Source organism: Clavelina lepadiformis, chromosome 3 (assembly GCF_947623445.1).
Source record: "Clavelina lepadiformis chromosome 3, kaClaLepa1.1, whole genome shotgun sequence".
NCBI lineage: Eukaryota > Metazoa > Chordata > Ascidiacea > Aplousobranchia > Clavelinidae > Clavelina > Clavelina lepadiformis.
Genome location: NC_135242.1, coordinates 6,500,558 through 6,569,319, shown reverse-complemented (window position 1 = coordinate 6,569,319; position 68,762 = coordinate 6,500,558). Strand labels below are relative to the sequence as shown.

Genomic DNA, 68,762 nt, shown 5'->3' with positions numbered 1-68,762 from the left:
TACAAACCGGGGAGATCATGCAAAAGTAGCAATCGCTAATGTGGTCAGTAGATTCTCTCCAAACCATTGGAACAGCAAAGGGCATACATTTTCTTTTTTCCATTTAGTCATTGCCGAAGATTTGCACCACAGGAGTTACAGCATATGTGAGGGGCCCAACTCTTGTCCTGATCACCAACTTTGCATCCAAAATACAAGTTGAATACAAGGTTTGCTTTCCTGACCACAGCCGTTATACTTCGCTTTTGTGCTGGAAAAAGTTATTTCACCACAAATGTAAGAGGCAAGAGAAAATGCAGTTTACGAGGCAAATGCAGAAAGAGCAGTTAAGACTAAACACATGAAGTTTTTACAAAAGAAGCAAGCAAACAACCCAACTCAAACATATGTCAAAATAAAAATAATATGAATAGAAACGTCATCTACCTTCCAACAAATATATTAAGTGCCCAACTCTATCTGACCGATCCAAGCTACAACAGAAAAACGCACTATGTTTTCCGCTTCAGCAAGTAAAGCACATTTTGGCATGGTGCCATATCTCAAAAACTAGAGCTAATCAACAAATTTAAAGTTGATATTCGTGATCAGCGACCCCAAATTAGCCAAGACTGACAGCATTCGTTTCAGAAGCAAATTGGCTGTTGACCAGTGTTATCAACCAGCTTCAGTAACAGGAGACTTGTTAGCGGTTAGGATGGCACAGTCCCATGGCTCAACTACTGTCGCTGTAATAAGCATCCCGTTCCAAGGTTTTGTAATGGTCACGAAACATTAGCATGAGTATAAATAATATCATTTTGTTGCAGAACAAGAGGATTCGGCGACAAGCTTCAAACCATAAATTGATTTTGGCAGTCTTTGTGATAATTGTTATCATTACGGTCATTACAGTCGTAACTGTGGTGAGTTAAATTTGTGAAAAAATAAAAAAAAATTGTTTACATTCCTCAGCCTTTGTGACAGGTAATTAGATCACTTTCGAATGAATTTAACCAGATATTTAGCTTCTTATACTTTTTCCATTCCTGTAAAGTTTTAGTATACATGCAGTGTATACATACGGTTTTAGTATACGTGTATACATACAGTATATCTATTGCACCAACCAATTCGGATGGGTGACCAAATAGTTGAACATAGTTTTTAATGTGATGAAAACAAGTGATTCGATGTTAATGTTTTGGACAAACTGCAACCGGGTTAAAGTAAAAAGCATCCGAAAATGTAGATTACTTTTTCGCGAAAGTTTACAATAAATGTCAAAATACAACGAAAAGTTAAATGATATGTATTAAGCGTACCATGACGTCCTTTCAATATTTGTGTGGAGTAGTGTAACTCAATCCTTTCAGTCATTGTAGCATTTATAATCAAGAGATTGTTAGGCGATTAGTTTCAAACAAACACTTGGATACCTAATTTCGAATGCTTCATTCTATACAATGCCCGGTAGTCACATGAACGGAACTTGTTTGAGGAGGATGGCGTCAGGCTAAAAAGTGTTCGTTATCACAGTAAAAGTGCCCTGCTGACTTTGTTAAAACGTAACAGGTTCACGCAGGAAAAGCAACTAATATTTTTTATGCATAAAGATTGAATACAGGAAAAGATTAACAGCTTTAGAAGCATTATTTGTTAGATTTTCGTTGAAAATTAGCCAGCCGGGTCACAGGAAAATATAGGTACACAAGTAGTTTTTGGCCAAACCAAATGCTTGTAAAATAAAGGTGTTGAAAGAAAGAAGCATGGTACAATGTTAAAGAAAAAGCTGTTTAGAAATATCTTCTGGCTAAAAAAACTTTGTTGTGTATTTCGTTAAGACAATGCCATCTAAGTGAAACAGTTAAGAGGCACATGAAACAGAAGAATGTGTACAATAATGACTAACTAGCCTATACAGCCTATCGGTTTTTTCGACATTATAGTTTTGTTGTGAACAACGATGTCTAGCATTGGGCCTTCTGCTCCACCACCACCAAGCTACGATGAAACATTTGCAACTGGAACGGGGTTCTATAACACAACTTACTTCAGCGGAGACCCGGTTCAAACAACGCAAACAGGGCAATACAGTAACTTTTATTCAACCAATCCAGCGCGACCAGTAACGGTGATTACCCAACAACGTTCAAACAACATGGTTAGCAAAAAGTAACATATATCTTGATTTAGTTTAAAACTATAGTAAAGAATGTGAAAAAAAATCTGATATTATTCTTCTGCTGCAGGCAACACGACAATCAACCTCTGCTGTGAAGGCCTGCGTAATTACGATGATAGTTGCCGTTTTCTTTATAATTATCATTACTATCATTTTTGTTACGATTTGAATTTGCTACACCTTATTAAAACATTGTATACACGTTTTCATTTTCATTATGGCATTTACGAACAACGAAATGCATAATATTTTAACACGCATATTACAGTAATGGTAAGTGATCTAATGTAAGACGTAGAGTAATTCAGCCCTTAAGCACCACCATCACTGCTATCAAAAAACTGTTGCATTGAGCGTGACGTAATCAAAATATGATTTATACTATTGGCACTAAAGTCCTTTCGAGCCTAATCAGCCGATCGTATATTACATTTCTAATACAAGATAGTCGCACAATACTAGTTGCTACAGCAGAACTACAGCTACTGTTACAATCGCATATGATGTCTTTTTATAACCTGCATAAGAATAGCCTTCACGCGAAAAAGGTCTTTATTACCCTTCTGTTTCAACCCATCACAGCAGTTGCATGTGTGGCGGTCTATGTTCTTTTTATTTGTATATTTATTCAAAAGATATTAGCAAAACTGAATTATAGGCCTAAGAAAGTTTGTTTTTCCAATTTGTTAATCTGGTCTTAATAACTAATTAAAAAAGTTAATATATTGCCCGAAAGATTGCATACTAAGAAGCAATTTGAGATAATCTGTTTCTAATCCGCCGTCAAATGTATCACGGTTTGGGGTAAATTGTTATGCTTGTATATAGTTACCATTAATTTGCACCACCATATTTAACTTAATTGAAGCTGTATTTTTTAAATGTGATTTCATGTGAAAAAGTCGTACAAAATTGTGAAAAACTTGTAGAAGCTATATGCCAGAGCGAGTAGAAGAAGTTATTAAACATATAGAAATGATATCAGTTCATACAATAAGAGCAATGTTTTATGTGTTGAAGTTTTAATAAATATAAGATAACGTTTAATTGCAATGTTTTTCTCTGCTGAGATAAATTACCTTTCGCAATGCTGTTAAACAATTCTAACATCACATATATACAAGAAGTTTATTAGCGAGGTTCTTGTATCTATTTGTGGGCAATTAATTTTTATATGTGAATATCATTTATAATGTACATACAATATAGGCATGAGATTTGTAGACAGAAGCTTGCAGAAATTTATGACTATACTGTTACTGTTACTGTGCAGTACTTGATATCACTATAATGTGGTAAAATCGAATTACATGGGACAGGGTTTTAGAATGGTAACGAGTCAAAATGTGCCTTATTAGAAACCCTGCCTGTAACTAAGCCAACATCTATGCATTGAGTAGCGAATCAGGGCAGCATAGGCTACATAAATTTTCAAAAAGCTTGCGCAGCAGTATAGGCTGTCTGCAGCTCCTGTTATTATAAACTTTTCCCAATGACATGGAACATCGGCGCAGTGCGAGTAAAATACAAGCCACTTACAAGCCTATAGAAATTATAAAATACAAAGAAACAAAACATTTTATTAATGTTTTTGACAAGTATCATAGTAGAGTGAGAAGAATAAAATACGCTCTATTCTTAGATAAGTAGGCCACTGCTTGCCCACCAGGTGTATTGTTTCACTGCGGGTGTAACATTTTTTCCAACGGCTGTACCAGATGCTTTCTCTTCAAGATCAGTTATGTTGTCTGATCACTCTCACAAATAGTATTCTTTGATTTATAAGTTGACTTTTGGGAATGCAAATGTAGCCTAACAATCATGCGTTTTATCACAAAAAAATTGTTTCATTAAAGCTATTCAAGGCTAGCTTAATCAATCAATTACACCAGTAACAAACCATGTTAAATTGAACAGAGTTATGAAGTACAGCGTTAAGATATACAGTAGATTAGATGTGGGTAGTAGTTTGTGACAATTGTTAATGCCAAAGCGGAACAAGGTTATTAAGGTGAAGAGCATTTTACCATGATGTCACAAGACAAAATGACAATTACGAATTAATAAGCAACAAACATATAACGCTTTTAGGAGGTAGCATAATACTTCATGTATTGTTCAGGCTTTAAACCCGATTAGACTGAAGGGTATATGGCTGAGGTGCGCTGCCGTGACAAATATTTTGTGACGTTGTGGTAAAATTGCTGGTTACAAATTAAGTGGACTTAAGTGGATTCTCAATGACATTTCCTTAATAGACCCTTAATTGCTTTGTTCCAAGTGATGTCAAGTGCTTAAATGTGTGGAGCCGCTTGACGCTGGAGAAATTTTATTCGCAATTTTATAAAGAGTATTCCAACAAGAAGGTCAGTATAAAGAGCTTGTGCATAGGATGGGAGAAATAACCACAGATTTTATATTTATAACTATTGGCACTTTGCTTATCAATGATTGCATTTAGAAACTTGTATAAGCTTATTGTTTGACAATATTCGACTAAGAGAAAATACGGTGAAAGTGTTTTAAAACTCTTTGAAATGGATGACCATTGTCCAGCAGACAACACTTGAGCCGCCAACGACCTGATCAACCGATCAACACGAGACTGCATTCTGAAAAGGAACTTTTCAAAGGAAGACCAGAGACAGATTTCAAAGGCTTTAGACGTGATGTTTAGATATGATTAAAAAGATGTTGAAACCTGAAAAACGAGCCCGGCTATTTCTGGCAACTGCTCTTCTGATCATGGTCGGGATATGTCTGCTATCTTTGCTCATAGTCAGCGTAACACAATGGCGGAATGAAATTTATTGCAATGGGGCAGTTCAGGAAATCGGTGGTACGACAGTTACAATACAAACCCATTCGAGATGGAAAAGAAACCAGGAAGGGGTAATTTAAACAACTTCCAAAAAACTAGTTACAAGCCAGCAAGGGACAGATGTTGATGACATGTTTAAAAGAAAAATAGCTGCTGTAACTAAACCAAAAAGTAATTGATCCATTTTACAGAGCGGAAGTGGCGCTTGTAGAGAAGACGTATGTAACGGACATGGAAGCTGTAAGTTTGGACTAGGAAGGTTCGTGATCTGTTTAGTGCAATTTTATAAGCTTCTCATTTTGCAACTAATGTTGCAATCTATACCAGAGCAGGTTGACTGCATGAGTGCATATTGTTTTATTTATATTTGTGCAGGATCTCCTGTGAATGTGACTCTAACTGGGAAGGGACTAACTGCAATACCAGGAAAGCTCTCTGCCAAAGCGAACCCTGTATGCATGGATCGACATGTGAAAATGAACCCGAATTTAAGTGAGAGATTATTTTCGGTTTACGATTCTTGTATTGCTTGCTATTAGACAACGCGCATTATACATATCTAATGCAGGAGTGCATTTTAATAGAAATATATCCAACTGCATGACGCATAAATGTTTGGGCCAAACATTTAGCTGTTTTTACTTTCACAAAAATTCTTTACCTGCAGACAAGGCATTTTTGTTCCTTGATAGTAAATTTTTGATATACTGTATTTTAAGGTGTCTGTGTACTGGTGGGTTCTCAGGGTTGCTTTGTGAAAACGAAATTAATGAATGTTGGTCCAGTCCGTGTCAGAACAATGCTCAGTGCATCGACAAAATCGGTTCTTACGAGTGTTCTTGCAAGGCTGGCTGGGAAGGTGACCATTGCGAGTAAGCGTACTTATAAAGAAACCGGTTAAGCTTTGTTTATACCCGATGATTTGGGAAAACCTGTAATATAGCTTCAACTGGTTTGCCGTAATTTTATAAAGGCTGTTTCGGTTTGGAAAACGTTTTCAGCGATCCATATTTATACGTCTATTTTAGTATTCTTGATAAACCAACTTTAAAACCTTTCAAACAAGGATGAGAGTTTTGTTTCAGTCACCTGGGGTCATATAACCACCCACACTATATTTACTCTAGCGTTGATCTTGATGAATGTACCAGTAACCCATGTCAGCATACTTCGTCGTGTTCGACGCCGGATTTCGGTCGTTACCACTGTACATGTAATGATGGATATGCGGGTAAAAACTGCGAAAAAGGTACAAACAATAGCGAATCACTTTTTCAGAAAGGGTTAATAGTTGCTGTTGTATATGTTAAAATCGGTGACATTTTCCCCCTTAGATATCAATGAATGCCAATCACAACCTTGCAATAATGGAGGAACGTGTATTGATCAAGTCAATGCATATCGCTGTCAATGCATACCCGGATACACTGGCGAACTTTGCGCTGAAGAAATAGATGAATGTGAATCGTCACCTTGCCAAAATAATGGGCTTTGCATCGACATGGTAGATCGCTATACCTGCCAGTGTGCTGATGGTTTTACTGGTCTGGATTGCGGTGAAGACGTCGACGAATGTAAAAGTGACCCATGCAGGCACGGAGGTTTTTGTGAAGACTTAACAAACGGCTTCAAATGCTCTTGCAGGTAGAAATTTTTCCTTTTAAGCATCGGCAGAATTTTACATAACCACACGAAGTTACTTGCTAAAAATGTGCATACAGGCCTGGTTTTGAAGGTTTACTCTGCGAGGCTGATACGAACGAATGCCTTAGCTCACCTTGCCAGAATCAAGGCACATGTCGACAACCAAGAATTGGTTACTACGAGTAAGTACTAATGCATCATGAAAATGGGAAATATATTGCAAAATGTGTGGAATAAATATTCACATCGCTCAAATGTTTACAGGTGCAATTGCAAACCAGGATTTACAGGCAGCAATTGTGAAACTGATATTAATGAATGCCAATCGTCACCTTGCCGAAATGGAGGGACTTGTGTGTAAGTTACTTTACGTAGTCTACCAGCATTTCGATGTACAGCTGGTACGTAATAGGATTTTCTGAAAAATCATAATAGGCAACGATTCCGAAAATAAACTATCGAAGTGAAACTATGGTTTAGCGCAGCACTTACACTCGCGGTCGTTTACCGCATTCCATCAAGGGTTTCTTCAGCACAAAATGTTAGTGAGACGGTAGTTTGTAAGTACAGGAAAAGAGCTGTAGGTCAAAGGGCAGTCTGAGCGTGCTACTATAGTCAACTAGTGGAACATTATCAACATCAATTGCCGACCAGACGAAGCAATGGACAAATTTAGTTTCCACTGAGTATAAACTGCAGAAAACAAGACAGTTTTATCGTCATACTAACTCATCAAATGTAGGCCTAATAACGTTGCCTCGTAAAACGGATTTCAGATAATTCAGATGAAATTTCAAACCCAATGTAAAGGGTATAACAAAATTTGCGTGTTATTTCTAAAGGGATGGTAATGACGCTTTTCGTTGTCGATGTGCAAGTGGTTTTACCGGCGAAAACTGTCAAACAGACTTAGACGAATGCTCTTCAAACCCCTGTCTGCATGGAGGGACATGTCTGGACAGAAGAAATGGTTATGAATGTCGCTGTGTGGCAGGTTTTGAGGGTACATTTTGCGAGCAAGACCGCAATGAATGTTCCAGGTTGGTCAAACGATGTTGATATATAATGAGTTCAGCAAATTTGCATTAGAAACGAAACTCTATTAAGCGATGGTTCGTCATTTTCTATTTACTGTACTAACTTGCATCATAACGGCTATGCTATACACAACACTTTACTTAACTATTACTTGCACGTTGCTATAGCAATCCGTGTCAAAATGGAGCGGTTTGTGCTGATCGGGCAAATGGATTTGCCTGTCAATGTTTGAACGGTTTTACGGGCGACTTATGCGAGGTATGCGTGACAAAGTATGGTTAATCATCTCTGGTCTCATACAAGAATTACACAATAATACACTTTGTCATAGACAAACGAAGACGAATGTACCAGCTCGCCATGCCAAAATGGCGGTTCCTGCACAGATGGCGAGAACCGATTTGACTGCACATGCGCACAGGGGTACCGAGGATTAACATGTGATACAGAATTGGACGAATGCTCTACCTTGCCATGCATGAACGGAGCCACGTGCGTTGATCGCGTAAACAGGTAAGCAATTACAGCGCCAAAAATTTGTGATAGCCTGCTTGACCACTTGTGTTTGAATCAACGCGTCAAGTGCTTCATATTTTATTAAGTGCTAACGATAACTCTGCTGCGCATGTATGAAGTGGAACTAGGTGACGTCATTTCATCATTGGGTATCTAAACAATTTTAAGTTAGTTAGGCCTATATCTTTATACAACAGCTTCGAGTGCCAATGTCGAAATGGTTTCGAAGGTTTAAAGTGCGAAAAAAATATAAACGACTGTGAAGAGGAAAGATGTGAGAACGGAGGGTTTTGTTTGGATGGAATCGATACGTTTACTTGCCGCTGTTTGCCGGGATTTACGGGTGAGGTGTAAAGTGTGCAAAACCACATTGCTTCGTGCATCATAAAAAGTACCTAAAAAGTGTTTTTGCAAGTTTCTTTAAATAATGTAAAAGAGCAGTCAGTGTTTCCTTTCATATTTATACAAAATATTAACGCTACTAAGGTGAAACCTGCGAAGTTAACATGGACGAATGTGATTCAAGCCCATGTGCTAATAATTCAACATGCACAGACCTCGTCAATGCTTACAGGTAACCATAGTTTCACATGCCCAGCGAGTACAATAGAGTGGAGACAGTATAGAACACACAGTGTTTACGAAAAACATTTTTATATTTTATAACCTGTACTGTCTTGGCTCAAGTGTTTATTCTATGTATGTGTCCAACTTCCAAGGTTTTGCTATTAAGGTTTACTTAAATTTACAACGTCCACATCTGAAATAGTCGAATTCACGCCGTGTGCGTATAATGTATATTCTATCGAGTACATTTTATGAAATAGTGCTTTTACCCATCACTGCATAAAAACATACAAAAGCAATATATAAAAGGAAACTTTTATAAAAACCTGGACTGACAAAGGCCCGTTTTAGAAGGTACTTAAACATAATAATGGTGACCATGTGTTTTACAGCAATGTATTGGTATGGTAGTTGAAAACACGCCCGCCTGATTGTATAGGCCTACTACTACCAAAATACTCCAGTTTTTACACAACCCAGTCTAACAATAACAGTAACAGCTTCTCATTAATCCAATAAATTTGGCTTATATTGTGACGTAGATGCACATGCATTACGGGTTTCAAGGGAGATAATTGCTTAGAAGAAACAGTAGATTGCCATAAAACTTCTTGCCTCAACGGAGGAACATGTGAAGAAGGACAGGTGGTGAAGGCTGGCACATAAAAATCGTAGTCAAACCAAGTATACAGTTTATTTGTGCTAAACTGGTAAAATGTCATGATAACACAGCGATGAAATAATTTTTATCAGTGAAAAATTTATATTGCTTGTCATAAAGATGCTTTACATGAGAGATAAATTCATGTGCTTTCCTATTTAATGTACTAATAAACAAAGGTAGCCTAACAACCTATGTATCTCCTTTAAACCAGGGAACTTTTACTTGCACATGTTCGAATGGTTTCTCTGGTCATTACTGCGAAGTTAACATTGATGACTGTGAAGGTGTCGAATGTGAAAATGGAGGTTCGTGTCTGGACAGAGATGGACATTTTTGGTGTTTGTGTAAAGAAGGCTTTAGCGGAAAGTATGTTACTTATACTTCGGGAAAGTTATTTATTAAGTCATTTATTTCATATTTGTCAGGTACTGGTATGCTGTTGTGAAATAATAAATACATCTGTTTAACTTGAATTGAGTAGAAATTGTGAAGACAAAAGTGAATCTGAAGAAGCTCAAATGAAAACCATTTTGCAAACAGTTCTTCCGAGCATCATTCTAGTGATCCTGGCATTTTTCATATTTCTCTCGATTTGCTTGTATATGAGAAAACTGAAAGCAAATTTATTAAAGGTATAAAATAGCAATACTGATATGCAAAGTCTAATTCATAAAACATAAATGGTCTAATTCAACAAACATAAATGCAAAATTCAATCACTCACTAGACATTAACCATTAGAAGTTAGTGCAGTATCTGCTTGTCGAAGGTAAAAATTTGTGAAAGATCTAATTAGTTACCACCAAAATGACGTTTGAAATCTATTTATAGATGAATGTAAAGAAGAGTTCACATAACACGAAAACTAAAACTAAAGAAAAATTAGAAGAGACTGACATGACAAAGTCCGACAAGAGGCGCAGTCGAAAAACTTCACCATATCATCAGATGACACAAGTCACCCAAGATGAAAGCTTTCTTCCAAATGGATCAACCTTTCCATTTCAGAACGCTATATCTTATCCTTTACCACAAGTAACTTTATATTAAAGAACAATGAAATCAGTTACTAAAAACTGGTGGCCAATTAACATATGTATTATCAATTAACTATGCACATGTATTTCTCTTTTCAACAGTCTTATCTGTCTACGAATCCCACATTCACCCAAATCCAAAAAATTAATCAAAAAGAATTTACCTCCTTTGAACATTGTGAATTGCAAGACATAGAAGATCATGAAAATTTGCCGGGCACAAAACCGCCTTTTCAAACTGAAAATCATGTTAATCAAAAAGAGTAAGTCATTTGGTTGTTTATGCAAGTTCACAAAAATTTTGAATTACAAAGAACGTTTTAACTAAGGCACCGGTCAAGTAAAATGAAGAAGTCAGAAAAGAAGAAGGAAAGAAGGCACAGGCGTAGCGAGGAAGACAAAGATTTTAAACATAGAGATGAAAGAAAAAGTTAGTAATCCATAAAGTATCATCATATTCTGTCAAGTTAAACATTTAACATTCGATCACCCCGATAAACTTTCTGTGCATGTTAAGGTCGAAAAAAACTAGATTCCGAAAATCGTCCATCACAATGCCAAGAGCAACCTGGAAGAAATCATAATCGACAAAGCAAAGCGGTATGTTTTCAATTTAAATTTCAGAGTTGCACTTGCTGTAAAAGCTTCTAAATATTTATTTTTTCCCTTATGAAATCAAATCGAAATCAGTTTTTTCTGTATTACAGAGACATGACAATTCTTTAAATTATATTCCAAGTCCAGGTGTTATAACTCATAGACATTCAAAACCAGTCAGGGAAGAAATTACTTCATTTGAAAATGACAATATCGGTACGTATAGCACATTACAGGCCCATTACATGATGTTGAAAATATATTAGGCCTAACCAATAGATACTAATACTTGGGATTTCCATGGAAAAATATACTGGTGCAACGAACTAATCTAATGAGCTAAAAACATAGTTTGCAATTAAATGATTTACACGTGACGATTTTACAAAAATGATCCAAATTTTAATATGTTTTAGAAAGAAGTAAGTTTCCTCCATATCAAGCAAATAACCTTTACAACACCGTTCCCAACAGAAAAGAAAGTGGAACCTTTAACGTTCATAATCGCACTAGTAAGTACTGTACAGTCAGTAGGTCGATATATGGGAATTGCAAAGCAATATACCAGTATAACCCGTTTTCAAACTATAGCCTGCTATAGCTGAATCAGGTATACTACTCTACACGATAAGTATAATAGCATGCATATACTTCAGTGAAAGTCTGAATTTTCATTTGCGCACATGACCAATTTTTAAAGATTTTTCGTTCTTCTTGCAGGTGAAGCCACTTTTCTAACGACTACCAAAGAACCCAATCAACGACAGGCTATACTAAACGAAAAAACCTTTGACCTATCGTCCAGGTACAATATCCTATATGAAAGTTTGAATGATAACAAACCCATATTGCACTGAGACGAATAGCAAAAAAGATTTTTATCTTACACAGAGTGATACGTCACAGTGACAATCGAAGATCACTGCAGTGTTATACAAGCATGTCACAATCTGAAGGAGTAAATAATTTTGAAAGGTAAATTCGTTAAACCTTTCAAATAGAGAAACTCATTAAAACAATTTATTATTGTGCTTTAAAAGCTGGTTTTACGTGTTCTGATGCATATACAAGAACACGGTTTTAGCTTAAGATAAGCAAGGTATCATAGCACACCAATTGTTAAGCTGTATATATATCACTGAAGAACTCCCTCTCCTGCTGATGAGTCACCTGAGCAAAAAATCACAAGAAGGCCTACTCTGCAACGGGAACCATCTATGTTTGGACAAGAGTTTCAAGAGAAAGTGCGAAAAAGCAAAGTGAACAATGATGGTAACAAAATTTTAAAATTTTAAAATACATCAATTTAACTCGTAATGTTTCAATAAGGCCCAGTTGTTACACAATAGAATCATCCTATACATTGCCTATAATTTCAGTAGGCCTACATCGGCTTGTATCAGTATTCAGTACAGTATCTTTGGTTCCGACAAAAATCCTATGTTTTGCAACCAACTGTTTGATTTACTCAAGATAAAAAAAGAAATTATTAAGAAAACTTTAAAGGGATAGCATTTTCGGTCCAACCTTGTGTATATCGGCAATTCACATAATCCAGTACAGTTTATCGTTTCAAAAAACGTAAAATGATTTGTATCAGTTTAATAGCGAAGATCAAATAGTACAGTACTTCTATAACCTATATATTTTGAGTAGTTAGTTGACGATTGTGATATTAACCTATTGACGGCCAACAAAGAATCCTCCTGTGAATAAAAAATCAGCTTCCACCGCCAATCTCGATATTGCCGTCTTGGCCACATGGCATTCTTTTCAATTTTAAATAAAGCTAAATTTTCCATACAACGTACCAATAGCTGGCGTCTGGAACAGACGCAAAAGTGTGCTCTGGGCTCTGGCAGTTAGAGCAAGTCTGGACTTTGAAGTATAGTTCCCAACTGTCCAGAACATTATTGCTAAGTAATTGTGTCAATTTTGGTGTTTTATAATTGGCGTACTGATTAATTGATTACAGTAAATGTAACTGGTTTGTGCAACGTTTTCATTTAACTGGCCATATTCAAAGATTTGTGAACCTTACGGGCCACGTAATTTTTTTTGGTTGAAAAATTTATTGTTTTCCATCAGAATTAGGTGACATCACTCGTAAGACACGGATCTGCACATTTTTGCGTTCTCAGATCACGTTTGACAAAACGTTGAGTTAGAACAACAGATTATGATGCAATACAGTGACGTTTCAAAATGGTCTTGTTGATGTCATTTGGAAGTCTTCAAACGGCTCTTTATATAATTGGGAATGTAAATTAAATGCTATTAAAGACATAGCAGTAGTCCACTTCGCGATACCGCATGCAACTTGCAACAAAATACATTTTGGAACGGTTTGCGCTGCTTGTTCCGCTGCAATTGTGTTGAATGAAAAAATGGCAATTTAGCCTATAAGTTAGGCAAAACGAAATGGCATCCTACATAATCTCGCATAAATAACATTTTTCATGAAAATCGCTGGAAATACACAGCCAATTTTAGACAAAACACATTATGTCAAAACGCAAATAAATTTCAACAACTTAAACAAAATTTTAGTATTTGTAAACTTATTATTGGGTATTTTGTAACCTGTTTGCTGTCGTTATTTCAAAATTGTATGGCAAAGGCTATATAGATTGCTGTAGGCGACGTTGAGATTCGTATAGTGTGGCACGCGGGGGCCGCAGGTTGTACATTGGTTGATTGACAACGTGAGTATATCGGCAGATTTCCAAAAAAATGTAGAGCCTGGAGATGTAGATATGCTGTATTTTTTCCGTAATTGTTTGTTTTAATATTCAGAATCACAACGTCGAGCCCTTCATTATGACGGATTTTATAACAACAATGAAAGGTAATTAGTTAATAAAGTTTATTCTCTGACATACATCAAAAACGAAGCTGCATTCAAACTGTCAGGTAATCCCAAAATAATTTGCTTCTATCAGCAAGGAACGAAGAAGTCATGTACATGATCGCTCGCATCATCAACCCAGCATTACTCAAGTTCCAAAACGAATGCGAAAAAGTTCTGATGCTTCACTTGCTAGACTGAATGATTTTAAGGAATTTAGCTGATATTGCACAAAGAAAAAGCGATCGGAAGATTCGTGCGATTATTGCTTAATTGCTTGCTCGACACAGGGAAAAATATAATTCTTACGTACTCAGGAAATAGTCACTGATAAAGTGTAGTGATTATTTTATATCATTTGTAGAGTAATTAACCTACTTATGTTATATTGTTGTTGCAAACAGCTGCAGCATAAACTTGTGATTTCTACAGTTTACATTTTGGTAATCTTTTTTGTCTTTATGTGGATAATGAACTGGTCCTCTTCACACAAAATGCATCGCTTGTATTGCAATATTAATGTTTTATGTCTTTGCCTCGTTTGTATTCTGTTCATATTACTGCCAACATGCTGCCACTATTTTGTATATATATTTTTTAAATTAAATTTTTGATCTTATTAATTTTGACATTTCAAACCTCAGTAGTTAAGTTTTCTGCATGCTTTTTTAGGTAAGCACGGTTTGTTTTTACAAATATAAATAAAAGGTTGCCACCAGCCTTACTCCGATCTCATCTTACTTTTGCAATACCGACGTCACCACATATTTGCTAAATAGGCTTCTTTCTAGCTGGACACTATAGGGACTGCATAACACCGAGTAAAGTGGATGATACTGATAAGTATGTTTCATTTTATAAAAGAGTGCAAGAAACATATAACAGTATACATGTGAACGTACTCGGATGATATCAAAAGCGCTAATTAAACTCTTTTTATGAAATATATATAAACTAAACCACACAAACTTGCTGAAAGCTTTTACATCATCAAGGCATTTGATCACCAACAGCTATCTTACTGTGACCTGCGGAAACACCTTGCACAACCTGAAAGTAGGCTAATGGGTTTTGGAATAAAACTTGTTTCTGCCCAGTTGTATATCATACCCTTTATCTTATCATAACACTAAAAAAGGATGATAGGAGCGTAAAACATAAAGACTTTTTGTTCATGGTGTCTAGAATTTAGATACATGTAACAGACATCTTCAACAAAAATTTTTCGAAACAACATTTCAAACAAAATGATGAATGAAATATAATCGTTGATAAATCATTGCCCAAAATTAACAACCAGGCAGAAAAACAGAGACTTTGCGAAACCGAAAAGGAAATATGAGATGAAGCCCTTCTGAATTTGCAAAGCGAAAAGGGAAAATAGTTGCCGCGGGCTTAGCATAATTGAAATGACATTGTCAAATAAAAAGACGTTATGCTGAATGAAATCCTGCTAATTTTCCAAAGTTGCATCACATGGTAAGCCCAAGTGTTTTTCCCAGAAACACTCAAATCATGTGCGTTGTAGCTCAAGACAAGAAACAATTTCTGTCCAATTGCATTGCACATCGCATCCTGTGTCAAGAGCAGGTTACATGTAGCCTACTGTATATCTATGCGTGTATTGTTGAAAGCATTCCGCCAGTATTAATCAATAAACACGGTTGTAGTAATTACAGTATATATACAAAGTGTAAAAAAGCTAAGTCTTAAGTTGTAGGTAGACCTAAAACAAGGCAGGTGTGATTATGGATGGCGCCAAATCCGATGCACGCAAAGTAGTGAAACCGCGTCACACAGGAGGCAAGCAACGTACGTGTTACTTAAGCTCTACCAACTATAATACTATATGTTTAGTCGATAAGAAGCCTGACGCTAAACCGGGTCCTGTAAACCAGTATTCCATTGTTAGCAAATCATTAGGGTAAATCGTGATCTATAACGGCAACCGCTTTTGTAAAAGTCGATTTTTTGATTTCAGTCAATTTTTTTTAGGCCAATTTCCGTTTTCGCACATTTTGTTGCTGTCTTTTTTTGTTTAGGCACATTCTTAGAGTACGTTTACTTTTCTATTTTCCTGAAATACAAATTAAAACAAACTTTTATATGTAAGACAAGTTTTATTAGACAAGGCAGTGTAAAAGTCATCAACGTCATTTTTCCCATCACGATCCTATATTTATGACGCGTTAATGAGTTTTTACGTTGCACAATTAATCAGTTGCAACTTTGCAAGAATGAAAGAACAATTTTGCAAAAATTTTTATGTTCAATAAAATTACGGCCACTGTGTCTACAATCTACATCACATTAAAGTAGGCTAATACGGATTGTAGTGGCTATGTAATTTTTCAAGTCTACTAGTTCCTTTTTTATAATTTTTTGAATAAAGTTGATTCCGACAAATAACAATGTTAGTTTTTAAAGTTTTATTGGTCAATTAAATATTGTCCAAAATCACACAATGCTTAATTAGCCACTTTGTAAAACACAGGACAAAAATGTTGCGGTGATTTTTTAGTTAACATCAGCAGAACAATTATTTTGTAGTTATTTTGGAATTTGTAGTAACAATAAACAAGAAATTTTAACAATATCGTGACTTTATAGCTTGGGAAGAGTTGAAACCGATTTGCTCTACCAAAGTGCTGCAACTGGTTAAATGAAAGCCTTTCGTCTTCTATGAAATGAGACTTTTCGTCTTCTAAAAACATCATGTCATCACCATCTTTCGCACAACTTTCCGTTTTTCTATTAACTTCAGGAATAATTATAACGAAAGTAGAATAATGTGAGACGCTCGTTGTCGTCTTTTAATCGTTATGATAATTCAAAAAGCAGATGTACTGCTGTATTAGTTTATATTTGAGAATGTGTTTTTCATATTCCGGGAACTGTGTTTGAACATTGTTTTATTATACCGAAACGTACGTTATACTGTATGTATACTTAAAACAATACGAAAAACTTGGAAAAATCAATAAATTATACCATATACGCACTTTTAATTACTGAATATGTTCATCAAATCCATAGCAAAGATTTAGATATGGCTCATCATCAACATTCAGTAATCGTTTTGTGTTATATTGTTCATACTACAGTATATATAATGGTAGTTTGAAGTAGAAAGTAAACATTTACTATAAGAGTGTCTTTAATGCTTTGACCATTTTGCTGACGTTGTAGAACATGGGCCCCATCCCACCAACGAATTCGATGACGTCGTTACGAATAATATACAAACGATCTGGAAATGCACCGTACAGTGCGGTAGCTTCGTTAGACATACTATCTACCAGCATCAAGCACTTAATTCCAGCGTTTTCCGCAAAAGCTTTAGCGGCTGCAATTCTCTCCTCGACTGACTTGTGTTGGATGACTTTAAATTCATTTTCTTTGACATCAAATCCGTCAGATGGGTGAACTTCTTCAATGTAGATCATCATAAAATCAACTGGTTTGTCGGCGAATTCTGCAACAATTTTGTTGAACTCTGAGACCTGAAACATGTATAATATACACAGTATCATCCCTCGTTGTAAATGATTAACTTAAAAGCAAAGTGTGGGCTAAGTTTAGAATACATGTTTGTTACGCATACATATCACAGGCAAACTAGAAACTTCAAATGTTTTAATTGTGACTTAAATTTTCCGTAAAAAATGTAGTAGATGCGGGAAATCATTTTCCAGAGAATTGTATAAATGAATCAGTGTACTACAGTGCGGGCTACCTGTGCAAGACCCGTATGTTCATGCGTAACAAACATGGGAGAAAGAACCACATTGACCATATTTTAAAAGTATAACAAAAGCAATTAGGGCTGTGTAGTTATTTTAAATGCAGCGAGATTTAATATTTTGCAATACACTTATCTGCAATACCTTTTGAAGATATTTGGGTCAGGTGCATGAACCAAAGCTAATTACAAGAGGTCGGTCTTCTTTCATAAAGTCCACAAGTCTGCAAGGAACTCCGTTTAAGTCATGTAGCTCGGCATCGAGGGCTCTCGCTCCTTGTTTAGCTGTTTTGTGGCGATTGCCTTGCAGCACTTTCCACACCGTGCTGAGCATGATTCAGGTTTTGCTGCTATACACCTCAGCTTATTTGCTTGGCAGCTTTCATCAGTTCTGCTTTGGCAAAGAGAAAGAGCTTGCTTTTAACGTGCTTGGACTGAGTCTCTCGCCTTTTTCTTTTGCACGCCTCGTCATTGTGAGCAATTGACACAGCAATTAGAATAATTTCATGGTACAGTCATTGCATGTGTTATTGTAGCTATTTCAGAAAGTAGAAAATCAAAACAAATTCTGAATCTTCTGTATTCATTTTCTCTTATTTCTCGGACTTTCATGTTTTTCTTAGAATCATTGAATAGTGCTAGTTTAATTGAATAACGAATCATTTTTTTATAATTATGAGCTTGTACTTATTTGACGTTTAATTAATTATACGCAAGTACTGAATGCTCAGTCGTTCTATGCTACATTTTGCCAGTGGTAGGCAATAATGATGGATAATGGATCTTACACTAACTATATATTTTTCTAAAGAGCGCCTAGTAAAGATGTCATCTTGTCGTTATACGCTACAAGTATAGGAAATTGGCCTAATATAGATTCCGAAATGAAGGCAATGTTTGAAAATTTGGGATCATGGCCTTTCAAAAGTTTTTAATGCAAGCTAATTTTGTCTCATTCTTTCTTCGTTTAAATGGTACTTTGAGGACGTTTTAAGGTATTGGTTTAAAGTATGTTTAAGTATAGACATAACACGTTAACACGAAAGATCACAGCACACAACAAGCGAATTTTGTCGTATTGATCCAACTCAGAATCCAGTTTCGCACGATTCGATTTTTGCCTTGTCACCGTGATTTGCGCTCATAGAACATAAGGAATTACGTCATTGGTCGACAAGGCACTCTCAGGCTGCACAAAACTGCCGCAAAGCTGCAAAAAGGAATTTGAATAAGATGACAATTTCACCAATTTAATTATCATTTATTGATATACTGTAAATATACATATATAAGCATATCAGGTTATACCTAAATCATTTAATACTGAAATAATACTAGAAAAAATATTAGGCTAACTAAGTTGCCCATCTCCATTTTCTGCCTTGCCTTTTTTATGGAGTTATGGACTGAAGCGCAAAACAAACAAACAAAATTGCTTTCTGCTAAGAATGCGAGCCAAACAATCACATTTCATCTGTCGCGTCGCTGCCATAGACCTAGCCTATCTCCGTTTTTTTGCCAGCTTTGGCAAAAGTAGTTATTTTAAAGACAACTTTACGTGCTGGGAAACTGAACCCTGTGAACCGACTTCAGAAGTGAATGAAAGTGACAAGGATGCACAGCATGATTTTTTTTAAAGTTGTTGATTGTCATTTTTTAAAAGAAAGTTTTTTGCCAACAACCTGTAAATTACAAGCTATGTGATGCAGGTTGCATATCACCATTACATAACCTACAATTGTGTAGTCACGCTTGGTCACACTGCATCGCTTATTTGCTGCCATTTACTGTTAAAAGAATAAAGTAGAGGCCTGTAACGTAAAGAGAAGTAAAAAATAAAGTAAAAATATTAGCGCAAACAACCAATAGATGGAGGCAACTATAAGCCTCATTTGAAAGCTATAGAACCAATTGCTATTTTCTAAAAATTATAGTATTCCACAAAAGTTTTTTCTGCAGATATTGAAATATATTTATTTTTGTTCACGTTACCATTCATTCTGATGTTTGGAATGTTAATTCACATTCGTGTGGGCTAGCCATAAGAAAAACTTTGAGTCTCGTTTGCAATTAACACAAAGAAGTACTATAACTTTCACTCAATCTATTATACCACCTTACAAAATATTTCCTCTAAATTATTTTTGTTTACGCCAGTGGATGTTTATGGTAAAGGCGGCGCTGTTTACTTGTATCAACTAATACAAACCGTTTCAATAATCTTGTAAGGACTGAATCGAATATTGTTTACGTTTCATCGAATGCAAGAAAGACCTATCTTGGGTTACAGCTGATAAGTGATAAGTCAATCCACAAAAAAGAAGACGTAAAAAGTTGATGACCCAAAAAATGTGGGTTTGTGAAGAGAAGCATGGCCAAATGGCCTTTCGAAGAAAAAGAGAGAGGGAGAGAGGAGAAAGAGAAAGACAAGAATTAAGCTATTATTATAGTTACGTTGTCAAAATGAGAAAAAAAATTACCGTATTTTCTTCAGTAGAAACCGCCCTTGAATAGAAGCCGCCCTCGAATAGAAACCGCCCTCGCATAGAAGCAGCAGAATACAATGATGAAATCGCTTCGATGTAATATAAAGGCTGTCATTGAGAGCTTGCACATGCGAAAAACAGCAGTTGTCACTTTACAGTAGTGATCGGATAGTAATAAAATAAAACCTTTTTGTCAAAAGAGAGCGCAGAATTTTATTGTCACCTAATCAACACTACCGGTACTTCATGTAATAAAAATAGAAGCCGGCTTCGAATAGAAGTCGCCCTCGAATAGAAGCTTCACAAAACGTTCAAAACTAAAAAATAGTAGCAGCGGTTTCTATTCAAGAAAATACGGTACTGTAGGCCATAATTAGGGCCGGCCTAAACTTGACTCATTAGCGGCATTAGTGGTAAGCTAAATAAAAGAAATCTATATATTCGTATGAAAAAATATGGCAATAATCCGGCAAGATAGTTAAAAATTGCATGCACTAAAAGATAGTTTTGCAGAATAAGACTGTTGAAGTTTAAGTCAGCAAGAGCTTAGTATAAGATAGACTTGATACTAGACGCTCTTTCAAGATGTGGGAGGGGTTTGAAATCCGGATCCACAGGAGCCGGTACTGCTCTTCCTCTTGTCTTATCCTTAGTCGTGCATGTTAATTGGCGGCATATCTTATAGCATGGCTGCCAAGTTTGTTTAACTTTTGTAGGATTCACCGGTGTTAGGTAAGATAAGGTCCAGGAGCTCGTCTCAACCACTCTCGGATAAACCCAATCAATCTGCTGTTTAAACTGCAATTGATGTTTTTCGTTCACCCCGGGTAATGTTTATAACTTACATTATCAAAATTGCTGAAAATTAAAGAAATAGAAATAAAGTTGTTTTGCTTATAAATCACTAAATGGGCCTAAGTAAAGTTTCATGCAATTATTCCATTGCCTTTACGGTCGATTATACAACCAGAAAATCGAACGTTTTTCAATTGTTTTTTTTTTGTGTCATGCAAAACAAAGCATTCTCCTAAAATCCATGTTCAAAATTCGAATTCGTGTAAATTACGAAAAGTGTTCGATCTTCTTACGTAGTCTAATATTCAAACTTATGCTCGATTTGGCACATACTCGGATACCAGTAGCCATTTGCATTAAAAAATTAACAATATTCTTTGGTAGGCCATATAATTCTCTAACCCATGGTGGTCGGACGATTCAACCCACGGATCTTTCAACCCACGGACCTTTCAACCCATGGACGATTCAACCCCTGACCTTTCAACCCACGGACGATTCAACCCCGGACGATTTAACCCCGGACGATTCAACCCACGGATGATTCAACCCACAGGCGGTTCAACCCACGGACCTTTCAACCCACGGACTTTTCAACCCACGGACCTTTCAACCCCGGACGGTTCAACCCACGGACAATTCAACCTATGCACGGTTCAACCCACGCACGGTTCAACCCAGCACGGTTCAACCTACGCATGGTTCAACCCATGCACGGTTCAGTGGATGGACATTTATTTTTAAAGTATTGCCGGCATCTCCAATAACTTACACCGTCCGGTGTCACCCGTTTTTTAAACATTCATGCCCTTTATTGAGCAGAACAGCGCCTCCTCTCTTAGAGGTGGTGCATTCCATGATCCGTTGCACCTTCAAAATCGTGTTTACGCCAAAAAAAATTTATTTCCTGGACGACAAGTCACGTTCGCATCACGTCAAGGGATCTTAAATACTTTAAGAAAATTTCCCTTTAAGAACAACCTTTTTTGTTTACGATTATTTTGTGAACTTCCTGACCTTTTCTATTATGCTCGTATCAATTTAGTTTTAAACGTTTATTTTTGTAGTAATTGTCCGTGGGTTGAATCGACCTAGAACCCTAACCCAGTATAGTTTAGCGATTCGTTTACAACAGCTGAAAGGAAGTACAGTAGTAATTATTTTTACAAGGATCTTATCGGAAAACATACAATAGGTGTATACTAGGGTTATGACTTAAAAAAAAAATTCATAATTTTGTGTGTCCTGTAGTCACTAATGATGAACTTTTATGTCCTGATTTAAAAACTTACAAAATTTAAGACTGTTTAAACAAAAATCTCCCCCACCAAATTTTTCCAGTTTTCAATATATGAAGGGTGGGCTTTCTTTTGTAGATATAGACTATATAATATATATATCGACTAATTTGAATTTGGCTGACACAATTTCAATTGCGAAGATTTGAAAATTTATTTTGGTAAATTGTGATGGCACAGATTAAATTATTCATCTCATGGCTTACCACCAGTCAAGTGAATCTGTTAAGAAGAATGTGGACATTTTTTACGATTTGAACAAAATAATTATGATTTTCTAAATTTATATCAAAATGTTCATTGATTCCTGATACAGACAAAAAAAATTTCCTAGTCATAACCCTAGTGCAGGGGTCGGCAACCTGCGGCTCCGGAGCCGCATGTGGCTCTTTCATCCTTCTGATGCAGCTCTTATTAATTTTATTGCTACAGTAGAAACAAACAGAAGAACACTCGCGTCTTTATCTCACTGAGCACATTATAGTAATCACATTAATTAAATCACATTAATTAAATCTTACTGAATTAACTGCTTTTATAAATGCGACACATGACAGTTTTGTTACAGAGTGTCGTTTTCGTTTTATTGTGAAAATAGTTTTGCGGCTCCCAGTGATTTTTATTTTGTGGAATATCGGTTAAAATGGCTCTTTAAGTGCAAAAGGTTGCCGACCCCTGCCCTAGTGTATACATTCTCTCGCAAAATCTTTGTACGTTACATGGCGCTTCAAAAGTTTATACCAACGCAATCCCAAATTATCTACTTCTAAAAGTATTTCTTAACCTTTTTTTATTCAAGCACCCAAAGCTGTATACAGATTTGGAAATTCTAGCAACTATTTAGGCACTGTTACCGTCCAATTACTACTAGAAAACCAAGGAAAGTATATTGTTACATGAAATATTATTTTGTTGATTAATGGGATAACTTGTCATAAAGTTTGTTGTTAGATTTCTATGATTGAAACATGTTTTGTTAGCTTGAGCTTGACAAAGTTAGGCCAGGAAGTTTAATTGTACTGGCAATCTGGCATAGGAGTAGCTTTACCATATCGGAAGACCTGGGTCCAGTGCGAAAGTGCACAGCCACGTAATGTATTTGTGTGGGCTGCTTGACCATTGCTACTCAAATTTTGACGTCATTTTAGTTGTGCACGTTAGATCTCTTAAATAGACCCTTCAGCCCTTTCCGAGTTAATGTCTGGGTCTGAATTAAAAAGGAACCAAAGTGGGTCGACATTTTCCATTGTTGAGTATAGGCGATCGAAAAAATCTTATCACCCCAAAAAAATATGGGTCTAGTGTAGAAGTGCTCAATCAGAGGATGCATTTGTATACTAGACTGCAGTTACTCAAATTGCGACGTCATTTAGTTGTGCGCTTCTGTACTAGACCCGAAATTATGATGTAGTAATTTTTTAATACTTAATCATGATACAGTAGTGCAAAAGTAAAGGAGACTAATGAACCGAACTAGAAAGTACAGCAGTTTTCGACGAGCAGTCAAAAAAAAGAATTTTCTTATAAAGAGAAAAAAATACCCTTAAAATTGCAACGTGCGTGATGATGCACCTTGTGCAATGAGATGCTACACTTTCCACTATATAGATTGTGAACTTCTGGAATGCCACCAATCTCTGATAATCTCTTGATCTGTAACAGTTTTGGTCTCTTACCTGTCTTGCAGACTTAACTGTTGATAAACCAATCTTTTACCCATTTTTCTTCAGCAGCAATAATTGAAACAAAATGTAGATCTTTTTGTTTTCAAGATAAAGCGTCTTATTTTTATAGGCCAAAGGTGGACAAACTGCGGCTCGCCGACATGGTTTTTGTGGCTCTTCTAGCTGAATAGTAATATCCATTATTGTTCATTATGCATGCATTGTTTACCGTATTTATATTGACACTACTGATTTTGTGGCTCACTACTGTTTGTAGTTTTCCGCAATTGACTCTTTCATTGAACAAGTTTGCCCACCCCTGTTATAGGCCATTACAACCAAGAATGCTAGTTGGCATAGTGGAAGGTGTAGCACCTGCATGCAGGCCAAAGTGGAAAGTTTGACACCTGCACATATGAGATTTATCAACATGCTCGCCGAATATTTCATTCATCATGCTCATTTATAATAAATAAACAAAGAATTGAGGCTTAGTGCATGCCATCACGCCAAAATCTGCAAGTTTATATGCACAGTTTCTTGTTGAAAACAGCTTTACTTTCCAGTTGGGTACACAGGAGATTCATCAATGTGCACACCGAAGTTTTTATCTTCACGCCAATTTATAATAAATAAACAAAAAAACTGCTTGATTAAATGCCAATTTATAATAAATTAACAAACGATTAAGACTTAGTGCCCAAATCATGCCAAAATTTGTGTCTTTACACACTTGATTTCTTGTCGAAAATTGCTGTACTTTCCAGTCGGGCTTATAGGTTGTAATAGAAACATTAGTTCAGTCAGTTACGTAAAAAAGTGCTGATGAAATAAAAGGCAATGTGATGCAACCCTTACGACAAATCTTTTAACTTATCGTAAAAATCGAAATTTTAAGCAGGCGGTCTTAAAAGTTTGGTCACAACTATAGGTTAGGATATAGTTCACCTCAGGCTGAGGAAGGAGTATGACACAAACTATAGGATAGATCTTTCGCATTAATGTTCGAATGGCAAGAGTTTTTTGACCGCCTACACTTAACAATGGAAATTGCCCACATACTTTGATTCTTTTTAGTATTGCAAGCGTCTTAGGTATCGGGTTGTAATGATTTCTCTTAAATAGCCTATGAATTCTTTTATAATGAAGCAAAAATATTGAAAATAGGTTGCCTAGTTCTTATTTTGCAGTGGTTTGAACAGTATGCACTGGACTTATTGGATGTGACATCTAGACAAGTGGTCAGTAAAGCATGCAACGTGAAATGCATAAGAATTGGGCTTGGGCATATTTACAATATTTTTGCGTGGTTCAGGTTTAAACGTAGTATCATTATCTAAATATATATATATTTGATTCATAATTGAGCTTTGGCCAATTATGACAGAAATTTGACCAGAGAGCGACAGAGACACAAAATTTGGCTTAACAAAATTGAAGTTACATTGTTCTTTGGTATTGATAGCCCAATCAAACTGGCAGTTGACAATTATCAGATTTTAACCAGACCAGCCAACGAGTAATAATTTTATAGCTTTGCCTAGTGCTAATATTGTTTTTTACCACACAGCAATACATGCTAGATCGATGGAGATAGGTATGCATTTGCAACTTGCACTTGGCTGATTTTTTTTGTGATTTAAATAGGATATTTATAAGTAATCTGATTAATTTAACTGAGGTATCAAGAACAGTATGGAGACAGAACATTCACACCTGTCTGGAAAATTAGCAGTGTAAAGAAATTTATTGGCTGCCTATTATATTAACTTCATTCCTGAAATACAGCTAGATCATCTCTAGCTTATGTGTCTAGCATAGTTTAGGTAATTGTAACTTCTAGAAAAAAATATACCTCAGCCAGACAGCCACTAATTTTTCGGTTTAGCCATACCAGACGTAATCCACATAATTGGAAAAAATTTTTTCTGTTCAAATTAGCCTAGGGTTAATTCTGGAACTGTAAACTGATACAAAAAAATATGTCATCTACTGAACCCGTGGTAAAACAAGTACAAATAGGAGGACTGGTAAGAAAAGGTCTTCATATTATAATCCTAATCTTAAATCGAAATCTTTATGCCTTATAAATACATGTCACTTGCTCTATTAACTTTTGTATAAGTTAACAACCATTTAGTGCATAAATATACTTACCAGTACTTGTAACTTAGGATCTTATGAATTTACACCACGCTTAACTTGTGTGATATTTGTATAATAAGTCTTCAAGAAAGTTACATATTTTACATTCCTGGAAGCAATATAGAGCTGTCATAAGATCTACATCATTTCTTTGTCGTGTTTATCGTGTCGTGTATATATTTTGTTTTTTATGCATCCAGGTTGTTTTGAAACTGATCAAACACTGTGAAGAAGACAGTGGTGGACCTGAACTTGTACAAGGTGTGCTGTTAGGACTGGTTGTTGGTGAAACCTTGGAAATAACAAATTGCTTTCCATTCCCCAGGACTACAGAGAATTCAGATTTTGATGAAGGTTAAACAACTGTTAGTTTTGTATGCTTAGCTAGGCCAATCTAGAAATATGAAGTTATATTTGAATGTAAATTTTCAAAACTTATTCATACTTCCCTAAGTTATATTTGCATCTTTTTTCTTTATATAACTGTAAAAAATCACTGCTGCGTAATACTTAACTAATCACTTAAATTAATTATCAGTAGTTTAGTCATACCATTAGTGGCTAATTACCACCATACCATACTGAAGTAGTCATTATCCTAAGATGTAGACCTTATAAAATGATTTGCAGAATTTAACAGCATCTTGAATTTTATTCCTTGTCAACCCTAAAGTTATTTCCTTATTTTAGTTCAATACAATGAATATCAGATGGACATGATGCGCTCTCTGAGGCATGTCAACATTGACCATCTTCATGTTGGTTGGTATCAATCTTCAAATCATGGCAACTTCGTCAACCGAGCTTTTCTTGACTCCCAGTTTTTATATCAGTCATCTATAGAAGAATCTGTAGTGCTAATTTATGATCCCTTAAAAACAGCTCAAGGATGTCTTTCCCTGAAAGCTTACAGGTTGACTCCTAAAATGATGAGCATGTATGATTCAAAACACTTCACACTGGAAACGTGAGTGCCAGGAAATACTTTTTAGTTAAATTTTGCTTTTAAGTATTAGTTTACCAGCGTAACTTAAGGCTGTTGTTATGAGATGTTTGTGTCATTGTTTACCCGCTTTTATTCATGTAAATTTTTTTGGCAGAATTAAGGCTGAAGGCCTAAGTTTTAATGACATGTATGAAGAAGTTCCGATCAATATAAAAAACTCCCCTTTAAGTAATATGCTCCTGCTCAAATTAAAAAAAGAAAACCCGGTTCCTGAAAAAGTGGAATATCTCAATTTATCGCACAGGTTGTTTTTTGTTGTCTGTATGCATGCCCTGCCAAAACCTTTTTTCAATGAAATGACGAATGTAAATTTAACTCTGTTTCCTTTTCCATCAGTTCATCGTTGGAGCGACAACTCCGATTAATGATGTCATCAGTCGATGAACTCACTCAGGAAAGTGGAAAATTTGTTCAGTATCAACGCTCTGCTGCAAAACAACATCAAAGCAAAGTAGTTTTATTATATTTATAAAACAGTTGCCTTTATAGATATATGGGGATGATGGTGGTGTGGATTGCTTTTAGGTTGGCCTAAAGCCAAGACTAATAGTCTTGCTGTTTGACTCCGAGATAATTGTCTTTGACTCCGTTGCGTTTACTGACTCTATAATGTTTCTTCAAATCAACACCAACTTCATAAAGTCTAATTGTTATATTGTCCGAATAGGTTGTATCAAATTAGAAACATTTACACCATCTTTCCACATTTAAACCAAGCTATAACTCGAATTCAGTAATGATTCCAATTCCGAATAAATCAGCAATAACAAAAGAAATAGCTAAGAGAAGAGAGAGATTTAGAAGAGAGCGATTTAAACCAAACATTAGCTTTTATACTCCCGTATTTTAACCAATGAGCGAATGCCAAACTAGCCATACAATGACACGTATACATGTGTCATGTTACATTCTAAGCTTTTATCACAAAGAATTAAAATCGATTTACATCGGTACAGAAAACCACTTGACACACTTAACTACGTCACATGTCGATTTGTACTAATATTGAATAAGGATTACTAGGAACAATACATTTGAAATTTGTTTAGAGTTTGACTGGAAACACAAAAATTGCTTAACAAATGCCAATTATATAATTATTATAATTTGTTATCACGATCGCCACAGATATGTCATTTCTTGATATCTGTACTTTTTATCACTATTTATTGCTAGTGTTGCTTGAAAAGAATTTATGGTAAGAAATGGTTTGAAAATTGTTTGTAGCTTGTTTACTACAAATTTTTTCTAGTTGCTGTACCAACAGAAGCGTACTGTGGAAAACGCCGCCCGAGCTCAGCGTGGCGAGCCACCACTGCCAGAAGAGGATTTTAATAAGATTTTGCGTCCTATCCAGCAACCGGCCCGCATTGACGCGTTACTTGCTGCTGGTCAGGTTTCTGCTTACTGCGACAAAGTTTCGAGCTTTTCTACACAAAGCTTGGGAAGAATATTCATGGCACAAGCAATGGACAACAAAGATTGATGATTTATGAGCCATTTGGTGATGTTATTGGCTTGTTTTATTGCGATTTCGCATGTTCGTGCGTGTGTCATTGCGTTTTCTGGGATCAGGAGAATAAAGAAATCGTACCGCATGGCTTGTACTTGTAGTATGGGCACTGGGCAGATGCAACACGAGTTTTCATAAAAATAGTTAGAATCCATAAGAAGAAAAACGAGAACAATCATGCTATCAAGTGTAACAATCTTGCACTGAAAACCCAGTCAATGTTATGCATGCATGGATGCATTTTCGATTTGGTAGATATACTAATTCTTGTTCATCTACGAAATTGTCTGTTCAGCGTGGGTTTTGCGGTGAGCAGAAATTTGTCGTCTGCAAAACATTCAGTTGCACTCTGTTGGTCTTTATTTAAGAAAAGAAAAAGCTCTTATTGGTCTAATTAAAGCTAATTTTATAGAGAGATTTCTCGCGAGCAATTTTGTGATTTGACTAAGCGAGCGATCTGGAAAGTTAAAAAAATATAAAATGTGCACGCAAGAAAATCTCTGAAAATATAGTCTAAAGTTTTAAACTTGATTAAAGTTCAATATTAAAAGTTACGAAATATCATTACCGGTAGGCCTGCATGCTTCCTATGAAATTTAACTCAAGCATCACTGGTTAAATGAAAACTGTTCATGCGTAGGGTTTGTGCACTGGCCCATAAAGTCCATAGTTCATTCCGGTTTGTAATCCCTGAAATTTGTTGAGAGTCTTCGTATTTCTATAGACTTATTTGTGTAGGAGATGTTTGGTATAGTTATACCGAGGTAAGCTCGAAGCGAAATCTCTCTTTTATAGTAGGCGGTCGTTTAAGCTTGTAGTGCAGCAGGAAACTTCGTTGAACTATCAAATATTTCTGGCACTTCCAAGTTAAAATGCTTTCTTCAAGCACCAGGACGTTTCGTATTTTCGCTGGTAGAAGACCTGTTTCTTCTGTCCTGAGATTTAATTATGCAGGTTTGTACTATCAGTTTCATTAATACAAAATTTTGTTTTAACTAATATGAAGTTGTGTAATTTCTTACCTAGGCTACCAACCTTACTTGGACTTAAATGGCTTTCATTGTTTTTTGTCCATTTATTTCTTAATGCAATGTTCAAAAAGTATAGCGTGTCTTTTTGCACGAATTCATTTTTATTTGCAGAGGTATATTCAAGGTATCAGGTTTTTTGTGTTAATGGTTCCTTATTATTTGTTGTATTGCAGCCCAAACTTTGCCAAGACATTTCCGCACATCCTGTAAAGCTCTAATATCAAACACTTTGTCACCTAATGAAATAAGGTAGGTTGAACAATCAGATTAATAGTGATCTAGATAACATCCTAATGCAATCTCCAGATCTTCATTTGAAAAAAGAATTTCAATCGCAGTAGTTACAGTCGTCCAATGAAGGCTTCTATTTTTTTAAAGGTTGTCATGGAATAGAGACAAACCTACCTTTGATGTTGATGCAATGGCTCGGTTACTTGATCATGACAATCATGAAATGCGAAAGGACTTTCGTGAATTTGTCAGTGATCCCATAATGACTCCAAAGTACAACATACCATTAGCGGAGGAGAGGGATGTTGCTCTGAAGAGATTAAAGAGAATTTGTGATGTGCGCTGCCCATTGTGACAGCTTGTTGTGCTGTGTTGTTACAATTTCATTTACATTTTTGCTTTGTTTTGGCCCTAACTTTTAACTAGTAACTTAAATAAATATAAATGAGACTGAATGCATTAAGAAAACTTTCATGCTTGTTTCACTCAAAAACTAGTTTAAATTGGAAGTGTACTCATTTTGGTATTAATCTTATTAACAATAGGGACATTTCATATCGGTTCTGGATTTTAAAAACAATCCACTACGGATATTTGCTGCCCATGAGTTGGCTTCCATCATTGATCCAGCCATGTCAACTAAGATGACCGTCCAGTTTAACCTATTTGGTGGAACAGTTCTCAAACTTGGAACAGAAAGGCACCATAAAAAGCTGCTTAAAGGTACTTGAAACGCGTAATAATATATATACTGCTGCATTAAAGGTTTTATGGGTGGCGTGTGGTGAAATACCTTTGGAAATTTTTTCTGAATATATCATTTTTCTGCAGGAATCGACACATTAGATGATGTTGGCTGTTTTGGTCTTACGGAACTTGGTTATGGAAATAATGCAGTTGAAATGGAGACTACAGCAGTGTATGAGAAAGTATGTCAGGTCCTATGTGAACAGTATCTATCTTTACTTGGAATACACTGTGATCATTTCTATCAAAGCAGTAAAATTCCCTAATTCACCTTCATTTAATTAGGGAAGTTGCTTAATTTGTAACATTGTTGCCAGTCTCGGATTGCGTACATTCTAATGTTTGCCAGTTTGTTTTATTCAGCTTAGCGTAGTTTATGAGTTTGGGGCCATCTCTGAGAAGCATTTTGTTTTTGTAATTAGGCATTTGGTCATGGACTATGAGTAAATGTGTGCATAAGTAATCTATGATGTAAGACAACTCAAGTAATGAACAGAAAACTCATTTTAATTGCATGAATGTGCATGTTTGTATTGAATACATTTTTGATTTTGATCAGGTGAATGACCATATTTTTTATATTGAAAATGTGCGTGTCCAACTGTCTGCGCTTGTTTGCATATTTGGACAATTTGCCTGGTTTTGAACTTTTTCAAAATCCACTAGAGCAGTGCTTCTGAACCAGTCCACTGCAAAGGAAGCAAAAACGTTATGGTACAAAAGGTTAACACCAAGAAGTGTGGTCATTGTAAACGCATTTTTAAAAAAGATTGTTTAGTTGCACTCATTTGTAATATGTACGACTAAAAAAATAGTCTATATAATTTGGTTATCTAAATTAGTGGGCCTAAAAAAAATTGTCAGTAAAACTGGGAGCAATTTGAAAAAAGTTGGAAAGCACCAGACTTTAAAGTTGTTGAAATAGGCAAATTCTTTTATGTTATGTGATTAAAGTTTACACTGTTCTATAGGAAACTCAAGAGTTTATAATCAACACCCCAACAACCCTTGCACAGAAGTATTGGATAACAAATGGGGCAGTACATGCTAAGCATGTAATTGTATTTGCACAGGTACTTTTTCAGTAAAGGGCATTGCATTTTCTGATTTTTAAATGCCAGCAGTTGAAAGTGAACTGTTTATTCAGCTTTTAGTTGGAAAGGAAAATCATGGCATCCATGGGTTTCTAGTCAGAATTCGTGATAATGACCTAAAAGTGATGCCCAATGTTCGAGTTGAAGACATGGGTCACAAGATGGGTCTCAATGGAGTGGACAATGCTAAGCTGTTGTTCGATAATGTCAGAATACCTAGGGAAAATCTTTTAAACAAGTAAAATAACTTTCTACATGTAGTTTGAAAAGAGTTAGTATTAGATTTTGGGGATACTAACCTTTTTTACGAATCATAGAAGACGGTACTCTAAAAATTTATTGTTAGTTTACATATAACAAAAAATGTCTTTATCCATAATTATTAATGTTAAGATACTCAGACGTGGAAGCAGACGGAAATTTTACGACGTCAATTACTTCCAATCGAGCAAGGTTTCTGACAGTAGCAGACCAGCTCCTCTCTGGCAGAATTTGCATCGCTTCGATGAGCATGGGTGGAACCAAGGCTAGCCTGGCTGCTGCTTTGCGATATGCTGCCACAAGGTTAACTGTTGGGTCGCGTGGGAAGTCTGACATGGCTATATTAGCATATCAGGTAAACATACCCTAATAATGAAAAATGATAGCTCCAGAAAAAATTAGTGTTATGGTCTCCATTCATTAGTCGCTCTTCATGAGAACAAGTTTAAGTAACAGTTGCCGAGTAATACAAGTTTGATGAATAATTTTACCTGCAATGATATTTTCAGCTACAACAACGAGCTTTGTTGCCACTTATGGCGCGTACCTACGCATTAAATATTGGTTTGGACTATGTGAAAACAAGGTGGGCATTCCAAGCAACTGATGGCTCAGAACATGCCGAAGTTGTCACACTTTGTTGCGCCATAAAACCACTTGTTTCATGGAATTTGGAGAAAGTTGCATCTATTTGTCGAGAAAGATGTGGGGGCCAGGTGCATAAATCGTACCAAGCATTGTTGGTAAATTTTCACTCTATAGTACTTTTAAACAACTTTGTTACACAGGGCTACCTTTCTTGCAATAGGTTTGGCACCTTTATTGGTCTTGCCCATGCAGCCATGACAGCAGAGGGTGACAACAGTGTTCTTATGCAAGTGAGTGGCATGTACTGTCAGCTTCCAAGGGTACAAAGCTGTTAGGACAAGTGTACTTAAGTGTTACATATTTTCAGAAAGTTGCTAAAGAAAGACTTAGTGTATTCAAGCCCCTGAGGAGTGAAAAAACAAAAGAAGGTAAGTATAAATGTCGGAAGCTTTTCAAACTGTCCCCAAACAGTTTCAGGATTATTATCATGAGCACAAATTGAATTTTGGCAGATGTATCCAGTATAGATTTTTTACATTATTTGCTGGTTTGCCGGGAAAATCAAAACTTCACCGACCTCGGAATGAAAGTGAAGGAAGCAGGAAAAAATCTGTTTGAGTCCTGGATGATGCAGGAAAGTGATCTTGTTCAGGTTCGGTTGTTGCTCAAAATGTATGCAGTATAATTGGTGCCATTATCGATGAGTCTAAGTGCCACAACATAGTTTGTTTGTTTCAAATATCGTATCCTTCCCTGTTCCCCCTTAGTGAATGATAAAATATACTTTAGATGGGTGCAAAGTCTTTCGGAGAAAGAATGATTAGTGAGCAAATGACCAAAGTAATAAACAGTGATGAAACAGAAAGCACTTTAAAGCCAATATTGAAACTTTTACACCATCTATATCTTACTGACATAATTGAAAGAAACCTTGGGTGGTTTATTGCCCACGGACATATTCAACCAAAAGAAGCGAAAAAGGTACGGTTTGTTCATGCCAAACTCTATATGTATTTAGCATTCATATTAGAAGAAAGTATCCATTATGAGATGTGATTGGATTAGTAGTTCCCTGGACCATGATTTTATGTCAATGCTTGTTTTTTAAACAGGTAAATCCCCTGTCAGCAGAACTATGCAGGCAACTTGCTCCTCACACACTACATCTCTGTGATTCCTTTAAAATTCCTGATGCAATGATCTCAGCTCCAATTGGCCTTGACTGGGTCGATTATAATGTGGGTGACAATCAAGGAGAAGTCTAAGCCAATTCTAGCAGTGTGAAAATCAATATACTGCAAATGTGTATCATTTATAAATTTTATTTATAGCCGTTTCTTGTGGTCAATAATTGTAGACACACAGGGTACTACAGTGGCGTTTTCATATATTATTATTGTATGTTCCATGGCATTATATGATTATTATGTACGTTTGGTGCATACAAGTGAACAACAACATAGATATTCCTCAATTACCTTTTCCCCATTAATAAAATGTTATTAACAAAGGTATTCACTTATGTTTTCTCCAAATGAGGTACAAGCAAATCAAAATCTTTCAGTATAAATGCTGTGTCAACATAAAACAGAGGATTAATTGAAGTAATTCATTTTTGGCAAACGAATGTTTCTTTCTTCAATTTGCCTCCCAATATGTTCACCGAGTGGCATTCTGCGAAGAAACAACATCTAAATTCATAAAGCATGCATTAAGCCAAATAATTTTTGATATTTATTTCAGTAAGTACTTAGGTTCAAATCTTTCCGACATTGGGTTCTTGGATATACCAGCACCAATTTTTAAATACTCCATTCCAGCCCTGTAGCAAGCAAATTCAGGTTGTGAACAGAAAAATACTGCTTACATGAAGATATTGAAACAGGACTAGTAAATTTCAAGATTAGCACAAGCAAATCATTAGAGCTAATCCTAACTGACTGAACGGAAGAGTCTGAAATCTAAGTAAATTTACCATGCTATCATAGTCCCATTATCAGTACACATAGACAGAGGTGGGATGACTAGATTTACTTCGAGACGTTTGCAAAGATATGTAAGTGCATTTCTGAGATATTCATTGCAAGCCACTCCTCCAGACACTACCTAGAAATAAGAAAATTCTTGCAATAATTCTGGCTTCAACATACTTAAATAAAACTTAAAAACAGATTAACCAATGTTGGCATAGCATGTTTGAAAAATTTCTCTTCATGGCAGAATATGATCGCACGGTGTACACGAGTTAGTATGTGATGCATGATACAATGTTGAATCCATGCTGCTATATCTGCATCATCGACACCTGCTCAAAGGAATAGAAAAATTAATCTACTTCATCTAATTTTATGAGTATCATCATTTTATTGAAGATGGCCGTTTTTATCAATTTACCCAGCTTATCTCTGGTTTTGATTTTCCTCAAGGTAGAAGTTTGGAGTCCACAAAAGGAAAAATTGCACGATCTTTTTCTGCTTTTGTAGAATGGTGATATCAGTTCAAAGCATTCCCTTAAGTAAACATAGCAAACAATTCATAAAATTTCTTGAAAGGATATATTACACCAACACATGTTTTAAAATGCACACATAATCAACATTTCTACTTGTTGCCTGATAGTGCTAGCTCTTCTAAGTTGCTCGCGCTGCTCATCCTGCCATCTCCGTGTCTTTCCAAAATTTTTAATGCACGAGAAATTTTATCTAAAACAGCTCCCGGTGGTTCATCAACGTTGTTCCCAAGGATTTCATAACTGCCTATTTTATGATGACAGAATCAATTCTTACGTCACTACAAATCTTCGCAATCATAAGTAAAGTCTTTAGCTTACCTAGAGTATGTGCAATGCAGAGTATACAATGACCCCCACTAGCTAAAAGTGTCAAGAAAGGGAATTGTACATCGGATGCCATGCGAGGTGTCAATAGATGTGCTTCCATGTGATGAATTGGGATAAATGGCAATCTAGGACAGTGCAATAAGACTTCAAATAATAGCCTACCAGTGAAACCAGAACACAAATGTTAAAACCAACTGTTACTTGAACTCCTTTATTAGTTTTTTGGAATAGTTGAGCCCTTCTATCAAACAGTATGGCAAACCAGGCTTTGTTGCTGTTGCAATAGCATCCAATTCCTACAAAAAATGTAAAACATGTAAGGTAAAAGAATAATATCTGAATTCTTCTCCAAATGTACAGAACTTTTCAAATGCTGAAAAATAATCTACAATGCCTTTACTTTGTACGACACATTTGCTTTCAGCATAACATCTTCAACAACCATTGGCAGATTCTTTCGATGTAATTTTTGTGCAACTCTGGGATCCACACCACCAGCTCTGTCAAACACCAATATAAGGTTTTATAAAACATTCATATAAGGTATCTGACTTACTTGGCAGCGATTGACCAATAAAGATCAAAGCTATTTAAATAGCAATTGAGCAAATATTTAGATGGAAGAAGTACCTTACCTCACATGCTCATTAATTTGAGTGGCTAATGCTTCACCCAGTACATTTCCTTCATTGTCAACCACAGCGGCTCCAGTGTCGTCAAAAGTTGATTCAATACCCAAAATCAATTTGGAACAAGAAGATGAAAGTATCCTGGAGTTCTACGATCACAAAGATATCAATATATGTTTTTTAATCCAGATGGACAATGGAAGAAATAGAAGACTTTTAATAAAAATCTGTTCAAACATGATCAAATTATAAAAAGTTGTAAACTGGTAAGTACCTTTTTTGTAAAATATATGATACATCATGAAACTCTTGCTAATGTACTAATAAGTAATAACTTACAACTTTATCAGCATGTGTTGCAATTCTCCTATAAATCCAGAAAGCTAATGAAAACTTCATTCCTCATTTTTCATAGAGAATTTAATTTAAAAATGATTAACAAATTTAAATGATGATTGCTATCAGGGTAACAAAAGTTTGTGTGCATCAGTTCATGTGTCATACAATCCAGCTGCCACCGTGTAGGCCTATAGACCATGAGAAGGTCATGTACTCTGTTGTTAAAAATAGACGGTCAAGAGAAAAGATATTATATGTACAATGTTGGTTTTAGTTATTTACATGGATAAATTAGAATCAGACTTAGGTTAGTGCACATGGCAGTAGGTGTGCATAGATTTGACGATGTCGCCAGTCTTGATTAGGAAATGAGTCTCAAAATTTTCCATCTCAAGTAGTGATTGCTTTTCACCTAACTGGAGAAAGCTTTGCTAAGGCTTAACTTGAAGTTTAACTTTTCAGAATTCTTAAACTTAAATACCAAACAAATTGTTCCAGACTGTTTATTTACCAAATACACAGATTCTTCGAACGCACAGATTTTTAGTGAAATTTTGTTAGCCAAAACAAAACAACTCCTTGATGAGTACCATATAAAACTTGCTTTGTGACTGATTGTTTTGAAAGCCATAATCTCTGTTTACCTATAACCATTGGCCAAAATCAAATGTTATACTTCACGCTGTAAGCAAAGTACTTTTTATTTCAAAAACAAAAGCAATTATGTTTCAGTAATTTCATTTGCTTAGTATAGGCCTACATACAAAAATCTCAGTCAATTAGGTGATGCAATATATTTGTGTTGAATTTCTAATATGCGTGTCAATTGGTTACCATTAATTAGCTACAAGCGATGTGACCTGACGTGATTGTTCCGAGGTCGGAAAATTCTTTGCAGACATTCCATATTTGGTCAAATATGGCTTACGTAACCTTAGGTGTCTTATTTTAATATGTATGTTTTCTGCAAAATTAGTCTTTTTACATGTAAAATCATATCAACAAACAAATGATTTTAGTTTGTGAGCTCCAAAGAGCTTTATTCATCGATTTTCATAGCAAATTAGGTGTATTGTGGTCTGTGGTGTTGTTTTGGATCAGAAATTAACGATAGTGACGCAATTTTTCTGAACCAATAAAAAAGCTTGGGCATTGACACGCCTCAGTGAGCGAAAAATGTCAATAGACAAACTGCGACCTTGCTCCTGATTTTTTTGCGTACGAACTCGTGAACAAGAAAAGAGATCGATTTAAAATGGTTTCTTTGTTTTGCATGTTTGGGACTATTGGGTTGTGGCGCTCCTCTTTTTTACTAACATTGACCTTTTCCCCGCTTTTAGAGGTTGTTGTGGAGTTGCGTTGTCCCAAAATTGCTACGTCATGAATGAGGTTTTTCTGAAACTGCATTATTTCTTGAACATTACGCTATATAGGCTAATAGGCTATACAAAATATAGTATAGCCTACATGCTGTAGCCTGTGGAGGCTGTTGGTTATGTTGTTATGAGAAATTTGTCGTATATCATATTAGTCATTCTCATATATCAGATTTAGGTTATGTTTTTGAATTGCTTTTCTAAACGTAATTTTATGGCTGAAGGTGATTTTACGTTATCTTTTATGGTTATATTATAGGATTTTTTGTTCGTCTATTTTATCTTTTAAGGCTGATAGTGATAGGCTAAAACAATGTGCTCTTTGTATATAAAACAAAGAAATATATATAGAAAAAATATGAATTAGGCTATGTAAAAAAATTAAATGTTATAATAACATAACTAAATTTTATAACATAGCAACCTAAATCTTACTAAAATCTACCTTCTAATTTTAATCTAGCCCTAATAATCAACCTTGCTAAAATCAACTTTTTGCTTACCCATTCTCCAAACCTAACGGCCTATGTTTAACAATAGATTGTGTGACCTACTTACAGTGAAATAGTTACTCTCTAATTCTGAACCTGTGTTGGTAGCATATTGACCAGTTGTATATCGTGTTTTTTTGGTAACCATCGAACCCATCATACACTGATCTCAGCGCGCTTTTTGACACCAACCTCAGCGTGGACTATCTACTCTGCTTTTTTGTTTGTTCTACTCTCGAACAAAAGATTATTTTATGCCTTTTCAACGTTTAGTTTATTTTATGCCAATTTAAACATAATACAATGTTACATCTTGCACACTATAAACTTGTTCAATGGCAGCATTGATATAAATTTATTTTATAATTGCCGTTGTTAATATTAACGACCAAGCTTTTGTCTCACAGCCAAGTGAATTCTTTGTGGAGAAACAAAAGTTTTATTCATTAATTTTTGGAATTTCACCATGCAAACAACCAAATGGCCACTTTGCCAATTTCAGAATAGAAGTGTTTACTTTCCTAGTAAAAAAATAGAAAATCGTAAGCAATACCAAGCGATATTAAGTAAAAATTTACACAGAAGCTTACTATCACAAGTTTGAAGTCCATCAAACACATATCGCAAATAGCCACACATCCAGTTGCTCGCAGTTTTCTAATGTCAAATTTTAACAGGTAATTGTTCATTAATCAGTTGCATAAAATAACAATGCCAGCTATCTGAATTAGACTGTGAGTCTGGAAGAGATATTCTTTGCATTGGTCTTTTGTTGGTGTTAAAGGTAATATATAATTTTGGGACCAAAACACATATCTAATTGCTACAGAATAAAATTTTCTGGATTAACTGGTAGTTAGATAATAATTGATATATATATATATATCGTTAAAAACAGTATTAGAGGAAATGATACAAACAAGCGTGTTTTTTATCATATAAAAAATAGTATCATAAATATATTTCGAAGCAAATTTCAAATTATATACTTGCTGAATAAGAAATTAAATTCCTTTGTTCTGAGGTTGAATATCTTTGAACTTTTAAACATCTTGAACATTTTTACTAATCTCCAATCCTTTAGAGTGGTGGAGGGAGAAAAAGAGTAGCAGTAGAGAATAGTAATCATGTGTCGAAATACAAAACATGCTGAAATCAGTGACATTTGTGTTTTTATGTGTTAGTTATGTCCATTTTCTGACATGTGTTGCTGATATTACTGACTGGAATTTTATGTACACATATGGATCTGCTTTAATCGCAGTGCATGAAAATAAGCATTTATTTATGCTGGTTCATTTATATATGTATCATACATCAATAACCAAACATTTGTGTTTCCTGTTTTAAGTACAACTACCTTTGATGTGCCATCAAATTATTAAGATCCGGTTCATTGATGACTTATCCTTACTCTGTTGTGTTCATTAAGAGCTTCATAAAGTGAAAGGGTTATAGTGAAAAGGTTATAGTATATAGTTAAAGTGAGTGAAAGGGTTTTTTCATACTTTGAAATTCAGAATAACAATTTTGCTTTTTTACCTTTAAAATCAATTGTGTGGACCAAATCTTTATTCAGTTGCAGTCAAATTGAGTTATATTTATATAAATATTATGATACTTTGGGTTTGGGCTATATTGCTTTGTGTTGCATGGTTTGATAGTAAAATATTGAATAGGCCTAGAGCATTTTATGATGATGACAATAAGTTTTATATACCCTAGTTTTAAATGGATTATAAAATTTAAAAGGTTAACCTGTTAAAAGATACAGACAAGTATTGCAGGTTTCATAGCTTTTAAATGTGTTGTACATTTTCTCATAAGCTGTTAATAAGGTTTGCCATTTATTGTAATTTATTTTTAAAATACAATTTAGTGAACATACTGGTAGGTAGGGTACACCTAATATCTGGGATCCGAAAGACTTGACAAATTAGTATTTATTTACATTAGGGAAGCAACTAACTATCAGATGCCTTATAGCATGTCATGTGTATCTATAAATAAGCTTTGCATGTTATGTCTTTGAAAAGACGCCTGTATGCTCCGTGCTCAGTCATATATGTTTGGTCACTTCACTTATGTTACGCTACTGTATGTAACAAAACGTTGGTCACGCAAAGAGTGTAGTTATTCTTATATCATATCCTGAAACAGTGTTTGTTCTGTCATAGGGTTTGTGATTAGTCAGTCGCAAACATGTGAAGTTTTATCTACCATTAACTTATTTACCGTTACCTTATTGACCTGAATTAGCTTAAATGTCATTAAGACTGCAAAATACTTTAAAGGATTTAGTGTCGGTAAAGTTGTTTTAATCCGTTGGTGGACGTATTTTGATTATCTATAAAAGAGTGTTTTGCTTGTGATTAATTTAAGTCAACAAGGTTTCTTTACTTGATTTTGGTAGATTTTGTTTTTTTTATTCAGTTTTAAACATTGTGGAGTGTGAAGTTCACTTCTTCATGCCATTTGAAAAAAGTTGTGAGATCATAATCTTTCATTGTTTGGTATTGACGTTCATAAGTGAGCTAGGCACTTTGTTGTGGATCCAGCTTTTATACCAATCTGCTGTCATTGAAAATATATATAATGCATCTTGATCTATGCTTGCTAAATGTACTAAGACAATATGACATGTAAGAGGTGAATTGTGTAAAATAGCACATCTGGTGAGTAGTGATGGTAGTAGGTCTTACATAGTTCTACCATATGGCACCATCTGCAATATGCAGTCCAGCTGTCAGTTAAGAGAAAGAGACTTTCCCTAAAACAACAGGGTTGTTAAGACTTGCCATTAAGTCGAAAGAGTATGGCTGATGTTTAAAACACAAAACCAAGTATATATGATATATAATTTCTTTATACTTTGGTATTGTGTGTAGTCATTGCATGTATCGCCTACATTGCTGTATAGCAATTACAACTGTTAACAATATTATCATTTATATAAGTTGATACTGTACTTAAGATTAAAAAGATATAATTACACACTTGTTTAGTTAGTTTTTATTATTGCATTATTTGTTATTGTCATCTTATTTCCATAACAATACTAATAGTGCTAGCATCAACCACTCACATACTGTCTATAAATACGTTGCTTCCTCTATCCATAGATTTACGTAGGCATTGATGAATAATGGCTTAGTTGAACTAAGTAGCCTCCACTTACTTGGTGGAAGACAATTAAGAAGAAAAGATGTTGCATGTATTTGCAGTGAACACAGGTCAAATGATGACCTTTGAAGTGGATTTGACCATGGAGAGGTGGCTATTTGGTCTCTAATCTGATAAACTACAAAGCATATTGAACTTATATTTCTTACAGGATAGATGTATGTTGTAAATCGCCAACATAGTAAGATGGTTAATGCTAATATAGTTTTCATTTGTTTTTTTAATGTTTGGTTAAGATAAAAGTTAATTTAATTAACAAATTCTGTTGTTGGAAAACGCAATGATTGTTTTGTTATCCATATCACTAAACCTTGCTTTTTGTATCCAGTTAACTCAGTTTACTTCAATTGTTGTTACAGGGTCACTGACCTAAAGAGAGCTGTGGCAGACTCAAGTGAGATTGGTCCAAACAAGCAGGTGTGAACATGTGTGGTTATCTTGTTATGCTACAAAAAATAACATGATTTGGTTTTCGTCCGTTGCTCCGCAGCTGGTTATTATATGCCACTGTATGTGAAACACATGAATTTTTTGAAAACGTATGGACTGGTAGACATCATGTATATGAGCTGTCTGCCACCAAGACTATCCAAAATTTGCAGTTTGTTCATCAAGATATTAACTAATATATTTTGACAGGTGATGCTTATAAATGGAGGTCAAGCCCTTGATGATAACACGAAAGTGTATACATATGCTGCTGGCACAGAAACTAATCCCATATATGTGTTTGATAAGGCAATGATTGAAGGGTCATATGTTTCACCAAAGTCAAACTTTCGTGACAACAATGGTACTGATACCGTAGCACAGATGTATTTATTTGATTTCTAACACACCATAGCTTTCAAGCTTAATGGTAAATGTATGACAGATTTTTCCATGGAGATCCATGCTGCATTGTGTTTGCCACCTTGCTATAACACTGTTGTATCAAGGACCCAGTTGGCACTGAAAATCCATGAAGCAACTCGTCAACAAGTGGCTTCGATCCAATCACTCGTACATGATGAACACTTAATGTTTCAGGTAATCAGCACTACTTTTTGTTTGCATTTTGGTTGGTGATGAAATATTAAGCTTGGTATGTGCTCAATGTGTTTGCTGATACACACATATATTTGCTGTTTAAAAAAATGGCTTCTGACGCCTTTGTGAACATTTAGAGTAAAACATGTTCAGGCTGTTTATGAGAATTGTTTTTATTCTCTTTGTGTACATGACAATTGTCATGCAGGGCTGGCAAGCAGCAATGGCCAATCTGAGTGAAACTGTTTTTGGCTTTGAACAAAGAATTTTAACGATGAATGAGCAGTGCAGCGAAATGCTGCAGGATTTACTGAACTGCGAACAATTGTTTGAAGGGTAACAGAATTAGCTAAGAATAATCTTGCTAGAATTCTTTCGTGCAATTAAAGGCTACAATTCCACAAAATATAGCTTATAAAACAGTTTTTAACCAACAAAACATACTGTTTTGGTGGAAATTAAAGACAAGTACAAACTAATGTTGTTGATAGCTTGGAAGATGTGATTCATACTCTGGAGCAAATACCCCTACTGCCTGCACTGCTCTCTGGTTCACGTCCAGTAATTGCAGGAAGCTTAAGCCTTCGTGACTGGATAGAAAAGCAATGTCACAACATAAAACTTGACGATTTGTTAAAGGAGTGCAAACAACGCTTTATGCAAACAAACCCAGGTAAACCCAACTGTCAGTTGTCATTGACTTATTGCAGTTAAGCAGGCAATTCTACTTTATACATTTATAACTATGGTTGCCATTTTTAAACTCATTTGATATGTACAATTGCTTCCACTTATAATCTTATGATATGATTTTACTTTTCTTACAGACAAACTTAAACAGTTGCTTCAAAATTGCCACTTGGTAGCGGAACAAGTAAAGAGTGAAAAAATGCGGAAGATTACTGGAATTAATGAGAGAATGTCAGCATTGGATAGCATAATAATTGCGGCAAAGCAGCAGGTCATTGAACAAAAAGGAATTGCTCAGGTTTGAAAATCTGTAGTTCTATTTACTACAAACTCTTTAACCTGTCACTCGTGCAAAAGTTTATGCTGCTTAATTTTTGTTGCTATGTTTAGAGGCCGATCTAATGATACATTGTTCCTTGAAATGCATTTAGGGTTTCGTAAAGAATCGGGATACAGCACGAGAATTACAAGAATGTGCAATGAATCAAGATGCATTGCTAACACTCTGTGAAAGTCACAAAACTCAACTTCAAATTATGCATAACAATGGATTAGACACTCGTAAAGCAATGCTCAAGTGTGACTCTGCAAAAAAAGAACTGGCTAAGAATTTGCACACACGGCTCAAGTATTTTCAACACCTTAGGCTATTGACATTTTGAATGTTTTAAACATAACCTCATTTTTATTGTATTGTTATTTAAAGAAACTGAATAGTTGAAAGCTAAATTTGTTAACATCTAATTTTCAAATGCATTTACTTTTACTGTATCGGCTTAAGGTGTTTATCCTTGTTCTAGTGTTGCCTGTGATGGGTATAATTTGCATTTCAATTATTTTGTATTTATGCTGCAGGTGGCTATATTTTGGCCAGAAAAATATACTAAATGCAGATATTAAACTTTCAATGTTTCGAGAGCAACTGATGCAGCTGCATCAACAGACGGAATTTCTCTCACAAATCAAGAGCGTTCCAGATATTTATTTTTCACTCTTGACTGAATGTGTACGACGGAAATCGTTTCAACAAATGTTTACTCAGGTAAGGAATGCTGTATTAATTATATCCTGTCCATTTGATCAATACTGCAAGTTAAAGCTCACCATTGGTGTGATAGTGGTCAGAAGCTGTTGTAACAGCATCACGAGTGGCTAGAGATCGAGAAATATTGAAAAGAAAAACTTTCAAGACAGAAATTGGCGCCAACTTTATTCAGGTAAGACACCTCAAAGTTTACAAAGATTTGCTTTTGTCATTTTAATGAGCTTTTAGGTTTACACTTGTCTCAGGCTGATTAGTGATTCATTATAGTTTTATGGAAATGTCAAGCTTAAGCTTCATTTATTTCCTGTTCTGTCATTCAACAGAAACTCTTCCCTGGATTCTCTGATAAACCTCCATTTATTGCAAAAAGACCAGTAAGAAAATTTGATCAGGAATTACCAAACGTGTCAGACAATGATTTAAAAGCCTTGACAGACTCCTTTCCTCAATTCAAATCCCCAGATGTGAGTTGGACATATTTCATAACCACGAAGGAGGCATCATCTAAAATTGTTCGGTTGTGTTATAAAGTTACTTTATTGAAATAAGTTTATAAATAACAACTTCTTATTTTAGGACGAGGTTGATGTATTACCAGATCCAAGCCAATTGTCATGGCAACTTGTTTATTCTACCTCAACGAAGGCAACCTTACGACTGCAATCAAGTGGTGGTGCTGGCCTTACCTCACAAAATATGTCTGTGACTTCATCTATAAATTCTACCTCAATTTGTGAAGAGAGTGTTCACCAACTTAGTGAGCCCCTTTTCACCACAATGAAACCCGCAGTTGAATACTCTCCGGGTGGATTTGTGGCAACTTCAGTCAGAGACGTTCTTAATAACGAAATCCTAGACTCTGGTCAACATTCCCTAAAAAACTTCTCTCCTCCTCACCTGGCCACACCTCCTCCCGGTGATATGTTGGAGATTGGGAGTCCTGAATCTGGGGAGTTTTTCAGTGTTCAGCCCTTTCATGCTACTTCGCCCAAACTGCAGTCCTTTGTATCGATCTCTCCCCCACATAAGAGTGGATTCACATCTGAGATGTTTTCCATCCCAGAAGACAGACTTCTAAAACAGTCATCCGGGAGTTCAACCTTTTTGAAAATGCCCAGTCAGTCGCAATGTGAGTAAAGGTTATTGCATCATAACTGTGCTTATTGCAAGCTCAATAACGTCTGTAAGTTTTACTTGCCGTCTATTGTTACCTTACTCGTTTTTTTCGCAGTGACTACCAGTAGCACCAGTGATGATGAAATGTACCATTCTTTTTCCAATGAATTTGAAAAGGATAAGGTAAATAAAGGAATATCATAATCATTTCTACCTAACGTTTTTGTGTATGTTTACAAATGTAAGTTATTTGATGGAAATGTGATTTTTCACAGGTTACTGTAAGATTGAAAGAATTGGAAATGGTAAAGGAAGAACTCCAGAAGAAAATTAAGTAGGAAATTTTTCTCGTGTTTGTGTTGACTGATCAAATCATAATTTTAATACATTTATTTGTCACAGCTTTAAGAGCTACTGTGTTCTTACTTGCAGGCAATACGAGGAAGAAGTTGCCAATCTTCAGAAAAGTAGGGAAGAAATTATATCTGATTTTGAAAAGAGACTCGTTGATTCTAGAGAAGAACTGAACAACATCATTACTCAGCTGGATAACGAACAAAAAGAAAGAAAACTGGCTTGGAATAAGGAAGCAGAAATATCTAAAAAATTTGAGGTCTGATGACAGGCTGCGGTATTTATGTAATGTTTGTCATGAATATTTTCTTAATTATTCAACTTTAACTCAGCTCAGTTGACAACATTAATGTTTGACAACTTTATTATATCATACAGAGCTTAGAAGAAAAGTCCAACACAATTTCAGAAGAGAACAAAAGTTTGAAAAATGACCTGGCTTTAAAATTACAGCTTGTGAACGATCTTGATTCTGAAGTGAAGGTGCATAAGCATGCTTTTGAAATGGAAAATGCCGACGTACGAGAGCAAGCAGAGAGAGAAGTCTGGGAAATGAAACAAAGTTACCAAGCAGAGGTTGAAAATTTGAAGAAAAACTTAGAGATTCTTGATAAGAATAACAAGTTCAAAGACTCTGAGTTGAAATCCGCTGATAATCGAATACAAGAATTAGAAACTCAACTATCAGACACTGAAACTAAACTTCACAAGCTTGAAACGGCAAAGCAGGCCATGGAACAACATAAACTGGCTGAAAAAGCAGCTAAGGAGGAAGTTCAAGTTTTCCAAGCACGTGTAGCCGAAGCTGAAAGTCTCGTTGCGAAATCTGAAGAAACATCAAATAACCTTAAAGAAATTCTAGTAAAGTATGAAGTCCAGTTGGAAGCCATGCGGGAACATGACAACCTTTTGAAGAAACAGACCATTGAGTTAAGTCTGGAAAAAGATAAAAATGAAAAACTACAAAATGACTTAAAATCTGCTGAAGATGACTGCTTAAAACTTAAGGCGGAATCGAAAGCCTTAAGACAGTCGCTTGTGGAATGCGAAGCTACAATTCAAGAAAAAAGTGAAGCTCTTCAAAAGGAGCTGAATGGGCAACAAGAAAATCATGCCGAAGAGTTTGACAGGTTGAGAACAGAATTTGAAGTTCGTCTCAAACAGCTGGCAGATGCCAATAAGAGGAAAATGGATAGCGTGAAGGAGGATCATTCCCATGAACTAATTCGAATCATGGATAAGCATGAAACGGAAATGAAAGAGATTAAAAAGACAAACAGGTAAAATACCAAAATTGTTTTACAAATAGTTTGTTTTGTATAATGAGATCTTTTTATTGGATTGTCATTTTTTGTCTTATGTAATAATTGTGACCTTATGCCACACAATACTATGCACAAGTTGTATGTTATGGCAATATAGCAGCAATGGTATATACTACATAATATATGTTATACGAGTTTTCTATTTGGCAACGACTTGATCATGTAAAGCAGTGGTTGGCAAACTTTTATTAAAAAGGCCCAAATTCTCATTTCAGTAATAATTGAAGGCCCAGTAGTCCACGTTGAATGTATAAATATACATACTGCAGACACTGATAATTGGTAATTTCTATGTACTTTTCACATTTTTGCAACAGACATTACTTGTTTAAAGTTTTTTGGATTTAACTTGGATTTACTTTTTATTCTATTATGTTCTTTGTACAAGTTTGCTTGAATGAAATAACCTGCAATTAACGATTAGTTAAAATTGAAAATATACTCTCATTATTAGTATACTGCTATGACGGAGTGGTGAACCATAACTCTGCAACTATAGTTAGGTTGTACTGTATAACGGCCTTTACCAAAACGTACATCCCTTGGTGCAAGCGTGGGTTGGAATCTCAATTATTGGGTTTAAACTTTACATTCAGTTTCTAAAATTTATTGTTGTATTTATTTGTCTCATTACATTGATACTGATAAAATAAAGCTTGAAACCTCTTCCTCCTGTTTGCTAACATGTATGAACTGTTTCTCAGTCATAATGATTCTCAATGTGACATAAGAATTGCTGTCATGTCTGTGGATGGTTACTGCCAGGCAATTTGGATCCTTTTTCAGATGCTTATGGTTATTGCTGTAAATAATCATAAAAAACTAAATATTAAAAACACATCAAGAAGAGGCCTGATTGTAGTCTAATTTCAAGGGTTTGCGAAAGTGTCCCGTAAAAATTTCCTTAAAGGCCCAAAATTGGGCCCGGTGCCCACAGTTTGCTGGCCGCTGATGTAAAGTTTAAAATTACATTCTTGGATTTGTGCTGTTCAATTACCTTCAATGTACTTCATTTTTCAACTGAGAATTATTGTAGTGTAATCTTGTTAACTGAAAGCTGCAGCGACCAATTAAATTACTTTAAGTTGTATAAAGTGTAAGTGAAGAAAAGTTGATTTAACAAGCATCCTCTCTCTCTGTCGATAGGTTTTTTTCTCAACTTATTATATTGTGCAGTGAGGAACAAGACGAACTGCAAGCTGATCGACTTGAAGCAATTGTATCTGCCGAAAACATGGTTGAAGAATATAAACTTAAAATGTCTCAACAAGAAGGTAGGTAATGGTTATGAAATAACCGAATCTATTAATTTCTAACAAACATATGCTGCAAATCATATACATTAGTTGAGTAGTTATCTTATGAATTTTAATCGTTTAGTACGTTAATTAATCTACTTACTCTCCATGAAATGTCATTATTCCAGAAATATTATGTAGAAAAGCGTATTTAATTTGTTACTATCATTTTATCAGAGAGCCACAAGGATGCTGTTGACAAGCTCACTGTAGACCATCAGATGGAAAAACAGAGGTTCTGTTTGGTCATACTGTATTAATTTTTTAAGACATTTTTCTTTGTATGTCTGTCATCAACTGCAATTAGCCATATGTTTTAATGTCTTTAATGAAGTGTGTATGAATTGTTAATGAAAAAAGTTTTATATCAGTTTGTATTAAAACATTTCCTGTTTACTGACTATTTACCTTTTTAAATTATTGCTGGAAGCCAGATTCTTTACAATTCTTCTAATCTCATTTTGATTGTTTATTAGTGCTGTATTTCTCTGTTTATTATGCTTTAGCATTGGTTATTGTCAATTCATTTAAAGGTTGGAAAAAGAGCTGGAAAAGATTCTCCTGCAAAACACTGAATTAAGTGCTAAAGTTAACCGGTTCAGCATAAACCCATCCTTTGGTGAGGCGATGATGACATCATCGGCGATGTCATCATCCAATGAAGAAATGGAATCAAAACGCACAAAGGTTGATGATGAAATGATGATGTCATATAGAGCAGAGTCGAAAAAAGAGAAGCTCACTATGAAGACCTCGTTTAATAGGAGTGATGTGGAAGCGATGAAAAGAAGACAGGTAGCGTTACATGTTTTCATAGTTGGGTGTTCTGTGTTGCAATATCAATTTAAAAAAAGTTAAGTCATAAATGAAAATACCGTTAAATACAATGGAAATATAGATGAAATTTGAAAAATAACAATCATTAAAAATTAAAGTTTAACAACTTACTAGCCTACAACTACAATACATGTGAAAAAAGCTTAACTGTAGTCCACTAATTACAGGTTCTTGTTACTTCTGCATTACAACAAGTGACATTAGAAAAGAATGCTGAGATCAACCGCCTGAAACAACTCCTCGATGAGCAAAGGGCCTCGACGTCATCTATTGTTTCCAATGACGTCACGCAGTCTATGACATCATCAACGTCTGACAAAGAACGGGATAAGATAGCAATAGTGAAGTAAGTGACATTATTAAAACGCATCAATGAAGCTATCGATTAGCTGTTAGTTACCAATCAAACATTGCATCTAAAGCATGCTTATAACAGCAGTCGAGGTTTAAATTTTCAGAGGGCCCATTTCATGGAGATATCCAGGAAGTGGGGTGCTAAAGATGAAATGTTATTTTCGAGAGAAAGTTTAGAACAGAAGCCGAATTAGTGATACCAGTTAAGTCAGCATTTTCAGTCATCAGCAGTTATTCATGGTGGTGTATTTCTGAAGATGAGGCTTTGCTCACATTAAAAAGATTCTTTACGTCATTGTTTAACTTTTGTTTGAACGTTTGAAGTAAGAGGTTACATGTTTTGAGGATCCTTGTTGGTAACTACCCGCTGTTTAATATTCATTTTGTCAACTCGTGTGATTTCAAAAATGAACATATCAACGCAAAAACAAACATATAGTAACGGCATAGTAGAAACCAGAACATACATAGCAACATAACAAGAACATAGTAGTACAAGAAATATAGTAACGGCACGTGATCCCCCATCCAAAAGTAGCGGGGTTACTATATAATCTTATGGCCCTCCAATACGCTGCTCGCTACACAGTGAAGAATAACATCCAGGCTACTTAGGCTTATGTGAGCGTGTATGGAAAAATTCAAATTAAAGAACAGCTTTGGCCGTTAGAATGACACAGTGGGAGCTCGTTAACTCAAAGTTGAAGATTAAGTTACGTCAAATTGTCCCAAGTTGGAAAAATTAGTGGCAGTTACCCCGATAACGTGGTTAGTGGGTAATAAATGCTTTTTAGCGATTAATTTCTGGGCTTTTTTCCGCTAGGTTCCTTTTTGGTAGAAGTAAAACTTGTTTGATCTAAAAGCGGTATATTAAAAAAACGGTAAACAGCAGTAAAAGCGTTACTACAAACTATTTACAAAATCAAAGCGAATCGACATCATCGGATTAATTTCGACGTAACTGGTCTCAGTAGTTAGTAGTTGGAAAACACTTCGAGTTAAAGAGCTTCCAGTTATCATCGGCTGTTTACATGCATTTTCTTGGACGATTTTCCGGCACCAGCCAAATTGCTTTGAATTATTGGAAATTTCAATATAAACGAAGTCGAGTTAACTGGTTTCCACTGTAATGTATTTTGCAGTTTCAAAAAAGGCGATCTGGTGCTAGTAACATACCACCAACAATATCGCCACTATGTTGTCCTTTCATTCGGTCACACCTTGCATTTTCTTCACACTGATTCGATCAACGAACTGTCATTGGCCACCAATGGTTGGTTTGATTTTGTTATTTCGGTCATTTCACTGACAACGGCTCGTGCTAAATTTATCTTTTTTGCTTTTAGATACATCGCAAAACCCGAAAGTCTGGGTCCTAGCGAAGTTCATCGAAAAAGAATATTGCAAAGCGAGAAAGGCAACCAATCGTTTCCACGTTGAAGTTGATACCAAGTTCTATCGCGTCAAAGTCGCTGCTTACAAGTAAATCTTTTACATAACGTTTTGGTACATTTTCCTGAAAATCCAGCCTCCTGCTTATTAAAAGTTTAAAACCGAATCTTTCATCCAAAGACCTTAATAAATTGCCTGTCCAAGCGATAAGGTTTCCCGGACTGGGCTTTTAAAACGACCTCAGTGTTTAATTGTTAATTCAGCATGGTGATGGTATTTGAATCCTGGTTTGTAATTATTTCTCCTTTGCGTCAATACTTATGTCTTGCTACGCTTCTATGTTGGATCACTGTCCTGTTTTCCTGTCTCCGTTGTTTTTGTCGCTTTTGTGTACTTCTCTTATTAGTTTGATTTTTTATGTTTGTAACTGTGACGTTTGTTTCGTTGATGTCATTACTGCCCCAATGTTAATTGTCCGCACATTGTTGTTATCCAATTAGACAACGATCTGCGGATTATGAGGGTCGTGCAAGTGTTTACGCCACAGCCCCATTTTCACCTTACTTGCAAGGACTTTAGCTTAGTTGTATTAAACAACAAGTTAGTTTTATAGCGTGACAAATTTCATCAAAGAAATGAATACATCAAAGATAAGGCATGTTCTGAACGATAACGTTTGTACTTATTGGAAAAGAATTAATTTCATTTTATTGAAAATATTCATTTCGTTTAAAAGTTTTTCACCGTCGCCTATGTGTTTTATGCTTCTTGGACTTCAATAACTGCATTTTAAGCGATAGCGCAACTTCTTGTGTGAGCCTGCCTAAACCTAAATTTAAGGAGCTTTGGGCTTTTGTGCTTCTCTATAAACTAGGTATAGGTGTGTGTCCTTTTTTGTAACTGTTGTTTTGTAAACCGTTTTTGACTTTCTAATCATTTGCAATCGTACAAGACCGGCTTTGCACGCACACCACCGTACCAAGTCCTGTTCACAATTGAAACTCGCGTGAAGATCAATTTCTGCGTTTTGGAATAAAAATAACAACAGCACTACACAAGTTAACTTTCTGTTTTAGGCCACTTAAGAAATTGGTTTTGGCATCTATTAATCAAAACCGTTCGCTTGCTTAGGCTTATCTTGTTGAGTTAAAAGTTAGGTGAAACCATGATACAACGCGGTTGGTCGAGCATAGATAAACAAATGTACACGACAAGTAAGCAATGTATTTGTTTTCAAAGAAAAAAATCCGTACAGTTAGGTAAAAAATCAAAATTCTAGGAACTGAGGGCACAAAGCATGATCTTACGCGCGCCAAATATCACGCTCAAGCGGGTGTGACACAATCAAGCGCCTCCTTCAGCAATTTCGTGAGGCTCTTGTTTTCGTTTACACCCTTGCGAAATTCCGCCCAAGACACTTGACCTATTGAAAATAATAACAAAATTTAGCGGGTTTAACTTGATTACAGAACAGTTTTTGTTTATACCAACCATCATTATTTTTATCCAGGGTTAGAATTAATTCTTCTGCCAACATTGCCGGAAATTTTGTTCTGCAGAGCGCCAGCATTGCCTGCCAAAAGCGTTTTATGTAAAATTATAAGCTTGTAAAGCTACAACACCCTACGGCCTACACAATACCTAACATTAAGCCAGCTATGTCCGACCCGCGGGCCGCATGGGACCCTTTTGAAGGTTTTGTGTGACTATGGTGTTGGTATCGTTGTATTATATGGAAAGTTTATGTGTACGAAATATGAATGAAAATGTGTCGTTGATTAATTATTATTTGATCCATGTACAAATTACTTGAGCGTCATAACGTAGGTTATTGTGCGTGTTGTTAGTACTGTGTTTCTGTGGTTAGGTGGTGGCAATGTGCGGCCCGAATTGAATTAGTGACGTTTTTGGCCCACTAAGGTATTTCGGTTGGGCATAGCTGAATTAAGCCAAAACTTAAATCTTATTCTGCACTTTTGCTTGTGACTTTAAAGCAAGTTACAGTGCGCTAACATACAAATTCCTTTCAACTACGTATAGGGTTTTGCATTAACACAATACATACATCCGAGCTACACAACATTTCGGAAACACTTTATCTGCAGTTTTAATGAACCAAATTCATTAAATATTTATTTTGAAATCCCATAACTGGGAATGTTTTGCTACTTTACGGCATAATGTCAAACAATGACGATACGCCACAAATGCGTTGCCTTCATTCAGCAAACATGTTGTGTAACGTTTAATTCGTTTCGAAACTTGAGGCAGAAGATAATGGCTGAACTGTAAGATTTTAGGGCTAAAAGCAGTTTGCAATGCAGAGAATTTGGAAGAATAAGCACAGCATGTCAATACAACGTTGACCCATGACAAAACAACATACGAACACAACATTTAAATGCTTGCTTGTCGCCGGTACGGGACCACACAGACGCTATTTGAGACGTTGAGCGATTGTGAGTGTTAATACAGTAGCAATTGTCCATAAACAAATTTCAATAAACTTTTGAATTGCTCGTTAGGCTGACTAATCTAATCAGTAATTACATAATTAATTGTCCTTTGACTACCAGATACATACCGCGATAATTTCGTTTAATTCCGATTGGCTGATGAAACCATTGCCATCGACGTCGTAAATTTTGAATGCCCAGAAAAGCTTTTCATCAAATGTTCCCTTGAGAGTTAGCGAGAGTCCAATAATGAACTCACGAAAATTGAGAACACCTGAAAGCAGTTTCCAGCGTCTTTATAAAGTTAAACAAGACTCATTGTCAGACGAGACTCATTCTTAGCTAATTAGTTATACCGTCTTTGTTGACATCAAACGTCCGAAATACGTGATCGGCGAACTGACTTGGGTCGCTTTCTGGAAAGAGGTTTCTGAACATTTTTACGAATTCCGACTTTGATAAATGCCCTTTGGGTGCGTCCTGGAACAGATATGAAAGTAAAGTTACCAAACCGTTTGTAATTTTACTCATTTGTCTTAAAACATATACCGGATATAAGCTTACCCCCTGGAGTATAATAAGAAATCTGTAAAATGGTGAAATACACATATAGTCTGCATCGGCACAAAGCACATGAACTGCATCTGCAGCCATTGTCGGCCTATAACGAATTTTAGCACATTTCTCTCTGCAGTAAATACGTTCATGAATAAACAATATTTATCAAATATTGATGAAGTGAAGCGCATCTTTGTGAAAACAGAAAAGCCGTCTTTTCTTGATGTGTTTTCAATCACAAATGGTTATTTATACGCAAAACCCTGGCGATATTCCATATACCTGCCAGCATGTTACTTACCGTATCCGTCTTCTGAAACTATAAGTTATGTATTTACAATTGTAAGTCTATATGTGTACAAGTACAAATAAGCTTATTTGTGTATAACTGGAGCCAGTACGTTGCTAACGCGTTCATGAGGTGCTGAAGTTGAGGTTTTTAAGCAAGGTTGCTCGTCATTGCAGGTTTAAAAGAATGTAAATGTACGGTAATACTTTTGGTACAAAACAGTTTTTATAACTGCAACCCATAATATTTTCAATCATGCTATTTGTTTCATGCTTGGTACGTATAGGGCCCTCGGATATATATTGCGGCAATTAAGAACACACTATGGAGCTATACAACAATAAAATACCGCTTTCACTTTTCAGGTCAACTTATTTCGTAGATCGTAACTAGAGCAAAGATATTTTGAAACACTTTCAAAGCTTACCTTTTGAAACTCCTGGTACCATTGGTTTAGTTCCTTATCATTAAAATCCGTCATTCGCATCAAATCTTCTACTGCTTTCGGCTTTAGCGTACCGTTAGTTTGTCCCATTTTGTGGTGTGCGTTAAACAGATGATCGAAGTATGTTAACAAAATATAACAACTCTTGAGGTTTGTTCAATGCAGCTTTGATAAAGACTTTTCTGTTTTTCTGAGCCACCTATTATATTAAATCTATTCGTCGAGTAAGTATGCCTTCTGGCAAATTTATAATAAAGTTCACCTATCAATTGCCTACTCACAGCAACGAGAAGTCGCAGCACAGCAGAATGTGAGCAGTGAGCCTTCTATCACTTAGAACCGTCACGCTTGGCCAACATCGCTTTTCAACTTCTCTTTTCTAACACTCATGAAATATTCCCATAGTTTCCAGGAAATACTAGCCAAATTGAATGAACCGCAAGGAACATGGACGCTTTGGACAGGCTTTCCAGTGGCGGATTAAGGGGATGGCTGACAAAGCTGCGGCCAGGGTCCCCAGATTTTTGAAGGGCCCGATAACGCGTTGGAAAACAAGTACTTATAACGACAGGTATGATTTAATTTTGGTGTCTGTCGTTTTTTGATGATAAAGTATGTTTTTATTAAACACTACGTCTTTGTGTATTCATTAAGAAAATTTAACGTCGGGCATTTTCTTTTATTTCTCTGTGAAGGGGCTTCTGGCTCAATTTAAGCCATGGACCCCACCCAGTCTCACTCCACCTCTGGGGCTTTTGTTCATCGTTTGGTACGAATTTCGATAGCTGAAGGGCTTACTTAAGCTTTTTTATTTGGTATGCAAAAAGTCGATTTAAGCGGTTTAGGGTTTAGCTAACGTAGATTAAAACGAAGATTTAGATTAGATTATGCTACTATACATTGCAAATTTAACAAGAAATTATGAAAAAATACTATAGCCTACTAAAAAACGATTTTTCCGGTGAAAAAGTGACAGGCTAAAGTTTACTTGCTAAACTTTTTGCACAAACACTAAGTAAAATTGGCCATAATTTTGTCAAATGAAGTTGAGAACATTGAACGAACGGTCTGTCGAGTGTCGTTTTGGCACCACTGGTCAAAGACTGACAGTGCGCCCTCTAGTCTACCCTGGATCTTGGTCTATTCATCCACCCACTTCCATTTGTTATTTTCAATTCAAGATTCCCAGTTTCTTGGAGATCTTTGAAGTCGCCTTTGTTGCTCGCGTAGATGCAGTTCAATCCTTGCGCAAGCAAAACGATAAAATACCGGCTAAAAAGGTATAACATCTGAGATTTTGTAGTCAGACTGAGAGCAACTCTGGAAGATCCTCGCACACTACTTAGATAAGGCAGAAACAATGGAAAAGTTCGAATACTATCTTGGTATAGACGGAGGACGACAGAGCATACCTGCTGAAGATATATCGGCCCATATATTCCTAACTGTGTCAAGTGTAACAAAATGTTCACGAAGGTAATCTTCAACAGACTATTTCGACGAACAACAACCAAAAGAACAAACCAGATTTTGGCAGGACTACAATGCCATAGAGGCATAGACCACATTTCTATTCTAACACAAATACAGTGATTTATAGTCGAACGAAAAAGTTGAGGTTACCGTTGTTCATCCAGGTCATTATAGATTACGAGAAAGCCCTCCACAGTGTCGAGATTACCGCACACTGTTGAACACGCTGTAATAAGGCAAGCATTCGAGGTGCAATATATCGAACCATTCAAGGATGCATAATTCTGGCTGTACCACAGACGTGCCATTGATGTCATCACTGGTATAAAAGTAAAAGTCGAAAAAGGAGTAAAACAACTCAACTTGGTGTGTAAGAAAAATACAAACAGTATTAGCATATTTTATTTCTAGTTTTGCCATACGCAGAGTTCAGTCAAGTACAAACGCAACGCTCTGCTAAGCAGTAAAAATTGGCTTATGGCATGTCATAATATATAGATCATTGTTTATTGATTTCTTTCTAAAAAGTATTGTGTATTAAATTGGCGTTAACATGAAACCACTATTGTGATATTTCTTGTCTTAGACGCATCATTAGAAATTATTAGCTAATAGAAAGTAGAAGCAATTAAAAATTCCAGTGAAAAAGATATTCAAAATACACCAATGCGTTCATACACATCAACACAAAGCACCAGGAAGGATTCCTGGATGCAGCAATTTACAATGATCAGGACCTGTTCGTATGAAAAGTCCAACGTAATACAATGAAAACAATGTAAAATTCCATTTCGTAATTAATTAATTACAAAAATGATCCCATTTCTGAGGGGTTTACAGATCGCAAAAACAACGTTAAATACTGAACGCAGCCACTACATTCAGTCTATACATGAATATGAAATACACTTATGGCCATCCTGATAAAGGATAAACCCGATATAAAACAACAATAAAAATGTATAGGCTATTTCAGTCGCCACGTGCGTACGTTAGAGCAGGGCTTCTCAAACTATGGGTCGCGACCCCAAATGGGGTCGCGTAATGAAATTTTGGGGTCGTAATTTTAGTCTAGTGCCGGTAGGTTGTAGTCTTGCCATGATGTCAATCTGAAGTGGCCAAGTTTTTCAAAAAATCACATGGAAATGACTGCATTTTAGGGCCGTTATGTAAGCGGTCCTTGATGACTTTACAACCAGCCCGGCCTGTGCACATGGAAAAAGGCTATTAAATATTTTTATTGTCATGTTAATAGGCTATCCATTTCCAAGAAATGTGTTTTTGACGGATTGACCGCAACCGTTGGTGTGAAATGTCGAACGATAAAATATAACCAATCGTAACAATTGATGCATTGTTACGCTATCATTGCTGTAACGTGCTGACCAAAAGTAACCTTACCGCTCGCATTACGATTTCAGAGTAGCCTAGTAACTAGTTTCTGAAGGAACCTAGGCTAAAGTTTAAAGCAGTTACAAGATTAATTTAGTATGGATCAGTGGTTAGGCTTCGTAGATTCATGTGGTAACAATGGAAGCACAAAGAAAACAATAGATAAGTCAGAAAGAAAAAGAAAATATAATGACTCATTTTTGCAATAATGGATTTACTTGTAGTTATGAAGATGGAATAGATATATTAATATATAATATATATTATCATATATTATATTAATAAATTATTGATATCCTAATTAACCCTAGTCTTAATAGACAAAAGAACTAACCCCGTTTTAATGTCATTAACGTGAATGTCCCCATAATGGGGTCGCATAGAAATATCTTTTTCAAAATGGGGTCGCAGAACAAAAAAGTTTGAGAAGCCCTGCGTTAGAGCATCAACGTTGCAAAGAATAAATCATGATGGCGTACATCAATTAAACAGACGTATAGTACTTGCAAAAATACAAAAAGAAACAATAGAAAAATAATGATATAACTCGGGGGTATGTAATTAAATAAATCACCTTAAAGGTAGGTGAGTAATTAAGCCAATACTATGCTCATAGATTGTAAGATAATTCACCGGTATTATTGTTCATCGTTTCTTCATTGTATTCTAACTGGTTACGTTGATGTTAAAAAAATTCTAAAAGTATCATGTCAAGTCATAGAGCACGGCGATAAGTATTTCGTCGTCCTCAAGTGGTGCGAAGGATTAGAAAAGTGAACGATAAGCGGCGGTTTGTCGTTATTTCGTGACCGTAACAACCGTTTTATCCAGAAATTCAACCAGCCGTTTGTCTCTTTTTACTCCTTTAACAAACTCAGACACGGATATGTAACCTGTAAGAAAAGCTGAAAAGCTGAAACTTTTGTCATTCCCGCCGGCATAAGTAGCTATAGTAATACCCTAAGAAAATAGTAAATATGATCACATTAAGTTTTATATGTGGAATTTTGCGTAGTAAAGTCTCGTTACTTATAGATCTTAGTTTTTCTAATTTATGTGGTTGTCAGCAACAATTGCAGATGTTACATATTTAAGTTATATATGCATAAAAATAGTAAAAAAAAAGTATACAGTAGATGACCTATTTGGCATTTAAGTTCAGTATTGTCTTAGAATATCTCACCATCCCCATTGGCGTCTAAGCCTTCAAAAGCTTCGTTTCCAAACCTTAATTGTTCCGATTCAGTAATTCCATTTATGGCATAAATAGCCTGATAATTTGAAAAGCAGCATTATCATTTTCAAGGTCACCAAACAACAACAACAACTAAACCGAGGCAAATTGTATACGGGCTTGCGTTAGACTTTTAGCAGACTTCAACTCTTACCCGCATAATTTCATTCATTTCGTCAAGTGTGATTGTCCCATCTTGATTGACGTCATATACGTTAAAGGTCCAAGTTAGTTTTTCGTCGGGAGTTCCCCTTGTGGTGACCGATAATCCACAGACAAATTCTTTAAAATTCACTTTACCTAAAAATAGACACAAAAGGTCAAAATATAATAAGGAGGAACAACGAATGCTGTGCATGTTAATAAATTTCAAGAATTTCTTTTATGCAACATATATTCCTACGTTTTTATAACTAACGTTCTTCGTTGACGAAAAACATCCAATACGGCAAAGATTAAGAAAAAACACATGGGAAATGTGAAAAGGTTTTCAGTGTTTTTCTCGTTTGATTTATTGACATGAGGTAATAAAACAGTCGTAAGACCTGTTAAAGATCACTGTTGCATTTCATTAGCAGCCAGTGTGATGATTCGAACGCTAAAAATGTGTCACTCTATCTTTTTGCTAGCTTGTACCGACTAATTATCTGACATAGAAATCGCTTTAATTTTTTTTTTGTTTGCGTAAAAATTATCCCGAACAGAAAACCAAATAAATTTATAGCAGCATATCAACAAATTTTGCGTTTAATGACCACTAATGAAACACTGACACTCTGATAACATGAATTATTCTTCTAATGGCTGACTTCATCAAATACTTTAATTAAATTATCGAGCTTCCCAAGGGAAGCTCTCGTTCAAGTTCAACAATGCGAGATGAGCGGCGAAAAGATCGAATTTTAAACAGAAACAGAACAGCATGCCAATTAACGTAGCTCATTTAAATCTATTAGCGAACGCTATGCTACTGTGCAAAGCCCTTTAAGGCCTAAAACAGTCCGAATAAAGCGAAAAAATTTACTGAAATTTTTACTACCACTTTGGCGGCTTGCACAAAAACCAAAATTCATATGCTTCAGGCAAAGCTACTGACGAATTTCCGAGCTTTGCTTTCCACCTAAAGACATAGTTATTTGTAAAACATTATAGCGTATGACAAATCAGGAAACCAAAATGCACCTTCCGGAAAAGTATATTATAATTAAGATTATTGGTAAATACAATTGCTTTAGGCTGATCCAATTAAAACCAGTGTCAAATTCTAACCGCTGTAACCGCAATCTATGGTAATTCGTTTGTCGGAAGGATCGTCTCAACTTCATGACAGTGCCCCACAAGCAATGTCACTTAGGATAAAGTTAATCAGCAGAGAACACTCCCTGGACAGTTACAAAAAAGAGCGACATGGAGAGAAAGCAGATGAGAGTGATTTTTCGTCATGACAGAAAACTCGTAGACAAAAACCGCAAAGAATGGCACGGCGAAAGATTTTCTAAACTTCATGAAAGCGGTTTTCGTTAAGTCTATCGATTTTGTCTATAATGAACATTGATTCCATTTCAAGGTGAATAGAATTTCGATTAAAAAATAGGAACCACTTCCATTCTTGGGATAACCCTTTTGTGCGCTAGAATTAAGTCGTTTGATTGATACAGCGACGGTTGCGATTCCTTGAAAACTGTATTTCCTGGCATATGACGGAATATCCTATAACTTATATGTTCGTAATGTTAATTTTAGAAGTTTGCTTTCAAATTAACATACTGTACATCCTAGTGCGCGAATGTAAACAATAAGAATGCGAAACAAAGCTTGTGAAGAGGCGAAACCGGCGTGAAGTGAGTTGCCTGGTCACTAATTGAATATCTGTGGATACCATTATTTAAGAAGAATTAGATGACCAAATATCTATGTAGCATGTAACCAACTTCATCTGCAAACAAGTAGCTGAATAAGAAATCACATGACAGTTAGCCAAAGTCATGTTTTGGATAAGAAACCAGGAAACTGGTAGAGGCGAATAACATATGTTTCGATGTCTTTGTTGTTCGAACTGCACCAAGACAGAGGCAAATGTGTTTCTTTTTTCGGAGAAGACGGATAACAGTTAGTCATGTATATCTCTAAGCTGTCAAACATCACTGTTAAAACAAAAAAACAAATAACCAAGCATACTTTTTAAACCGGCTCTTATCCCCGAAATTATTAACCAAGTCTTGCAATACATTCAAATTTGGCAGACGCTATATAGTATATAGCATCGTAGCTGATAGTAGAAGGTCCACCAGGCGATACTAATAGTAACAATAACTGATAACTCACTCATGTAGCTCCCAATAAGCATGACATTACGTACATCAACATGAACAAATATTCAATATCTTAATGAAATATTAGTTTCACAGCGCGAATCCAAACACAGAACCACTCTATTTACGTCGGAAGTATCACGAAAAAGAAACGCAGTTAAATCAGCCAAAGTATATACAAAAATAGTGTATACGCAAGTAAACGAAGTTTACGTTATTTGCTGACGTGATTCACTTGGCTGATGGCACTTGCGTGCGATTAACAATGATGGCTTGCATTAGCCAAAAATAACCCGTCTTAATATCCGTGACGCTTCGTAATTTAAAACCGGTGTCGTTCCGTTCGAGGAGTTAAGTTCGTGCGTACGGTCTAAATTTAACGACGCCTTTAATGGTTGCTGGGTCGGCTATTGCAGGGTAGCTAGGCCTATCCTAAATTTGTTTAAATGTGCAACTATGCAAAACATTCACCGGACGGTTACCATTATCTGAATTGTTTCTGATTTATGCGATAATTCATAAACGTGCATATAGGATGGTCAATAATACTAAACCTGTTTACATATCCACTACCAGAACATTAATACAATTACTTACCGGCTTTGTGTACCTTAGCAAAGTATCGTATTAACAAGTTGGCAGTGCCGGTGAAAATATGCAAAATAGTATTGATTTTCAAGCGTAAAAATTAAGCAAAAAAGCATTTGTACGATTTGCACAACCTTGATGCAGTCAAAATGCCGTCAGCTAGTAACTACTCCACATAATCGACTTTATAAGCCACAATGGACTGGGCCACATTTCCAGCAGAGCCTTAAAAACATAGTTTCCCGGCGAAAAACACGATATAACTAAAGATAAAGTCACAGCCACCACAAAAACGGCCATATGTATCGACTCAAAATAACACCATCCTATATATGCGTGTGGTCTGAAAAGCTTGCGGTTATAGATACCTGGCAGACCTAAAACAGCTATGTATAGCTAAATCATGCCAATTCATGTTAAATACTGTACAGTATTTTAAATAGTTTGTGCATGTGATGTGCTTTGCTTTTTGGATGATGATTCGCCAATAAAACAATGGCATCAAAACAAAAATAGTATAACGTGCTAATTAAAGCTATTTGTGCTTGCAAGCGCAACTGAAACAATTTTAAAACTGATAGTGCGTAATGGATATGTCTGCAATGCTAGTGGTGGACTGGTGACGTTCTGCTGTGCACATTTTAACGTTGTTCATTCAACTGAGCGAAAAGTTACAAGTTGGATGAAAAAAATGAGCATGTTTACAAACCCTGGCGCAATTTTGCTATTTATGATACCTAGAACCTCTGTTTAAGCGCCAAGTATAATTTATTAGTGGTTGACTGGATTGCAAAGGACCCCTAAAAACCCAATTGCAATAAAGCTAACGTCAGATTAAGCAAGTACAGTAGTAATAAAATCAAATGCAGTAGCATTAAACCCGTCATAATTGATGTCTAAATCAAGTCGATAAAAAAATGAAACTTCTAATCAAGCAACATTTAGTCCTACTTTGGTCATGGCCGCTTAGGTAACTCCTTTCTTTGGTCGCAAGGGTGGCGTTTTGATGTAAACGACGCACAAAAAGTTACTATTTGTTGCTTTCATTAAACATATTTCGAACATTTTTTCTTATTAAATGCCCTCTGCGCCCATTCACGTTTACGCATTTAGTAAAGCAGGAGTCTAGAAATGAAGGGAATAAAAAGGGGCAATTTTATGGGGGGGTCAGAAGTCTGTGAGTCATATTTTGCAACCATGCACGCAACATTTATAACAAATGTTGCAGATAGTTCAAGTAGTATTTATTGTAGGCCCATAGACTAAATTTAAACAAAGGGAATGATAAGATCGACGTGTTTCAGTGTTCACTTTGGCAGCTTTCTTTAATCTCTCTATTTTTTCCGCATTGCTTTGCCATGTGCTTTTGTCAGTTGCAACTGGTTTCCATAGTGAGTTATTATATAAGTTCACTTGAGAGACCAGCAGCCTAGTTTTGCACTTTCGTCAAAAATGTACTCCTTGTCAGCTTAAAGCAGGTTTGAATTGTGTCTCACTGTATATTAATAAACAAATATATCGCTTATTATTCATTATGATAGAACGCAATGTCATGAGCGAGAACCTACTAGTACTGCATGCCACAGAAGTCAAAGTGAAAATTCCCCAATCAAGTCACAAAAGATCAGGCAGCTTTGTGCAAGCAAGCAAGCATCTAGCGTCAAAGAAAATTGCTTATAGCTTTTATAAACAGCAAATGGCACCAGATAACAAGTAAATCGTACTGATTATATTTCCTTCTAAAAAAAGACCGGGCTTAGGGTTCTCTTACCGTACTATGTCCTCTCAACATTTAAATTTTGAAAATAGATTTTCCTTGATAGGCCTACTGTGGTTTATAGTATTCAACGTGATTTTAGACGGAACCGATTGACGTATTGCGTGCGTGCGTCGACAGAACTATGAGTCGTGAAACCTGTATTTTACGTAGTTCTTGTGCGCCGGATGCGTCCAAAAATATCCATGTCTTTCTTGCCAGTATGTGGGTGTGATAACGTAAACAGCAGATGCAAATGCGTGCAACGTTCGCGCATGCTGTTGACAGAATGGTACGAGCAGTCATAGACCTAAAAACACCGTCCATATCTTACCGTCTCCATTGAAATCGAAAGTTCTAAACAGGTGATCGACGAATTTCTTGTTCTTGTCGTTGCAGAAAAAGTGCTCGTAAAAGTCTTCGAATTGCTGGCGATCCATTTGCCCCGACGTCGACTCCTCAACAAATTCAAATTATTCTCATTTCAAATAATTTTGCAAGTTTGTGTTACGTGATGTCACGGGTTAATTTTTGTACAAACGAACACAGGCTTAACAAAATTTATTTCGGATGTACAAATAAATACACTATAAAGAAGCACGAGCAATCGTACGCATGGGAATAGAAGCAGCACCTGCTTGATGTATCACGTTTCCTTCCTATGGTACGTGATTTAGATGTGATTTTATTTAACTGTACACTCACCTTCATAAAGTTATCATAGATCTGTCTGAGTTCATCGGGAGTTAGGTTTGTTAAAATCCGCAGATCCTCTTCGCTGATGTCTCCGTTTCCAAATGCTTTGCTTTTTTCCGCTCCCATACTGAAAGCGACTTCCAACCACCAAACTGAAACCTTAATACTTGCCTGAATGGCGCGTATACAAACTTAGCAGAAGTTACACAATCTTAGCTGCAGGTATGAAGAAGAAACTCGGGATCAAACTGCAACTAAAGAGAGAAACCAAATGTAGCCTACTTCCACTTTTATGGCTCTGCCTCATCCAAGACTGCTCTCGCCTTACTGTCGACAAGTACAATTACCCTTCTGTCCTTACATGAACTGCAATCTTTTGAAGTCATAAAATTCTACAGCCGCGTACAAATAACCGCCAAAACTCCGTACTAACGTATGCTTTTCTATCCAATGCATTAACAAGAATGACAAGGGCCTAACGCTTTACGATCTAGCTAATGTCAAGCAGCCCAAATATGATTGGGTCGGCTATAAAGCTCCTACAAAAAGTATAAATGTCGAAATTCATTGCTAAATTATTTGAAAAAATGACATTCATTGATTAATTGCAGAAAACGCACGCTAGCTGAAATCATGCACTTAATCGTTCACCCCCATACAGTAAAATGATAAACGTTCGTCGAAAAGTAACTCAAGTCTTTACAGTACTGAAAAGCTTACTGCATGCAAATAGATTTGCAATAGGCCGGAAACATTCCTTCCAAAGGTAGGCCCAAATCTCCCGTTATTTGCGGATATGGCAACACTCGATCAATGCCGCTTTCCATAACCCATTAAAAATTTATTTCAGTTTGCATCTTAAGTACTTGCCATAGTATACTGTCTATCCTGGTAGAATATTTCTGCGTATGTTTTTTCAAAATGAATGACCAATGTTTTTCTGATTCATTGGTAGCATTACGCTATATGCGCGCTTTTAAGTGACTCAATCCATATTATACCAGACTATATTAGCACGTAACACAACACGTTTTGCAAGAACTGAACGCTATGTGTCTAGCGTTGCGTTATTTATAGTAGATGTGAAGACATCTTGTGCATAGGCTGGCGCGCACGTACAGGCCTATTGCAACCGCAATTGGCGTGACACGACTACGTCAGATTACGGCAAATGCGGCTTTTTAAATAGTTTTACACAAAGTGGTATGTGAATACAGTAGTGCTTTCCTTGATTATTTTGTCTTAGTTTAGCTATTTCGTAACTCATGCGTTACTTTATTTCCAAAATATCTTAATCTTCCACATTGGTTTATCCTTCTTCACACTCATAACGCCCTTTCACGAACGACGCATGTTACAAGACACCTAAAGCTATTCCCGCTTCTCGTTAAAGGATCCTACTGGGTATCATATACGTTTTATTTAGTGTCGCACGCTCTATCCCTAACCTAAACGTGTATGCGCGCTGTAAAAATATATCTAACCTCTGTTATTCTAACTGAGATATTTTCTCTTTTCAACAAAAAAAAGCAACCGTGACAAAAACACGTTTAAAGCCATGATAACCGAGAACAACGTTTTGTGGTTGGACAACCAGCCTGCACTTTTCTGCTCGAACTCTTTTGACTTTCATCAAGGAATTATTACTAAAAGCTGAAGTTTTTCAGAAGTAAATTCTGTACGTAACAATGACAAATTACCTATAAAGACTTTTCTGAAATTCTTCGTCTAGCACAAGACTTTCCTCGGCTTCAGTGATAAAAAATAATATTTAAGATTAAGGCGACGTGTATAGACTATAATTACACAAATTGCGTTTCAGGTTTCTTGGTAATGCTAAATAGCCTAAGAACTGTTTGCCTTTTTGTCTTATATAGCCTATACCTCCACAAAAAAATCTTCACACCACCTTGTTCAAAGTCATGGACTGGGCAAGTTACTCAACCTCATAGCTAAAGTAAAAATAAGGCATTTTTTCTGAATTGAACATGTAGGTTGTGAGCCTCTATATGTTGTCTTCTGACGAAAAAGGTGACTTGCCCAAGGGACAGTAATACTGTAGTCTATTATTTGCATTCTTCATTACATTCTATCAGGCTTCCTAGACCTGTAAGAATGACCAAAAGACAGCTTTGGGTCGCACTTAAACTACTTCAGTAGTCATGCAATAGATTCCCTACGAAACACAATTTATATGCCTACTTAAGAATTCAATGAGTCAAGTTCCACTGAAACGAAATTGCTGGTTAGTCCTCTTACGGATATGCTAGTCACAAGTTTATGCATCAGGTAGAATTCAGCCTTTGTCGCTCAATTTAGTCAGAAGAAGTTACTTTTTAATACGATTTGAGCCGTGACGTAGCTTGAAACAACTACCAGTTTGTCCTGGAATAAATGCCACCTATAGCGCCTTCAATGTGTTACCTCAAACGTAAACGATCAGCTGCCCTTCGTCGGCTTTAATAGTATGTCATATAATGGGAAATTTTGAATTTCACTGAGACTTTCACTCCAAGCTCAAGATGCCTCGATTCACTCTGCGATTATTGCTGACTTCGGCGTGGTAGCGTAAGCCTATTGTAACTCTTGCAACCATACAGTCCCGCCGATGCTTGTAAAAGTAAACTAACTAAGCAGCTGCAACGATTTCATATGGGCCTACTTAGTCGATGATATATTTCTATAGTGATTTTATTAAAATTTGAAAAAGGTCTATGACTGAATTCATTTTTAAGCTTTAATATAAATACATATAGTTACATATATGGCTTGTATTTAGGCTATTGGTTGTTTCTCAAGCTTACATTTATCTTACCAAGCACAAGTAGTTCAGTACTCCCGTAATAAACGGTAATTTGAAAAATTTAGGCCTATAGCCTTTTTTATTTAAGTGTTCTTGGAATGAAATAAACACCAATAAGCGATAAATATACAGTAGCAGTAATATACCACTATAGCATAAAAATGGCGAAACCCAATTAAAAATGCAAATTATGAGCATTGCAGCCAAGCACCCCATTTGCTGTAACGAAATCTTACTTTGCTTTTTTGGCGAAGATTTCCCTTGTTTTTCAACACCGTATGTTTAACACCTCTATCCATGGATGATTGACAATTGTTATACTTGGCACTATAAATAGTAAACACACTATTAGCAGGTAGCAATTTACAAGTGGAAAAAAACATTGTCGGTTCAGGAATACCCAACAGAAGGCCTATAAGTTGTTATATTGAAGGCTGTAAGGCCATGTCAAGCGTACTGCAGTCCATTTTCATAAGTCTTTCCAAAACAATATCAATAAATAATTTAATTATTAATGAACACTGAATAAACATACTTATAGTAGCCAACAGTTTCGATACTACTTCACAAAAAAACGCATAACTCGGACTCTATCACTTAAAATGCGAACAACGATTGCTTAGTTCAGTGATTCCCAAACTGTGTGTCGCCATAAATTCTCAGGTGTGCCGCGAATCTTTTTAGAATTTTGGAAAAGAAATGCATAAATATTTAAAATAAGGCATGCAGACAAGCATATGCGACTTAAAAGCGCTCTAACTGCTTCAATAGCTGATAGATAAGCACATGTCCATCCAATAAGCACATCCATCGCATTAGCAGGTGAAAATAAAATTTTTTAAAGCAACTTTTCTTCTCTTGTGTGCCGCGAGCGTTTTATAATTTTTCTAGTGTGCCACAAGCTTAAAAAGTTTGGCAACCACTGGCTTAGATAATTAATTAATGTATAGATTTAAGGTTAAATTTAGTTTGAAACGAGCACAGTCTTGTTTCGATTGTTTAGCTTCAATGCGGTATAAATCTTTCCACGTTGCCTCGGATATGTGATGTCCTAGTTCTCTTTCCCATTTATTTGTACATAATATTGATAGTTGTTGTTGCATTTTGCTGAAGAGTATATTTGTAACTACGTATATGTTTTAATGTTTCACGGTTGAGTATATACGAAGCATTGTTATAGAGATCCTAATGCGCTTTCAAAGCTGCTATTTTGTCGTAAACTTTTGTCCCAGAATCCAAAAATGCGGATTTAATTTTGGCGTATTCAACAAATGGTTGTTTGTTTGGTACAATGTTATCGTCGATCATAAGCTGATGAAAATTGTAATTATCGCCGTTTGTGTCGATGAGTTGGTAGTAATCTGTAATACCTTTACGAGCCATAGTGGGTACGTAACATCACTTCTTTTTGTATTTAGCAAGTTTATTGAAACATAACGGTTTAAATGTAAGCCATACGCTCACTTCAGATCTCAAGGAGCGTAGCGATATAACAATTTTAGGCAACTTCGTTCCCATATTAACCGTAGATGGTAGAAGATATGAAAGCAACGGGTCTCCATGAAAAGGATTCTTCAAGTTCTTTTCACATTACAATTTTTTTTCTTTTCTTTAATCAACAATAAAGGTATAACACTATGCAGTAAATAAACAGCAGTATAAAAATATGGCGAAACACAATTAAAAAATGTAAATCAAACGCATGGCAGGCAAGACCCCCATTAACTTTAATGAAACCTTAATTTGTTTTGTTTTTTTTGTTGAACATCTTTCCGATTTTTCTGTATCGTTTACCATATGTTCAAAGAGCTTTATAAATGGTTTAGAGTTGTTCAAGTCTGCGCGATAAATACTTAAGCGCGCTACTAGCAGCAAGCAGTTTGCGAGTCTAAAAAAGATTGTCAATTCATGGTTGTTGAACTGTAAATTGTTATACCGAAGGCTGTGAGGCCATCTCAAGCGTATT

The 68,762-nt window shown here is 35.8% G+C and overlaps 8 protein-coding genes across 11 annotated transcripts; 4 read left to right on the top strand and 4 right to left on the bottom strand.

The window, feature by feature from the left end:
- The first annotated feature begins 4,631 nt into the window (after positions 1-4,631).
- Positions 4,632-14,580, top strand: LOC143449122 (uncharacterized). The gene is made up of 27 exons (XM_076949203.1): positions 4,632-5,056; positions 5,177-5,244; positions 5,361-5,477; positions 5,705-5,857; positions 6,113-6,234; positions 6,320-6,629; positions 6,707-6,811; positions 6,894-6,986; positions 7,472-7,669; positions 7,835-7,925; positions 7,999-8,180; positions 8,381-8,526; positions 8,670-8,757; positions 9,293-9,395; positions 9,626-9,780; positions 9,896-10,046; positions 10,246-10,449; positions 10,554-10,714; positions 10,781-10,881; positions 10,969-11,051; positions 11,159-11,264; positions 11,465-11,560; positions 11,769-11,853; positions 11,940-12,023; positions 12,193-12,320; positions 13,845-13,896; positions 13,991-14,580. Exons 1-27 carry the CDS (start codon positions 4,844-4,846, stop codon positions 14,118-14,120), a joined length of 3,525 nt encoding a protein of 1,174 aa, XP_076805318.1. The 5' UTR covers positions 4,632-4,843; the 3' UTR covers positions 14,121-14,580.
- A 2,459-nt stretch (positions 14,581-17,039) lies between these two features.
- Positions 17,040-17,972, bottom strand: LOC143449796 (thyroxine 5-deiodinase-like). Its single transcript, XM_076950126.1, has 2 exons — positions 17,829-17,972; positions 17,040-17,399 (listed from the first exon to the last, which is right to left on the bottom strand). The coding sequence occupies exons 1-2, from the start codon at positions 17,970-17,972 to the stop codon at positions 17,040-17,042; spliced, it is 504 nt and encodes a 167-aa protein (XP_076806241.1).
- A 7,782-nt stretch (positions 17,973-25,754) lies between these two features.
- LOC143450367 (eukaryotic translation initiation factor 3 subunit H-like) lies at positions 25,755-28,630 on the top strand. Its single transcript, XM_076950883.1, has 6 exons — positions 25,755-25,911; positions 26,227-26,380; positions 26,717-26,993; positions 27,127-27,276; positions 27,369-27,483; positions 28,285-28,630. The coding sequence occupies exons 1-6, from the start codon at positions 25,864-25,866 to the stop codon at positions 28,516-28,518; spliced, it is 978 nt and encodes a 325-aa protein (XP_076806998.1). The 5' UTR covers positions 25,755-25,863; the 3' UTR covers positions 28,519-28,630.
- Positions 28,631-29,217: 587 nt separating this feature from the next.
- Positions 29,218-34,011, top strand: LOC143449896 (uncharacterized). Its single transcript, XM_076950224.1, has 14 exons — positions 29,218-29,499; positions 29,750-29,825; positions 29,955-30,144; positions 30,353-30,530; positions 30,639-30,736; positions 31,526-31,627; positions 31,702-31,886; positions 32,042-32,264; positions 32,419-32,625; positions 32,698-32,787; positions 32,865-32,925; positions 33,010-33,149; positions 33,287-33,478; positions 33,610-34,011. Exons 1-14 carry the CDS (start codon positions 29,418-29,420, stop codon positions 33,760-33,762), a joined length of 1,977 nt encoding a protein of 658 aa, XP_076806339.1. The 5' UTR covers positions 29,218-29,417; the 3' UTR covers positions 33,763-34,011.
- On the bottom strand, positions 33,804-37,145 carry LOC143449897 (tRNA N6-adenosine threonylcarbamoyltransferase, mitochondrial-like). The gene is made up of 11 exons (XM_076950225.1): positions 36,305-37,145; positions 35,972-36,114; positions 35,737-35,836; positions 35,538-35,632; positions 35,328-35,461; positions 35,103-35,253; positions 34,892-35,007; positions 34,675-34,802; positions 34,473-34,603; positions 34,248-34,319; positions 33,804-34,171 (listed from the first exon to the last, which is right to left on the bottom strand). The coding sequence occupies exons 1-11, from the start codon at positions 36,362-36,364 to the stop codon at positions 34,093-34,095; spliced, it is 1,209 nt and encodes a 402-aa protein (XP_076806340.1). The 5' UTR covers positions 36,365-37,145; the 3' UTR covers positions 33,804-34,092.
- Positions 37,146-41,274: 4,129 nt separating this feature from the next.
- On the top strand, positions 41,275-51,844 carry LOC143448435 (uncharacterized). Of its 3 annotated transcripts, none has more exons than XM_076948192.1 (22): positions 41,275-41,444; positions 41,714-41,771; positions 41,994-42,147; positions 42,229-42,383; positions 42,592-42,719; positions 42,875-43,056; positions 43,211-43,371; positions 43,505-43,701; positions 43,929-44,115; positions 44,192-44,290; positions 44,442-44,582; positions 44,695-45,247; positions 45,350-45,417; positions 45,510-45,568; positions 45,667-45,847; positions 45,967-46,868; positions 48,090-48,187; positions 48,389-48,446; positions 48,745-49,006; positions 49,216-49,394; positions 50,545-50,675; positions 50,749-51,844. In XM_076948192.1, the coding sequence occupies exons 1-22, from the start codon at positions 41,377-41,379 to the stop codon at positions 50,886-50,888; spliced, it is 4,161 nt and encodes a 1,386-aa protein (XP_076804307.1). In that variant the 5' UTR covers positions 41,275-41,376; the 3' UTR covers positions 50,889-51,844. The 3 variants fall into 3 exon arrangements, with proteins under 3 accessions (XP_076804307.1, XP_076804309.1, XP_076804308.1); XM_076948194.1 differs by lacking the exon at positions 50,749-51,844 and adding an exon at positions 49,507-49,604; XM_076948193.1 differs by lacking the exon at positions 50,545-50,675.
- Positions 51,845-52,063: 219 nt separating this feature from the next.
- LOC143448437 (hippocalcin-like protein 1) lies at positions 52,064-54,862 on the bottom strand. The gene is made up of 5 exons (XM_076948195.1): positions 54,525-54,862; positions 53,607-53,730; positions 53,379-53,524; positions 52,286-52,367; positions 52,064-52,217 (listed from the first exon to the last, which is right to left on the bottom strand). The coding sequence occupies exons 1-5, from the start codon at positions 54,630-54,632 to the stop codon at positions 52,120-52,122; spliced, it is 558 nt and encodes a 185-aa protein (XP_076804310.1). The 5' UTR covers positions 54,633-54,862; the 3' UTR covers positions 52,064-52,119.
- Positions 54,863-56,399: 1,537 nt separating this feature from the next.
- Positions 56,400-64,240, bottom strand: LOC143449684 (neurocalcin-like). Of its 2 annotated transcripts, none has more exons than XM_076949982.1 (5): positions 64,003-64,240; positions 63,632-63,755; positions 58,796-58,941; positions 58,591-58,678; positions 56,400-58,300 (listed from the first exon to the last, which is right to left on the bottom strand). In XM_076949982.1, exons 1-5 carry the CDS (start codon positions 64,117-64,119, stop codon positions 58,206-58,208), a joined length of 570 nt encoding a protein of 189 aa, XP_076806097.1. In that variant the 5' UTR covers positions 64,120-64,240; the 3' UTR covers positions 56,400-58,205. The 2 variants fall into 2 exon arrangements, with proteins under 2 accessions (XP_076806097.1, XP_076806098.1); XM_076949983.1 differs by having other exon boundaries at positions 63,632-63,752.
- Between the last annotated feature and the right edge of the window lie 4,522 nt (positions 64,241-68,762).

Excerpts from the sequence above, each read along its gene's own strand:
- LOC143449897 (XM_076950225.1), bottom strand. The coding sequence starts at position 36,364 with ATGAAGTTTTCATTAGCTTTCTGGATTTATAGGAGAATTGCAACACAT. Across the intron at positions 34,803-34,891 it reads CAAAACCAGAGATAAGCTGG|GTGTCGATGATGCAGATATA; the intron begins GTAAATTGATAA and ends TCCTTTGAGCAG. Across the intron at positions 34,172-34,247 it reads TCGGAAAGATTTGAACCTAA|AATGCCACTCGGTGAACATA; the intron begins GTACTTACTGAA and ends GTTTCTTCGCAG.
- LOC143448435 (XM_076948192.1), top strand. The coding sequence starts at position 41,377 with ATGTTGCATGTATTTGCAGTGAACACAGGTCAAATGATGACCTTTGAA. Across the intron at positions 46,869-48,089 it reads GAGATTAAAAAGACAAACAG|TGAGGAACAAGACGAACTGC; the intron begins GTAAAATACCAA and ends TATATTGTGCAG. Across the intron at positions 49,007-49,215 it reads AAGCGATGAAAAGAAGACAG|GTTCTTGTTACTTCTGCATT; the intron begins GTAGCGTTACAT and ends CACTAATTACAG.
- LOC143449896 (XM_076950224.1), top strand. The coding sequence starts at position 29,418 with ATGCTTTCTTCAAGCACCAGGACGTTTCGTATTTTCGCTGGTAGAAGA. Across the intron at positions 31,887-32,041 it reads AGGGAAAATCTTTTAAACAA|ATACTCAGACGTGGAAGCAG; the intron begins GTAAAATAACTT and ends ATTAATGTTAAG. Across the intron at positions 33,150-33,286 it reads AGGAAAGTGATCTTGTTCAG|ATGGGTGCAAAGTCTTTCGG; the intron begins GTTCGGTTGTTG and ends AATATACTTTAG.
- LOC143449796 (XM_076950126.1), bottom strand. The coding sequence starts at position 17,972 with ATGCTCAGCACGGTGTGGAAAGTGCTGCAAGGCAATCGCCACAAAACA. Across the intron at positions 17,400-17,828 it reads TGAAAGAAGACCGACCTCTT|GTCTCAGAGTTCAACAAAAT; the intron begins GTAATTAGCTTT and ends TACATGTTTCAG.
- LOC143450367 (XM_076950883.1), top strand. The coding sequence starts at position 25,864 with ATGTCATCTACTGAACCCGTGGTAAAACAAGTACAAATAGGAGGACTG. Across the intron at positions 26,994-27,126 it reads AAACACTTCACACTGGAAAC|AATTAAGGCTGAAGGCCTAA; the intron begins GTGAGTGCCAGG and ends TTTTTTTGGCAG. Across the intron at positions 27,277-27,368 it reads TATCTCAATTTATCGCACAG|TTCATCGTTGGAGCGACAAC; the intron begins GTTGTTTTTTGT and ends CTTTTCCATCAG.
- LOC143448437 (XM_076948195.1), bottom strand. The coding sequence starts at position 54,632 with ATGGGACAAACTAACGGTACGCTAAAGCCGAAAGCAGTAGAAGATTTG. Across the intron at positions 53,731-54,524 it reads GGTACCAGGAGTTTCAAAAG|GACGCACCCAAAGGGCATTT; the intron begins GTAAGCTTTGAA and ends TATCTGTTCCAG. Across the intron at positions 52,368-53,378 it reads AATTAAACGAAATTATCGCG|GCAATGCTGGCGCTCTGCAG; the intron begins GTATGTATCTGG and ends CGCTTTTGGCAG.
- LOC143449122 (XM_076949203.1), top strand. The coding sequence starts at position 4,844 with ATGATTAAAAAGATGTTGAAACCTGAAAAACGAGCCCGGCTATTTCTG. Across the intron at positions 5,478-5,704 it reads GAAAATGAACCCGAATTTAA|GTGTCTGTGTACTGGTGGGT; the intron begins GTGAGAGATTAT and ends CTGTATTTTAAG. Across the intron at positions 6,235-6,319 it reads GGGTAAAAACTGCGAAAAAG|ATATCAATGAATGCCAATCA; the intron begins GTACAAACAATA and ends TTTCCCCCTTAG.
- LOC143449684 (XM_076949982.1), bottom strand. The coding sequence starts at position 64,119 with ATGGGAGCGGAAAAAAGCAAAGCATTTGGAAACGGAGACATCAGCGAA. Across the intron at positions 63,756-64,002 it reads TCTATGATAACTTTATGAAG|GAGTCGACGTCGGGGCAAAT; the intron begins GTGAGTGTACAG and ends GAATTTGTTGAG. Across the intron at positions 58,301-58,590 it reads CTTAGACGCCAATGGGGATG|GTTACATATCCGTGTCTGAG; the intron begins GTGAGATATTCT and ends CTTTTCTTACAG.